At 39.9% G+C, this 62,500-nt stretch overlaps 2 protein-coding genes across 2 annotated transcripts in view; one reads left to right on the top strand and one right to left on the bottom strand.

Annotated features, from left to right (window-relative positions):
- Positions 1-7,403: 7,403 nt before the first annotated feature.
- Positions 7,404-42,286, bottom strand: cnih3 (cornichon family AMPA receptor auxiliary protein 3). Its single transcript, XM_060865072.1, has 6 exons — positions 42,056-42,286; positions 35,152-35,220; positions 27,712-27,759; positions 10,490-10,602; positions 8,476-8,619; positions 7,404-7,546 (listed from the first exon to the last, which is right to left on the bottom strand). The coding sequence occupies exons 1-6, from the start codon at positions 42,131-42,133 to the stop codon at positions 7,519-7,521; spliced, it is 480 nt and encodes a 159-aa protein (XP_060721055.1). The 5' UTR covers positions 42,134-42,286; the 3' UTR covers positions 7,404-7,518.
- An 11,444-nt stretch (positions 42,287-53,730) lies between these two features.
- ptchd4 (patched domain containing 4) overlaps positions 53,731-62,500 on the top strand; it is a 17,293-nt gene continuing 8,523 nt past the window's right edge. Inside the window, exons 1-2 of the mRNA XM_060865071.1 lie at positions 53,731-54,285; positions 62,144-62,500. The exon at positions 62,144-62,500 is cut by the window's right edge and continues 124 nt beyond it. Of these exons, the coding sequence (XP_060721054.1) occupies positions 53,731-54,285; positions 62,144-62,500 (912 nt within the window). The remainder of the gene's footprint in view (positions 54,286-62,143) is intronic.

Raw genomic sequence — 62,500 nt, 5'->3', positions numbered from 1 at the left:
GTGGGAATTGAACCCCCAACCCTGGAGGTGTGAGGCGAACGTGCTAACCACTAAGCCACCGTGACCCCCCCTTAAGCAATATAAAGCTATAAATATACCACAGGAAACAAAAACGTAATGTGTTGCGTATTTATTAAAAAATACAAAATTCATAGTCATAACCTAAATTTGTACTGACATTTGTGATGTTTTCATTTGAAAGTATTTAATATACCTACTGTAGCACGTCGCACATGCATTACACACAAACATGCAGGCAGCTTTTCAGACAGAGACAGAAACATTCTGGAATAAAATAAAATAAACTATTGCTAAGAAAAGCTTTTTCAAAAGCAGGAGGTCAAGTAATGTAGCACAGTAATGTGTAATGCGTGTGTGTTTGAGAGAGAGGTGGGTGCAGAAAACAGAAGTTTCTTGCTCTGAGCTACTTCAGAAGCCCCTTTACACTGTCTCCAGGAGCCTGTGGGCTGTTAGCTAATAGATTATCTCTCCTAGTGTTCTGCCAGTGTGGACAGTGAGGTCAGAGAAGGACAGCTCTGTGTATGTGATAGAGAGATACAGCATACTCTATGTTCATTTGTCTTGGCCTGGGTTTAAATGAACAGTATGTTTTATGTTGAACAGTACATTATTGTTATGTTATATTTAGTAGTTTATAAGTTGGATTAGCTGGAATGTCTGATTATGTGTATATATTTAACACACATTTATACATTTATAGGTGACTAAAAGTCTGTTTTTAATGGATTTTTGTATATAAGGCAGATAGATGCTCATCATTGAGTGAGCTGAAAATTTCATTTCTGAGCTTTTACTGATCTTGACCCTGGCCGTAATAAAAAAACAACAAACTAATCTGAGCAGACAAACAAGGCTTGGATGCCATCTTAAATTAAGGCAGAGAGGGAACAGCAGACCAGAAGTCCATTAGCACTGCCTTCCTTCCTCCAACCTTCACCACTTTTTTCCTTTATTGCTTCCTGTCCCTCGGGCAGTGAGCAACTGCTTCACCGATATCCCCATCGCCGCATAGACAGATTTAATCACTTCTGAAATCCCCCTTGGGCTGCTGGATTGATGGTAATTACATGACGTGTTTAAAGTTAGTTATGCCATTGTACTCATATAGAACACAAGACGGAGAGGAAATACGTTACTAACACAATATCTGGGGCTTGGGGGCTTGTTTGTTTTTTTTTACCTGTTTGTCGTTTGTTAATGTATACTCGTTCTATATTGTTAACTTTTGAAAGAATTTTTAAATATATTATATACAATATAAAGCCTTTTAGGGGGCACGGTGTCTTAGTGGTTAGCACGTTCGCCTCACACCTCCAGGGTTGGGGGATCGATTCCCGCCTCCACCTTGTGTGTGTGGAGTTTGCATGTTCTCCCCGTGCCTCAGAGGTTTCCTCTGGGTACTCCGGTTTCCTCCCCCGGTCCAAAGACATGCATGGTAGGTTGATTGGCATCTCTGGAAAATTGTCCGTAGTGTGTGTTTGCGTGAGTGAATGAGAGTGTGTGTGTGCCCTGCGATGGGTTGGCACTCCGTCCAGGGTGTATACTGCCTTGATGCCCGATGACGCCTGAGATAGGCACAGGCTCCCCATGACCCGAGGTAGTTCGGATAAGCGGTAGAAAATGTGTGAATGAATAAAGCCTTTTAGTCCCTGTAATTCTGTTATCCGCCATCAATTTTTATGTTTATTGCCACAGATTTTGGATTTGTGTTAATGGATTATCATCTATCATTTAGAGATGTAGCACCTCTGGTTGTGCTCCTCTTCATGAAGATTTCATACATTCAAAGAGAAGTTGCTGACCCCATGATGATTTTGAGGAGAACAACCTCCTAATTGATACACAAAATAATATTTCTACATATGCTGTGTCTCCATGTTTGAAGCCTTCAGCTTGGAGGAGTTGGTGTTGAATCTGTACTATTTGTATCACAACTACAAATTCTCTGTATATGAGTGTAGAAAGAACATTATAAATTATTATAAACCCTGGAGAGTGTGATTATATATAATCACACTCTCTGGTCTAAAGGTTTCCTCCTCATACAATCTAAGGCAGTTTTTCCTTGCTATAGTCACCTCAGGCTTGCTCATAAGGGATAAATAAGGATAAATACAAATTCAATTCAATTTATTTGTATAGCAGTTTTAACAATTGGCATTGTCTCAAAGCTTTACAGAGATATAGAAACAGATAAAAAATTTAAAGTTTCAAATTATATTACTTTTTTTTTTTTATCTCTAATGTCAATCCATAATGATCAAGCCTGAGGTGATGGTGCAAAGGAAGAACTCCATGAGCTGATATGAGGAAGAAACCTTGAGAGGAACCAAACTCAGAAGTGAAAGCTCATCCTCATTTGGGTGAAACCAGATAGGAAATAATGTCAATGTAAATAGTGTCATTTCTACAACAGTTTATAGTCGAGTGGAATTGTGCAAGCAAGATCTCCTGAGGAACTAATGGCTTTACACTTATTCCTCCCTGCAGAAGTCTTCAAACATTCACTGTTTAAGGCCCGAGAACAGAGCTGACTGTTCAAATGACAGTTCAAATACAGTTCAAATTTAAAGCTGCTTTGAGAGACAATGTAAATAATAAATAATAAAACTATACAAAAAAATTTCATTTAATTGAAAATGTAGTAGGGGGCACGGTGGTTAGTGGTTAGCCTTGTGTGTGTGGAGTTTGCATGTTCTCCCCGTGCCTCGGGGGTTTCCTCCGGGTACTCCGGTTTCCTCCCCCGGTCCGAAGACATGCATGGTAGGTTGATTGGCATCTCTGGAAAATTGTCCGTAGTGTGTGAGTGTGTGAGTGAATGAGAGTGTGTGTTTGTGTGCCCTGCGATGGGTTGGCACTCCGTCCAGGGTGTATCCTGCCTTGATGCCCGATGACGCCTGAGAACTACCTCGAACTACCTCGTGACCCGAGGTAGTTCGGATAAGCGGTAGAAAATGAGTGAGTGAGTGAGAAACTGGGTGCCTGTCTGATGTACAGAGGCAGGTTGTTTCATAGCCTATGAGCAACAACAGAGAAGGCACGGACTCCTGTAAGCTTCCTCTTTGACCTTTTGGTGTCAAGAAGCAACTGATCAGCTGATCTAAGCGAACGAGCAGGACTGTAGGGGTGAAGCAGTTCTGTAAGGTATGTCAGGTTCGGACCATTTAAAGATTTAAAAACAAATAATTGTACTTTAAACCTAACCCTATAATACACCTGCAGCCAGGGAAGTGAGGCCGAAATTAGTGTTAAATGTTCGTATTTCCTCGAACCAGTCAAAAGACGTGCAGCAGCATTTTGGACTAACTGAAGGCGAGACAGAGAAGACTGGCTAAGACCAATGTAGAGTGTGTTATAGTGGGGGGATTATTTATAGTTTTAATATTGTTATTAGTTTTTATTATTATTATTTATAATGCAAGCATTTCCCCTGCGTTTTCTATTAAAAACATTATCCTCTGCCAACGTCCATGACAGCTGATACTCACAAACCCTCACTGCCTCTGTGGTGATCAACTGATCTTATACCTTCTTTCACTACAAGCTCCTTTAAATAAAACATGCCGTATTTATTTATTTATTTATTTATTTATTTAGTTTTGAGTGTGATCCTTAATCCCCTGAGTTTGCATCAAATGTTTTTTTTTAAATAAAAACCAAACCCACACTCCATCCTCTGTCTGTCTGCAGTTCATGACAGAAGCAGTTCATACTGTAGATGCAGCTGTCACAGCTCAGGTTCAGAAAAAAAAGCACACAGACCTTCAATTCTTTATTTACAGCTTTCAACCACACACCAGTTCTAAATTATCCTTAATTTAAATTATCCTTAATTATCATAATTATGCTATTAAAATTTAAATAGCAGACATGTGGAATATGGTGTCTACAGTAACACAAACATCTATTTATGAATATGTGTTGATGCTGTATGGCCTGGTGACAAGCCGTTTCTGGGACATTGTAGGCAGGTGTATCAAGCCAACATGGATGACGTTGTGATTTCATCCAGGGAATACCTTATCAGCATGTAGGGGCATGTTTGTGTAGTTACTGTACACTATGGTCAACTCTGCAAACTAACTCATAAACAAGGGTTCATCAGTTCCCACAATCTGAACTTAAACCACACTACATTGTTGCCTAAACTCAAGAATCCACAGCTAAAAGAATTCCAACTGCTTTCTTTTCACAAAAGCTCAATCCAACTGAGAGGAACTATGAGATCAGAAAACAGGAATTGCTGTCAGTTAGATGACCATCCCTTTGTACATCAAGGAGCCTCCAGCATAGACACTACAGGCTGTTCCTGATTCTCAGTGACACAGAGAGCAGCTCTAAAACTTCTGGAGGAATCTTAGGCCACCACCATCAACAACAACACCAATGTAACCCCTCAAGACTCTCAGTATAATACTAGTGTGAATATGCAAGATTTGACAAATACAAGTAAGCAATTATGTTGATTAAGCTAATGAGTTGATCATCGGCCCCTATAAGAAATCTTACAGTTTGTGACTTATGGTTTAAAATGATTCTTTCCTTAGGAGATTTTTTATAGTCTATGTATAGATCTGTGTTGTCGATTAGAAGGTCAGAGATTCAAATGACACCAAGCTGCCACTGTTGGGCCCTGGAGCAGGGCTCTTAACCCTCTCTCTACTCCAGGGAGCTGTATCATGTCTGGCAATGTACAGTATACAGACCGCAAGATGGGATGTGTGAAGAAAACAAATTCACTGTGTGTGTATGTATCATATCGTCGCTGTCAGACGGAATCCTCGTATCTCCAAAACCGTTATTTTTCAGGAAATTAAAAAAACGCCGTACCTTATCTGCAGTACACAGGGTTTAGTCCGCGTTGCAGTGGATTGTCTTGCGCTAAATTCCTGTCCTCAGACGAGCACCAGAACTAGCGGGGGTCAAGATTTTTTTTTTCTTTGAGCCCAGTGTTTTGAAGACATTTACCTCAGAAGACGTGTTGATTCGTTGCGACTCTTCTTGAGGAGAAATATGCCGTGAAGCTCTCACACGGAGTGAGGAAGAGGTGGACAGTTGAAGTGTCCAATGGAGTTATGAGATTTGTGCTCAAGCTATTTTCAAGACTTTAGATTGGTTAATAACTTGTAAAAATAACAGACCCACATGGGAACTGACCAATATCATCGATATGTGAAAAAATATGAAATTGACCAAATTTGGACATACGAGGTTTCCGCCGACAGCGACGATATGTTCTTCTTATCACTGCCCCATCAACTATACAGATTCATTAGCAAAGATTTTTGAGCTAGCTCAAGAACTAAGAATACAGTAGCTCGCTCACACTTTCAACTAAAATATTGAAGGTTTTAGATTCCAACAATTTCATACATTTTAGAAGCTCTTTTAAATGTTACAAAGAGTTATTCTTTCCAGGCCTCCCTATAACCAGTGACATGTTTGTGGCCAGAGAATCGAGGCAGGACACGAGACAGTGTCAAGGGCAATGATGGGATCCAGAATAGAGCCTCAGACTAAACTGGGACAGGTTTAGGAGAAAGAAAGGAGAGTGGAGTAGAGACAGAGCAGGGGAATAGAAGTGATATAAAGGTTGTAAACTGGGGTACAATGATATACACTAGTGTCAAATGAAAGCCTCAGAATATGGGAAACAAAAAACCTTGGAGACCACGAGACTAGAAAACACAGAAGGCAAGAAGCAATATATAATAGCACAACACAAAAGGATCAGAATGCCATTCTACGATTTTAAAATAGTATTTATTTTATTTCAAATACAAATATATCAACCAATATCAGATGGACACATATTCCATAAATAGAAAATGGCTGGTCATCATACATTATGTGTAACTACACAAGGCAATGACAGCTGTATTACAAACTACCAAAAGGAGGTTTTTATTTATTACTGACGTAAGTTTCAACCAATAAAAAAACTGTTAAGTGGTAAACGTTATAGTGTTATCATGTTTAGAATAATCTTTGGGGTTACAACTCGTCTGTGAAAAGTCACAAAAAGAATCAAACACTGTTGCCTCTTATTCAAAGGCTTTACAGACAGCCGTAAGCGACTTTTATAAAAAACGAGGTATGAATAGATAAACAGCCAAATTTAATTCTATCTATCTATCTATCTATCTATCTATCTATCTATCTATCTATCTATCTATCTATCTATCTATCTATCTGTTCTTAATTTAGTTTGTTTGATAAACTTTCACTTCATATCTATTTTGTGACATAATTAACAGTTAAATTAAAAGGAACTCATTTTTCAGGCTAAAACTTTTTGTTCCTCCCCCAAATAGATAAATTGCTGCCTGGGGCTTTAGATAGAAAGCGGGGACAACAGGATATGTACAATATAACCAGAATATTACCTCGTCCCAACTGATATCAGCTAATAATCTTTGTAGTTTAGCTGATCTTGATTAGGCTTTTTAATATTATTATCAATAATGTTTAGATTATCTAAGGAAGAAGAGATATTTAAGCTACTGGATGCAGTCACATTTAAAGTGGAACCATGATATCAGATACCAGTAACCCAAAACTAACAAGTGTCTTATTGCTAGTAACATTCACTCATTAAAGACATACTTTCAGGGCCACTCTGCCCTCTATCCCTGTTCTATTCTCTTGCCCCCTGAGCTGGGACCTGATTAGCAACTAAGGTGATAATAAGAACTTGACGCTCCTCAACTTTTTTTCTACAAAGTTAAAAAAACTTTAAACATTTGGAAGTTTTCTGTGCTAACAAAAACTGCCATCAGCACCTTTTCTTCACTGTGGGATTACGTGTAAAACATTTTCTCACGTTAAAAAAAACGGTGATCACAGCCTCCGTCTCATGGAAAGAAATACGGAGCACATGAGAGTAAGTTCTTTTGACTCAGTGTCATATTGTCTGAACTGAACAGCTTCACACATTAAATACAGGAAGACTTGAGTAGAACTCTGTATTATTATAATAATAAATCAATAAAATATAATAATAATAATAATAATAATAATAATAATAATAATAATAATAATATACTTTCAACATCATATGTAAATATAGATCATTTTCACATTTATCTTTTTAAAACAACTAACCAACAGCAAAAAACATCTCATTACACAAATTGTGCGATACACAAAAGATAAAACATACAGTATGTGTTTCATATTAAAACTTTTTTTTTTTTTTTTACATTTTACAAACACACTGATCTGGTCAAAATCCACTATCTGCTGAGGCTTTTCATAATTTCCCTTAACACCTGTACGGATCTCATATTTATCCCAGATATGATGAGGGATGTGATGAGATCTGAGTCAGTCTGTGCAATGTTAATTACGTGTGTGCTTTATATTACATGTGTATAATAATACCAGGTGCTTCAGTAGGCAGAATCTGATGGTTATATCCAGTGATTAGACAAATGCTACATGTTTGAGAAAACAGTCTCTGATATCCCAGTATTTTCTTCTGTGTCAAGAACTCTGTTATGAGGTCACCAAATTGTAGATCAAACTGAAAGACAAGAATGGAAAATTATTCAGTTCAGCTAATTTATACAGATTAAACAGATTCGACAGATTAAAAAGAAAAGGGAACAACAACAACAACAACAACAAAAATGCCTCAAATTATTAAAGCAGTATTTATGTAAATGTTCGCATTATAAAATAATAATAATAATAATAATAATAACCAAGGACAGTTACAGCCACAGCAACCATATCTATACCCCATAAATACACTGTCTCTCTCTTACACTATATATACATTATATAAGACCTGGATCTTACATGTATAAGAGGTTCAAACACTGTTTGAAGTCGAAGTAGTAGAAGATTAGAAGAATTCATGTACTGCACAGAGCTCTGATCTCGACCTCAACATTGCTAAAGTGTTTATTGCCCCATGTATGGAGTTACCCACTTACAATTGATCCAATCCTCACTCACTCACTCACTCACTCATCTTCTACCGCTTATCCGAACTACCTCGGGTCACGGGGAGCCTGTGCCTATCTCAGGCGTCATCGGGCATCAAGGCAGGATACACCCTGGACGGAGTGCCAACCCATCGCAGGGCACACACACACACACACTCTCATTCACTCACGCAACCACACACTACGGACAATTTTCCAGAGATGACAATCAACCTACCATGCATGTCTTTGGACCGGGGGAGGAAACCGGAGTACCCGGAGGAAACCCCCGAGGCACGGGGAGAACATGCAAACTCCACACACACAAGGTGGAGGCGGGAATCGAACCCCCAACCCTGGAGGTGTGAGGCAAATGTGCTAACCACTAAGCCACCGTGCCCCCCTGATCCAATCCTAAATGCTATAAATGACTCCTAGTTATCTGTGACTGTATAATAATCATTATTTTCAGCGGTAGGAATGCTGCAGTGTTGTACTAACAGTGTTAATGGTAGACACCCACCAGTAGAGATAATAGAAGAAGGAAAGCACGAAGAAAGACATCTTGCACCAAGCCTCTTTCTGACAAAACTTGAGCGTATCATCATTCATGACACTTGCAGGGTCATAAAGCAGCTCCTTGGTGTCTGTGGGACTGTGGAAGTACCTGCCGAAAACGTGGAAGAACACAGGGTGGGTAGTACGCAACATTGCATTACTTTTCTCTTGCTTAGGCTCTTGCTGTGTAATGCTTCATTCACAATTTAAGGATTGTAGATTTTCCCCAGTGCACACAGTATGTGCTTGTAAATGTTCAAATTGTAATCAGGGTTTAATTCTTCTGGTGAGTCTGAAACTCAGAGCACAATGAATGTGACTAAACACCCGTGTGCTACAATCTAAATGTGTTATAGCAAACCACAGTGACTTTATAAAAGTTATATAATGGAGTACTATAAAATGATGCTAAAGTGTATTATAATACTTATTATCATAATCACAGCACAATGAGTGAAATTACAGAGCAAAATCAACAACAGCATAATAAAATAAGCCACAGAACAGAGCCGTAATTAAATACAGGCTACATCTGATAGAATTATATATTTAAGACAAACTGCTTGACTGAACATAATGAGTGTCTATTATTAGATAAAATGGTAATCACGATTTGCTCTACTGCATAAAAATGTACTGCATTTTAAATGTACAGACCGGATAGTAATGAACCGCTCATTGGCATGTATAATGGCTTATAGTAATCGTTGATATTTTCCTTGCATTTGCTGTTTAATGTCCATGAAAAGCTGGATTTAGTTTGTGTGTCAATGTGACTACAGTAATTATAACTCTGAGCTACCTTTTTTGCATTGACAGGTGAATAAACAGCATCTAAAGTTTTTATATTCTCTTTAAGTCTATATTTCATGTAGTTTCAAGTAATGAATTTTAAAGAAAATTAAAGACTTAAACCAAACAGTTGCCATTTTCCACTCACTAGTTTCAGTGCTCTGCACGTCACATTCAACCTTTAGGTCATTCAGTCTGTAGGTCAGTTTATAAACGCACACAGCTCTTGTATAAAAAGTGATTCTTGCCTATAGTTCATGTTTAAGAATCTACACAAGGCTCATCCTTGTGTTTGTGGTGTTAAAACTTTGTTTAATAAAGTATCTACACTTGAATCTGCCTCTATGATAAATCTGTGACTGTAAATATACTAGAACTCTACCTGACTACTGTATATCGATGTTAATTATGCACAAAATGTCTCTCAAAAATCAGCAGAATCTGAAAATCTAATTCCCGTCCACAGAGAAGCTTTGACCTTAGTCCTTGGCTATAAATTGAACTACTTCAGTTCATTTTCCTTAGTTCTGCAGTAACTAACACTAGAACACAGAAGAACATCCTCATACAATGATAAAGTCATGAAGGCTGACATTAGCCATTAATCAGGTATAAACTAGACAAGGCTGAACAGGCAAATGATAAACTGACTACAGTCAGAACAAGAAGAATCAGGGTTAGGATCGTGAGAATTGTAGTCCACGTCTTTAGGAGGTGCAGACTTAAGAATTTACAATTCATTTTTTACACAGTCAACACACTGGTACTTTTAATTCAATTTATTTGCAGAGAGCTTTTAACAATTCACATTGTATTATTGGACTTCCACATGATGTGCATATCACCTGAGACTCACAGCCGTGAGCAATTGAGATTCTCACTCACTCGCACACTCACACACTCTCTCACACACACACACACAATAACACTTAATCCCTCACACAACATTTCAACTGGAATGTTAGCTCTATAAAATCTAGACTGTCCAAATTTAAAATATTTCACATTTGCATCAGAAGCACCATCAGTATCCAGACAACTCAGGATAACTCAGCTGCTCTTAGCATCAATAACAATTTGTGTAAATCTAATATTTTTAGCAAAACAATACCAACCCAAATAAAACAAAATGATGTGAAAGCATTTACATGACCAAAATAATAGAAGGAGTTGGCTCAGGTGTTTACCTCCATGTGTTGTAGAAAAGCAGCGGGATGTTCAGGCCCACAGTTAGCCACTCTTGTGCACACATGAACATGATACAGAAGAGACCATGGATTGAATACTCTGGAAGCACCAGCTAGTGGAAAGACAGACAGTGGAGGTTACCATTACTTTGGTTGCTATGGTAACCCAATATAACTTCTGAAGTCCATACAGTATATCTATATAGTGATGTACAGCAAAAACACAATATAGTCTACTTAGTATAAAAAGACTTAACATTTAACTCAAAATTTAAAACGACTTTGTACTTAAATATTTGTGGTATATATATATATATAGTAATGGGGTAAGCCCAATTACAAACGTTGTGACACCACAGTTTGGAAGATCCGGCAAAAGTCCTATGAAACATTTGCAAAATATGAGTTTGCATATCAATCAATATTATTAATCAATCAGATGGGGTTAAATGTTCCAAAAGGCAAATTTCTGTTGCATAAATGACTGAATCAGGAGGAAAAAAAAATTCCCTGTGCATCATATGTATTTTGTATTAGATATACTGTGCTTGTTTGTAAGTGAAAAAAATTGTAGTGAAAAAAGTAGTGACCCACAATGTTCAGATTCGAGCAACAATGCAGCATTTTCTTTTGGGTCAATAGACGAACCTCTTATTCAAGACCTGTGTTTATTGCTCATTCTTATCCCATATCAAATGGCTGCTTAAATCTGATTGGCTGAAAGCAAACAGTTTTTATTTAATTACCAGATTGTCATTGACAATTTACATGTTCAGGACCACTCACTCACTCACTCACTCACTCACTCACTCATTTTCTACCTCTTATCCGAACTACCTCGGGTCACGGGGAGCCTGTGCATATCTCAGGCGTGAGTGCGAACCCATCACAGGGCACACACACACACTCTCATTCACTCACACAATCACACACTACGGACAATTTTCCAGAGATGCCAATCAACCTACCATGTATGTCTTTGGACTGGGGGAGGAAACCGGAGTACCCGGAGGAAACCCCCGAGGCACGGGGAGAACATGCAAACTCCACACACACAAGGTGGAGGCGGGAATCGAACCCCCAACCCTGGAGGTGTGAGGCGAATGTGCTAACCACTAAGCCACCGTCCCCCCTGTTCAGGACCAGATCTTCAAAAATAAAAAATAAACTAAAATAATAAATAACTGAATTAAAAAATGTAACAATACACATTTATTAAAATCATTTTATAGCCGTAAGTCTGTTCTAAGGTTAGTCAGGACACTGATGGGAACATCTGTGGTTGTTCATGTAGGTCATGAGTTGTAAAATAAGTGCAAATCTGTAAAAGCACTTTATATCAAAATAAGAGTTATGCACTCTAAGTACACAAATGTAAATGTAAACACAAATTTACACTTCAATAAAAAGAAAAATAATAGAAATAATTATAGTAATGACCCATGAATATGAATTTCAGTTAAAAAAAAACTATAGTTTAAACTAGTTGTTATAAACGTAGTTAAACTGAACAGGATTGAAGCAGCATCCATTCCAGAGATTATATTTTGTAATGATAATATACAGTATAATAATACATTATGTGATCATTGTGAATCTATAAATAAAGCAATCTGCAATTTCATTTATTGAAATTCTTTATGGAGTTACTGGATACTAGCTACTGTTTCAACACTATCATCTCATTGCAGAAAAATGTAGTTAGTTATACTAAAGATTTAAAGCTACTTACAGTCCGGCAATAAAGTTTATAGAGAGTTGCTTTTCAGAGATGGGCGACTCGAGTCATATGACTTGACTCGAGTCAGACTTGCGTCGCAAATTTGAGACTTGAGAATTGCTCGACAAATATTAAAAAAAGACTCGACTTGACTTTGACTTGACAGCATCAACTAGTTTTGTGACAATACAGCTACTTACGAATATAAACTGTAGAGTTAAAAGTGTGTGTATCTTGTTTATGCATTTATTAAATAATTCAATAAAAGTTTTTTTTTTCACTAATATCCACTAATATCTGAATACTGAGGTCTTTTCTCAGTTTTGGGCCACAAAAACACAAAAACAACAAGTGCATGTCATAGTGTACCCTAAAAATTTGTGTTTATTTTTACTTTAATTCCACAGCTATTTAAAAGGGAAGTTATATATCAGTTGTTAAGCTGTTGATATGAAGGTTGTTGGGTTCAAATCCCAGCACCAGCAAGCTGCCACTCCTGGACATTTGAGCGAGGCCTTGTATAAATGAGATAAAGATACATCTTTGTATGAAGACGTCTACTACATGTAGGTAGTCAGACAGATATCTAAATTTTAAAACAAATCCAAGTTATAAACCTAGACTCCATACAATAGAGTAAATTATTTGACTTGCATTTTAAAGGAAGCCTAGGAGATGCACAGAAAGGATTTATTTCTAGGTGAGAACATTAAAGGGTTAAGTTCTGACTGATGAATGTAACACAAATGGAGGTGAAATGGCCAAACTCAATGTTGTGCACTAACCAATTAATTCTGTTTTCAACTGCGTTTGCGGGGGCACGGTGGCTTAGTGGATAGCACGTTCTCCTCACACCTCCAGGGTTGGGGGTTCGATTCCCGCCTCCGCCTTGTGTGTGTGGAGTTTGCATGTTCTCCCCGTGCCCCGGGGGATTCCTCCGGGTACTCCGGTTTGCATGGTAGGTTGATTGGCATCTCTGGAAAATTGTCTGTAGTGTGTGAGTGAATGAGAGTGTGTGTGTGTGCCCTGTGATGGGTTGGCACTCCGTCCAGGGTGTATCCTGCCTTGATGCCCGATGACGCCTGAGATAGGCACAGGCTCCCCGTGACCCGAGGTAGTTCGGATAAGAGGTAGAAAATGAGTGAGTGAGTGAGAACTGCGTTTGCTTTTTGAGTGCTAGCCTTCCGATGCCATGTGTCATGTTTTTCATGTTGTTGTCTTCATCTCTGCAGAGCTGGTGTTCTTTCTCTCACTCTTTGTCCTTCCTAGCTGCAAAATAATTATCCAGCAGCTACCTTCTGTGCCTGTATCTGTTTAAGAGAAATCTTTTGGCTGCTCCCCAGGCAGTGAGCTACCTGACATGCTTGTCATACCACTCTCTCCTTTAACTCCATCCTTATAATCTGCAGTTATTTTAATGTGGCTCATGCCCTTTCTTTTTGGCATGATGTAGACACACACCCGACTGCTCCAGATCATCTGCCAAAAGCTCTGCTTTTATAGAGATATTCTAGAGTAATTAGCAGCCAAACGTGTATCTGTCTACTAATTACTCTTTTAATGATGGAAAAAGAAAGGTGGAAAAAAAAATTTTTTTTTTTGTGAAAAAAAATGCATATTTAAATCTGTTGTTTTTGAGGTCAAAAACAAAACTGAGTTCTTTTGTTTGTTTATGGATTGATACCAAGTGTACTGACAGCAATTTGACAAGAAAATCAGACATATCATTCAAAGTCATAAGAAATAAGAACAATAAGAAAGTGACTGAAGAAAGTAGAAGAGAACAACAGTGAAACAGATTCTGTCCTTTGTCAACTCTTTGTCTCTATCTCAAGCTTTCTCCATCTCTTTCACTACACCCAATGTTGTAAAGTCATGTGATACACACTCCGGTCATGAATATTATGACTGTTTGTTTTTTTAGCCAGTATGCCTATGCTGAAAAGACGTCAATAAGCTACAGATATGAGACAGCGTTGTACAACAGTGAACCTGCTAGTTAGGATTGACCCAGTACAACACCAGCTAGGCTACAGAGTACTGAATCTATAGAACATTGTAGTCTGTAGGCCAATGCAACATACTTACAGACACAGTCTAGATCAAACCCCTAACATCCGGATTACCAAACCATTTGACAACATATTGTCTTATGTGTCCTTTGTCATCATTATTTTTGTTGAATGTATGTATTTAAATGATCAAACTCCTCATGGTTGATATACTATGTCAAAAACACTAAAAGGCTATCAGGAGATATGTTTTCAGAAATATTAAATGATTATGACATTTTGTTTGTTTGTTTTTTTTTGGTCAAGAGTGTAAGGAGGAGGCATACGGCTGTGGATCCATTTGCAGCTTAGTTTTAATATCGATCAGAAGAGTAGTCAGTAGTCAGTCAATGATCAGGACGGGCAGAGGTACAAATATCAGAGCAAAGGCAAAATCAGAGTCGAAAACAGGCAAAAGGTCGGGGCAGGCAGAAAACAGTCAGAAGAGTCAGAAACAAGAAACAGAGTAATACAAGGAAACCAGAACACAGGAAAACGCTCAGAATGACAGTACAGAGACTAGTCGAGACCTCGCACAGATGTCAAGGTCATGTGTGGTTTTAAAGGGAGCAGAGATGAGCGGCGGCTCGTAGTTCGTGACAAAGAGAACCTGAAAGTGTGTGAAAGTTCCTATAGGATAACAGATGTTTGTTCAGACTATTCATTACACACATTTTCAGTGGGGTACACTGTCCGTATTCAAACACACACAGATAATGAGAAGCCCATGATGAATGGAAGACTTTGGCCAAAAGGAATTAGTGTTGTGTCTGTGATGCAGACACAGAGTTCACAATGACCCATTAGTTCCTCAGGAGGTCTCAGTTGCACAGTTATAAACTGTTGTAGAAATGACATTACATTTACATTATTTACTGTAGAGTGTCACCCAAATGAGGATTGGTTCCCTTCTGACCCTAGTTCCCCTCATGGTTTCTTCCTCATATCAACTCAGGGAGTTTTAGAAACTTCATTTTAAACTTTAAATGTATTTATTTATTTGTTTATTTATTTGTTTGTTTGTTTTTATGTGTCTATTTATTTATTTATATTAAAAAAATTTTCTGCTTCTATTCTTCTGTAAAGTGGCTTTGAGACAACATGAATTATTAATATTGCTATACAGATAAATTTGATTAAATTGGCACAATTCTTGAGATGGCCCTGTGTGAAAAAGTGTTTGCCCCCCTGTTAAAACATAACTTAACTGTGGTTTATCACACCTGAGTTCAATTTCTCTAGCCAAACCCAGGCCTGGTTACTACCACACCTGCTCACAATCAAGAGATGACTGACTGACCTGACTGACAAAGTGAAGTAGACCAAAAGATCCTCAAAAGCTACACATCATGCTGAGATCCAAAGAAATTCAAGAACAAATGAGAAAGAAAATAATCTTGGATGTCACGAAAGACCCCACAACAACATCCAAAGAACTGCAGGCCTCAGTTGCCCCAGTTAAGGTCAGTGTTCATGACTCCACCATAAGAAAGAGACTGGGCAAAAATGACCTGCATAACAGTTTTGCCAGAAAACATTTTGATGATCCCCAAGACTTTTTGGAAAATACTCTATGGACTGATGAGACAAAAGTTGAACTTTTTGGAAGGTGTGTGTCCCATTACATCTGGCGTAAAATTAACACTGCATTTCAGAAAAAAAACATCATATCAACAGTAAAATATGGTGGTGGTAGTGTGATGCAGCAGGACATTGATCCTAAACACACCAGCAAGTCCACCTCTGAAGGCTGAATAAAAGTCCTGAACTGAATCTTATTGAGTTGCTGTGGCATGACCTTAAAAAGGTGGTTCATGCTCGAAAACCCTCCAATATGGTTGACTTACAACAATTCTGCAAAGATGAGTGGACCAAAATTCCTCTACAGCCCTGTAACAGACTCATTGCAAGATTGCAGTTCTTGCTGCTAAGGGTGGCCCAACCAGTTATTAGGTTAGGGGGGGAAATACTTTTTACACAGGGTCATGTAGGTTCGGATTTTGTTTTCGTTCACTTTTGTTATCTTTGACTAATATTTAAATATGTTTGATGATCTGAAACATAAAAGTGTGACAAACATGAAAAAATAATTTAAATCAGGAAGGGGGCAAATACTTTTTCACACCACTGTATATATATATATATATATATATACATGGATGCAAAATTAAAGCCATTTTAGTAATGTTTAGTATATTGTCATTGTTTGTTTGAAAGAGGAAAAGGAGTAGGTTGTGATATATTTAAGGAGGACTTTCAATGTGTAACTCAGGTATTACCAAACTAGGGACCACACATGGGGTTGTTAAAAATATTGAACACAGATTTTGTGCACTGATATTCGGAAATGTTGCTGGGAGTCACATATAGACAGACCATGTTGAAATGAATTGGGCACATGTTCTTTTGGTCTTGCTGAAATGTTGCAAACTTTTCAGTACAACATCTCACTCACTCACTCATTTTCTACCGCTTATCCAAACTACCTCGGGTCACGGGAATCTCAGGGGTCATCGGGCATCAAGGCAGGATACACCCTGGACGGAGTGCCAACCCATCACAGGGCACACACACACACACTCTCAATCACTCACGCAATCACACACTAGGGACAATTTTCCAGAGATGCCAATCAACCTACCATGCATGTCTTTGGACTGGGGGAGGAAACCAGAGTACCCGGAGGAAACCCCCGAGGCACGGGGAGAACATGCAAACTCCACACACACAAGGTGGAGGCAGGAATCGAACCCCGACCCTGGAGGTGTGAGGCGAACGTGATAACCACTAAGCCACCGTGCCCCCCTCAGTACAACATCGCTGAGCATAACAACACTAAATTTCTAACCACAAATTCTACAGTCGGACTGGAATGTTTTGGCTCTGTTCTTCCACATGTACAGTATATAAGTCTTTTGAATAATGGACTCTGGTTGCATCTATTTCTTAATATGTACAGAAAATATCATATCGAAGTAAACCAGTTATTAGTCAGTGCATGACTATAAACCACTATAACTATACCACTATATATATATATATATAACCACTATATATTTAAATAACTATAAACCAGTTATTAGTCAGTGCATGGAATATTCATTTGTTGTTTTCTCCACTTACATTACACAAAAAATCCCCAAAAATGTTTTTAAATGTAACTAACTAACTTTACATTACAAAAATGTAACTGTACACATATTCAAAGCTAGTAAAACACTAAAGCTAAAGCTAAACACACCTCACTCTGTCTCGCTTGTTCACATCGGTTCCTCAAGTTGATTGACAGATATTTCTGAGAACACCAGAGCTGCTGAGCAATCTTCCATCAATCTGACAGGCCAAGGCAGAGCTAATTATAAGAAGGGCATGGGCTTGTCAGACTTAAAGCTATTGAAAGGTATTAAAAAAGCAAACACTGTGAAATATATATTTACATTCATACAAACATCTTTGTATCTGAGACCCTTTTTATTTTATCTTTATTATATCTTTTTAATAGATGTCCTGGGCAACACTTCTGAAAGTGTTGAGTGTGAGATGTTTAGTCATTCTACCTCCATTGTTACTAAGCTAAGGCTCCCCAACAGGAGCACCGCTCCTTTCTGCTCCCCAATGAAGGACCAGCTGAGAATCCTGGAGATCTGGTTATAAGAAACTAATCTGTGTGCCAGACATAGTAGGTAATCTTAGAGTCTTAGGCAAGCATACAGTAGGTTATCAAATGTCCTTGTTCATGTAGGAGTTAATAAAATACACCTTTGGCTTCATTTACGCTTAGCATTAAAATGCGACCTGCATCTGGATGTTGTCCACAGACCCATCAAAAAGACAAGTGTAAAAGTGTTTGTGATTGAAATATTATTGAACAATGTGGCCTGGTTTGGAGGTTTTGCAGGAAGCATTGTGACTGGATATGCTTAGTATAATGTAAACACAATCCAGCCATCGTGGTTGCATTCACAGGACAACGCACAAAACCATGCCCAAAACATCACACAAAACCATCCCTCCTCTCTCCACACCTATCTGAAAGATGGAGGACACTTGGCCATGGAGCGTGTGTGAGACTCACACATTTATATCATTGTGGAGCAATGCAAACAATTAAGCTAAGCTTGAAAGTAGCTACAGCAATAAATCAGTAACAATATCGAACCCATTTGTTTCTTTTTACTGTTTCCATTACACCAGCTATCCACCTTAGTAATATTTAAAACCTTCTCATACTTCTCAATTTACGAGATTTGTAAAATCTCCTGCTACTGAAAATGTTTATTAAAATAAAACCCACCACTTTAGGTCAACTTTGCAGAGCCAAGTCTATCCTCTGTAGACTTACATATTGCAATGTAAAGAGAGATCCGATCAGATATCCAGATACAGTAGTCACGTGATGTTGATGAAAAGTGCAGTGTCCTGATTGGCTGCTTGATCGGATTATAGTGAGCGCATTTTAATGGCAAGTGTAAATGCAGCCTTTGTCAGTGTAAAGTTACTAAGAGGTGTGTAAATTAGCGAAGCTGATATGATGCTGATATAATATGCTCTTGACCTATCCTAATGCAAAGTTTTAGAATTGAGACTTTGTGACAATGCTGAGGACAGGAAGCAGACAAACAGGCTAAACTAAGACTATCTGCCTTCTGTCATCATTCAGGAACCACCATATTGCCTTTGGTCAAAAATGTGCAAAGCCAGCACCTTCAACATATTAAGATTACTGAATATTAGCTTTATTATGTCTACAGAGCATATTGTAAATGAAACACTGTGTAAAATTTATTTATAAATATACTTTTAAATATATTTTATACTTATTTTATACTTATTTTATACTTATATAAATTTATTTATAAATATATTCTACTCAGACACAATAATAATAATAATAAAGAGTTTGCTTTCATTAATCATTGTCTCATTTAAGGCCATTTTCCTCTACATGTCTTGACACTACATTTGATAAGGTACAATGCATGAATCATAAGAACAGGCGACTTCAACACACCTCTATTTTTTATTGTTTAATGTTAGCAGGGAGCAAAATTTTCGTATAACTACAACAAATTTCATGTTCGCATGTGCACATATTATAACTGAATACAAAGTATTTATGACTTTTCATTAATTTTTAAAAAAATTTTTTATAAGACTATATACAGTTGAAATTTCTAAACATAATAATATATCATCTTTAAAACCTGAAGTCCAATCAGCATCTTAGCATGGTAAGACTGTAATTAAACATCCAGCCTCCATTACCTCCATTACCTAGCTCATTTAAAGTTACCGCCATCTGTAATTAATGGAATGATGCTGACAAAATGGAGCTCCTGAGTCCTGAGGAGCATCAAGAGCTTTTCAAGTGCACTTTCCTCTCACTACCTAGAATTACAGGGATGTGAATGAGAGGCACTTCATGCTTCACTTTACCTAATGTGTGACTATTCAGGTGCCACTCTCTCTCTCTCTCTCTCTCTCTCTCTCTATATATATATATATATATATATATATATATATATATATATATATATATATATATATATATATATATAAATATATATATATATATATATATATATATATATATATATATATATATATATATATATATATATATATATATATCTGTGAATTGAACCTTTTCAGATAATTGCACATTACCAACTTAGGAATTGATACATGTCTATTAAATTGTCCTTACAGAGGTCTAACCATCCTTTATGAGGAATGAGATCAGATAATGGGGGCACGGTGGCTTAGTGGTTAGCACGTTCGCCTCACACCTCCAGGGTTGGGGGTTCAATTCCCGCCTCCTTGTGTGTGTGGAGTTTGCATGTTCTCCCCGTGCCTCAGGGGTTTCCTCCGGGTACTCCGGTTTCCTCCCCCGGTCCAAAGACATGCATGGTAGGTTGATTGGCATCTCTGGAAAATTGTCCGTAGTGTGTGATTGCATGAGTGAATGAAAGTGTGTGTGTGTGCCCTGCGATGGGTTGGCACTCCATCCAGGGTGTATCCTGACTTGATGCCCGATGACGCCTGAGATAGGCACAGGCTCCCCGTGACCCGAGGTAGTTCGGATAAGGGTAGAAGATGAGTGAGAGAGAGAGAGAAATCAGATAATCTATAGACAATGTGCCTATCCTGAAATAATGTTCCCTTATCTGCATGTGTGAACATTTCATTGAAGTCAAACTATATTGCTGTATATATATCTAAAAATATGCATAACAATTATCTGCTCAGTTTGTTTGCTTTGATGACTAATCCAGCTGCAGTTTCTATTTTACTTGTGGCAAAATGTCCTCATGCATTGGGTGTCAAAAGTGCTCCTAGTCTTCAATTACTGTCTTTTTCTTTTAGCAGTAGCAGTAATTAAGAACAACAAGAAAGTACACAGATTTTCTCTTTGAAGGACACCAATTCTCCCAATATAGGATTGAATATGAACTGAATTTTCAACTTAATTGTTCAGACTTTGCTTTCAATTTCCTTGTCAATGAAACTGTGGGTCGGATAAGCGGTAGAAAATGAATGAATGAATGAATGAATGATGAAACTGTGGGTTGTTAATGGCTGGAAAATGAATTCCATATTTGTAAACCGGTAACACAAGACCTGCAGTCAGCTTCTATACAGTAAATAATATAAGTGAAGCTACATATACACAGCAGTTTTGCTCTAATCATCTTTTAATGATAATCTTGAATTGTGTATATTCCCAATTCACAGTGCACACTACATGATTTTTATACATATTACCCTGCATCCACATTATTAGCAATTTAAATGCTAATGGCCAACATTATACCAGTGCACTCCCCTAATATTCACTGAATCATTTTCTCATGTTAGGTGAGAGAAAAACATATAACACTGAACAGTGAAGGGCCAAAATCACTGATGGAAACTTCAATCTGAGCCAGTGGATAAACTGAAACTGGGCAGTAAACCTGGTAACATAACAATTGACATTTTTCCAATCTTCATTTGTCCAGTATGGGCCAGTCTGTGTCCACTATAGATTATAATATTCATATTCTTGGCCTATAGAAATAAAACCCCATGCGTCAACGGAGCAAATACTTTTTTTTTTTATATCACTGTATCTTTCTGTCGACCTGACCGTTGTTCTCTGACCTCTCTCAACAACAGATTTCAGGGTATACACACTGTCTATATGTAGTTTATCTGATCTACAATTCCTGTAAACTCAAGATACTGCTGTGTGTGAAATGCCTAAGACATCATCGGTTTCTAAAATATTCAATCCAGCTGGTCTGTCACCAACAATCACACCACAATGAAAATCAACGATTATTAATTACCCAATTCTGATGTTTAAATTATAGCTTTTGATTGCATTTGCAAGATTTCATGCACTGTTCTGCTGCCACGTGATTGGCTGGCATTCCCAATAAAGTGGCCAGTGACTGTTTTCCCTATCAAGTTGATACTCAAGTGGTTTTTGTGTTCCATTTTGTGCTAATATTGCTGATATATGAAATATAAGACATATTGGGTATTTAAGTTATCTTTATAAGTCACATACCTTCAAAAATAAGGATCAATCTGAAATGTATTGCTAAGCAGAAAATAGAATATGAGAGGTAACGGCTGTGAGAAGAAGCTGATAACATTGGAACAGAAGCAGCATGAAATGCTTCTGCCTAGTACGTTGTCTCTGAGCTCTGTGACAGGTTAATTGGTCCGATGCTGCCAATCTGAACACTGTCTATTTCCTCTGAGCCACAATGATGCTATTTTTAAAGCAACCCGTCTTTTCAAAGGGAAAGATTGTGCTTGTTTTACGGTTAGTTACAAGATATTTTCATATTTTCTGAAAATCTTTAATGATCCCAAATGTAATAATGGCATATTAATATTTCACCATGTGAAATATCGGCAGCTTTCTTTTTCTTTTTGTTTATTTACAAAATTATTTTTATATTATACAAAATCAGACTGTTTAATGCTCAGAAATATAAAGTAAAGCTACAAGAGCTACATCATGTGACCTACATGCCTCTGTAAGCACATAAAATGTTCATGTATACATAAATGACCTCAAACTTCAATTAACTGAAGCAACGATGTAAAGAAGATGAAGTTTTTGAGATTTATAAACTAATACAGAAATTGTTTACGTCACGTTATAGCTGATAAAAATGGTTCTACTGTACGTGTTACTTTTTTTTTACTTTTTTAGGAAAATGACTACTTGTGTATTTGTTATTTATAAAGATGAATCTTTCTGCTGATCTACACATGTATACGTCTTCATTTGGCAGATTTTTTATTCTATTCAATATGCTATTCCAAACACGTAGTTGACAGGAGAGACAACAGCTGGAAAATAAATCAATTCAACAGAAACAAATGCGAGATCAAGCCTGATAAAGGGTGAAAGATAGCTGGTCTTCGCTTGTCACCAGCTTTAACTGGTCAGCTTGGTTCTAGATTGTCAGGCTGTCTAGAGCTTCAAATTAATAACACCATAATTAGCTCTATCCTGAATGTGACACTAATCACTGGGATCATTACATGCTTTTCACTCTTATAACACTCCTTCACAGGGCAATGTAGTAATATATGTATATTGTATGAGCCTGTATGAGCCCTAAATTATTAAAACCGAATCCCTTCCACTGTTTAAGCTTCCTTGGCAGAGTGTTCGAACAATGTGATGGTCATTGCACACGCACCCTTGTATAGTATCTCATGCACCCGCAGGCCCGGCTCCAGATATGAGATGAAAGGTGGGCTAAGTGGTATTCTAGGTCGGCCGGTGGGGGGAATGTCTCTCATGTCTATAGTTTTAATACCATATGTTTAAGACAATTTTTAGGGTTGTTTGTTATTGTTGTGTTTGTGTTTTCTTCATTTTTAATATTTTTTGTACATATTTTGGAACTATTTAGTAACTTTATATATATAAAAAGAGTTAACATGTTTATTTTTACATTCTCTCTTTTTGCATTTATAATTTTTTTTGACCCCTTAACAGCTCTTGTATCAATTAAGTAACTTTAGATTTGATAAATAGGGGCAATAAGCACGTCCGTTTACCTCAAAGGTTGCGTGAATGTGAATGAATGAGCTAAGTCTGTCTGTCTGTCTGTCTAGGAGGGGAAAAAAGGGGGTTGGGCAGAAATTAGAAAATAATGTATCTCGAGCTGAATTGAATATCACACCAATTTTGTGATTGGCTGTTATGTGGTGTGGGGCCAGGGTGGGCAAAGCCTCTGATTGGGTGGGCCAGGCCTGTGCACCCGTATGTGTAGTTTTCGTTCCCAAATTTCATCCTGCCGTTAATTTTTTGAAAGCGATGATTCATACTGAGTACAAAAATGTTTTCTCTATTTTATATTGTATTCATTTGACTAATGAAGAATTATGCATTCCAGTGCATTCAGTTCATTTAAAATAGATTTATTTAATCAATCAACATAAAATATATTAGAAGTTTGAGCAAAAACATTTAATTGTGTATGCTGAATTTACACACTGACAACTTTCGTAGGTCTTTAGGTCTTTACACTTTGTCTGTTCTCTTTGCGTATAGAGAACGTTGTGTAGATGGACCTTCATAGAATGCTGCAAGGTCACAGATCTTCAGTGCAGCTCTTGATTGACAGTCTGCAATGGTTTGCATTTCAATTCAGCATCCTGAATAAAGATAGGAGAAAATTAGAGAAGACATCAATCTGAATTTAATGAAAATTGTTCCCATTCCCAGAACTGGATAAACATTCTTTTTCGTAATATTTTCAAAAAACTAACCAAAATAAAGTATGGCTAAATAATAGCTACACCGATCAGCCATAACATTAAAACCATTGCCAGGTGAATAGCATTGATTATAACGTTGCAGTGGCAGCTGTCAGGTGGTGTGATATATTAGACAGTAAGTAAACAGTCGGTCCGTCAAATTGATGGAAGCAGGAAAAATAGACAAGCGTGAAAATCTGAGTGACGTTGACAAGAGCCAAATTGTGATGGTTAGACGACAGGGACAGAGCACCTTGTGGGATGGTACCAGTATGCTAGGACCTACTAAAGTGCTCCCAGGAAAGTCAGCATTGTGTGAATAGTTTTCATCAGTGAATAGTTGAAGACTTTGGCAGGAAGGAATTAGTTTTAAGTCTGTAATGAACTCAGACACCTCAGGAGGTCCTTGGTTACACAATTCCACTTGACTATAAACTGTCGTAGAAAGGACATTATTTACATTTACATTATTTACTGTCCAGTGTCACACAAATTAGGATGTGGTTCCCTTCTGAGTCTGGTTCCTCTAAAAGGTTTCTTCTTCATATCACCTCAGGGAGTTTATTCTTGCCGCCGTCACCTCAGGCTTGATCTTCAGCGATAAAAATTAGAGGTAAATAATAACTGAAGTTTAAAATGTACAATTTTTATCTGTTTCTATGCTTCTATAAAGCTGCTTTGAGGCAATGTCAATTGTTAAAAGTGCCATACAAATAAAACTGAATTGAACTGAAAAATTAAATATCCATTTTCTGGTTAGATACGGCTTTCTTTTTTTTTGATGACCTGGTATTAGGTGCCTGTTAACATGTCAGCAAAACATGCACCTAAACTCTCGGCACCTCTAACACTAACAGTAATGAAGCGACAAAAGGAGCAGATTTACAGTATATAATAGGATACTTTACGGTACTCTGCTTACTCGGTCTAGGGTTGTTAACAAATACAAATTGAAGCAATGAAATTTGTGTTGCTTTTGTAAGACGTCTTTCATGTAAAGCATCTGATTCGTGATATTATTTTGAACTTACACTGTGCGTGTCGGTGTGTAGGACTGTTCCGAGGACCTGCAGGCAAACACGACAACACAACATTAATTTCCACAGTGTTAAATATCACACAAAATTTCCTTACGTCTCTAATGAAATCAAGTCTTGTTTTGTTTACTGGAAACAGAAGGAACTGTAAAATACATGAATGTTTTTTTTTAAATGTCATCTTAACAAGTTAACTATCAAAGCTTAATTAACAAAATGTCCACCAGCAGATGACTAACAAACAGAATAGGAAAAAACTAATCAGTTAGTTGGTATTTAACATTTTACAGTTTCTATTAAAAAAGAATATTACTTTATTTAATATTAACAACTGTTTAGTGATACTTACCCCATAAGTGAAGTCCATCCTGTTGAATCTGTCCATTAAGATCTTGTACATTACAGCTTCATATTCTTCTGCCTCTTCTGGTCGTCCTCTCTGTGGTTGGGGCCACTGGATATTGTATTTTGTTATACCAATTACTGTGATAACCATTTTGGCCTATTTCCCTAACACTAAACATCATAAAGTAGCTCTTCCCTATAGAACACACCAAAGTCTATCCCTTTGTTTTCTATACAGTAAATACTCTGTTTGTCTCAGTAAACTTTGAAGTTTTGCTATTTGACCACCGACTCTGTGTGGTTCTTCTGGCAGTGCGACTTCCCCAAATCTAAGTGAACTTAAATTCTGTCAGGTGGCTACTGTACATTACTGACTGGATGTCACACTGCAACACTGTCCAACAACAAATGGATCTGTTTTGATAAAATGTATTTGCGTGTGTAATTAGTCTGTCTGTGTTTTGCCCTGTTTCTGTCTGCTGTCTTGAACTGACGTTTATTGACTGCTCCGCCCACTCGTTTGTTGCCATGGACACTCATTGAACTCATTCATTCCCTCTTGTGTGTTGTCATAGTTACTTATTGTCTCTGCTTTGTGATTGGTTGCTGTCGGTTATATATACACTGTTTGTTCACTTCCCTGTTGCTAGTCGTTGTCTATGTTTCTATTTCCTGTTAGCTCTGTTTCTGCCTAGTTTTGTCTGTTTTCTTGTTTTTGATCATTAAATGTTTAACTGCATTTGGATCCTCACTGGCCTTTGCCTCTTCACGACAGCATGTATAATCCTGACAACGTCCACCCAGAAAAAAAAAAAAAAAATGTTCAAAATGTAAATTATAATATAGATTCAGAGACAACAGGAGAACTGAGTTGTGTTTTTGATATAATACGTAAAAGGTCCAGTGCAAACAGGTTTTAGGGATATTTTAGATGCAGTAGAGAGCTATAACAGTATTACAGCTCCAGATTGTTTAAGCCATTTTTGTTTATCCAGAGCGTGTCGAGGAAGTCGGTGTTGTCCCATCATTTTTAAGCCAAATTGCTCTCTGTTTTTTTGAGAGCTCAGTCTTGGAATCATAGTTTAACTGAAGCATTCTGGGGTCCACAGGCATACTGTATTCAATAATTACTGATAATTTATAACACAAACTTTTCCATGTAAAGGGATGAGGCAAGTTGTTCATGTGGGCACATGTTGCAATAAGGACTACTGGGAGAGTTACTTTGGTTTCTCATTTCCAGTTTCTATTGGTTTCCAGTTTTTCAGGAATTAAAATTGGAAAGTAAAGTGTCTGCTTGACGTTAATAAGGACTACAATAAACCTTAATAGATTCGTCACCAATGAGTTTACAGAAATAAATGAAAGTTTACCTATTGTGTAAATACCTATTTATACACATAATTACATATTCATTCATTCATTCATTCATTCATTTTCTACCGCTTATCCGAACTACCTCGGGTCACGGGGAGCCTGTGCCTATCTCAGGCGTCATCGGGCATCAAGGCAGGATACACCCTGGATGGAGTGCCAACCCATCACAGGGCACACAAACACACTCATTCACTCATGCAATCACACACTAGGGACAATTTTTCCAGAGATGCCAATCAACCTACCATGCATGTCTTTATGCCGGGGGAGGAAACCGGAGTACCCGGAGGAAATCCCCGAGACACGGGGAGAACATGCAAACTCCACACACACAAGGTGGAGGTGGGAATCAAACCCCCAACCCTGGAGGTGTGAGGCGAACGTGCTAACCACTAAGCCACCGTGCCCCCCTTGTATTACATATCATGGTATAAGAACCGCTGTCTACCAACTTTTGACATATGGTAAATATGGTTGGTGATATCATATCAACTGTAAAACATACCACTTCCAACCATGCACACATTCAACTTTCACAGTCTCTTCACTATTTCATCCCATCACATGCCTAAGCATGCCATTGGTTCTTGTGCTCCCAGACTAGGAGACCACTGTTCACCAGCCAGACAGACGAGTATATCCAGACTGGAAGACCTGCCAACACACGCTGGCTTGCCTGGCAGACCAAGCTGGACAAGCTGAGAGGCTAACTCTCACTATCACCAGCTAGACCAGTCTAAAACCAGAAAAATAATGTAATGGTTCTTCCGACGTCTTTGGAAGAACCATTACAGCCACAACTAAACTAAATAATGTAGGCATTTGGCAGTAAGCAGCTAGTTTAACCTTTATCTTCTCACTAACTATAGTGATATAGTGTGTGCTTTGTTTAACTAAATATTTTAAATATTTTTTTACCTTTCGGAGCAGACAGCATATTCTCTCAATGTTCCGAAGTCTTTCACGCTGTTGAGAGAAACAAACAACTTGTAAATCCTCCATAATATTCATTTCAATATGCTGAGACTTCTGTGAAAGGCTTTATGCGATTGATTGAGTTATCGATCATGAGCAAAGGGCTCAGAGAGAAAACACATGGTGTAATGAAAGAATAATCAGCATCCTCTTCATGAAAGAAATATGTTCAGAAAGATGTAAGACTGCACAATGTGATTGGTTTGATTCAAAAAGAATGTTGGACTGAACTGGTTATATAACAATGAATGAATATAGTATAGCGTTTGACCGCACTATGCTATTTTGAAAATCACCCCAAGAAGTGCTCCTGTGTTGTGTCAGGATATTCTCCAACCATTCTTATTGCAAACTTTCCCCAGGAGAACCCAGATCAGACCAGATCAATATCTTAACTCTACCCCAACAGCAGTCTCCTGAATACTAGCCTAGATTTACCTCCAGTTTCCTGCCTTGTTTATATATAGGCGAAGAATTTTACCAGATACCTTTTTTACAGGTTTCTTTCCAGTCTGTGTTGAATAAGTTCTGACTGCCTTACTGTTTCCATGACTCCTGCTGTCATCTTTAATTCTTTCAACAAACCTCTCACACATTAATCCTCTCTCTCTCTCTCTCTCTCTCTCTCTCTCTCTCTCTCTCTCTCTCTCTCTCTCTCTCTCTCTCTCTCTCTCTCTCTCTCTCTCTCTCTCTCTCTCTCTCTCTCTCTCTCTCTCTCTCTCTGAGCCTCCATTGTTACAGATTACCGTGCTGGCCAGGAGATGCAGAAAATCCCTCTGTCTATGCTTTCTTCTGGCATACCTTCCTAACAGATTGTTATTGATTCTGAAGTAAAATAAACTCGAACTAATAATGTCAGTTTATATCTTTGATGAGATAATCTAGCTTGTGTGCTTGCAGTTGTGAATGCATTATGAATGCAAAATATGAACCATTTATTATTGGTTTATATTATATTATATTACATTACATTACATTACATTACTTTACATTACATTACATTATATTATATTATATTATATTATATTATATTATACATAAACCAAGACATCACACAAAAGACAATACACAAAAGCAGCGCTGATCAGTGTACATACTGTATATTCTATAGTACAGGGGCAGAAATACTGTAATGAGCACATAATATAGTAGCAGCAGTTATATGACGTATCGTAATGACTTGTGCAAAACAGCAATTGACTGAAATGTGCAAGACAGCGTGTGCAAAGAGCAAAAACAATGTGCAAAACAGCATGTAAACAGTTTGATATGTGTGGGGCTGAAGACATGGATGTATATTGGAAGAGTGTGTATTTGGTATAGGTCAGCGCAGTCCATACAGTTGAGCGTGTGTATATTGTGCTTGCTACAATTCAGTTCAGTTATTGAGGAGTCTGATGGCTTGTGGAAAGAATCTGGTACCGGTACTGCTTCGGTACCTTTTCCCAGACTCAATGATCTTCTCAGCTGTCCTCACTATAGGAGATGGTGCAATTCCCAAACCAGACACTGATGCAGCTGCTCAGTATGCTCTCAATGGTTCCTCTGTAAAATGTAGTCATGATGGGAAAGGAGATGGGCTTTCCTCTGCCTTTGCAAGAAGTAGAGATGCTGCTGGACTTTCTTGGTGATGAGGTTCTCCGCTAGAGGAACATCAAGAAATTTGGTGCTCTTGACGATCTCTACAGAGAATCCATCAATGTTCAGTGGAGAGTGGTCAGTCTGTGCTCTCCTGAAGTAAACAACCATCTCTTTAGTTTTAACAACATTCAGAGACAGGTTGTTGGCTCTACACCAGGCAGCTGTTGCACCTCCTCCTCTGTATGCTGACTAATCATTCTTGCTGTTGAGACCCATCATGGTCCAGTAAGACTGGTAACTGGGTAACTGGTAACTTGATGTGCCTCATGATGAGCTTAACAAAGCACTTCATTACAGTGGGTGTGAGTGCAATGAGACTATAATCATTGAGGAAAGACGCTGTAGACATGTTTGGCACAGCGACGATGGTGGTTGTCTTGAGGCACGTAGGAACAACAGCACTGCTAATATAAATGTTAAGATGTCAGTGAAGCACCCTGCCAGGAACGTTATCTGGTCAAGCACCCCTCCGTGGGTTCACTATGAATAGAGTTCCTCTCATGTCAGCCATGAAATCCATTGTTCTGCACCTCAAACTTTAGCATTAACGATGTACACTCCGACAATAAAACATCCAACATTCACAAACTCCACTAATGATGAGCTGTTGCTCGAAACAAGCACAGAGTTCCTTATACCATTCTGTGTTGAAAACAGGATATACAGTATGCCTTTTTTATGCCCTTTGATATATCTACAGTATGAGAATACAGATGCCCAAAACTGACAAGTTTTACTGAGACTGACAAGGGAGAGTTTGCCATCCCACTCACGCAGAGAGCATGGCCAATTGGGCTCTCTTTGGCCCTTGGTAAAGGACAACTGTGGCATCTAAGATTATAGGAGTAGATTAAACATTGTAGAAAGGTCCCTTTTTAAGGCATTTGCTTTACCTTCTATTTAGTGGATACAACAGTTAGTTTTCCTTCCTAAATCTCAAACCAAAACGCAAATAATACATTTTTAATACATGAATATGGAGAAACATTAGTAAATAGCCACCAATCATGGGCACATTATATAAACAAATTCTGGGTCACTTCGGTCAATTCAAACACTGGGTCACTTCTGCTTTTTTTTTTATCAACAACTTGCGGTGTACAGTTGAAATGGTGTCTTACAATAAAATGCCATATGTTTTATTCGCCCTGAGAAATCTCTTTCGTTCTGTGCGTCACTGTTTACATTTGGTCGGATGCTAATGATAACATGTCACTATTCACAAGCAGGAAAACCGCTACCCAGAAGCACTTCACGCAATAACTGAGAACAGTCACTAGAACTAGAGGTGATAGATCCCTGACTCACTGCTGCACCATGACCAAAGAAGCATGAAGATCTTTCCATCACACTCATTTCACAATTCTGATCATTTGTCTTTATTTCTGCTTTTTGCTTAAAGCAGAATCTTCACCAACAGAGAATGCACAATAAGTTCCTGCTCTGTGTTTTGAATGCATGCTGAAATCAGCTGACACAGACCTTTTACTATCTTACACAGTGCATTAATGTTTCAGGAAAACAAACCGTGTGCACCTCCAACTGTAATGACTATCCATCGTACTTAGCTCTGTTGTGATGAAGTGGCTGGGAAAGCTAATCGTGTCCTTCATACTCACCAATATCCCCAACAATTACGCATTTCAGTTTGGCTCTCCTTCAAGCCCTGAGCAATGCTAACTCACTTGCCCTTCACTTGTGAACATCTGAACAAGAAAAACACATCTTCTAAAATTGTCCTTCAAGCTAAGTAACATAGACAGCTTCACCTTTGACTGGGTATTGGACTTTCTGTCTAACAGACCCCCAGACAGTACGGATTGGCAACAAGACATCATCAACACTGACAGCATGTGAATGTCAGCATGTAAACATACAGGCTGCTTTAGCCTCCTGCTGTATGTTGTGTTTACTCATGAATACAGCCAGATACATTGGTAACAATTTCATCAGATTTGCAGACACAATGAGTTTGACTAGAGGAGGAAGATTCTAGACCTGTCCACCAAATGCAAACACACCAACCTTGCTCTAAAAGTCAGGAAAAACAAGAAAGCTCAATCATTGGACTTCCAGAAAAACCGAGGAGCTCAAACTCCTGCCAACGTCAGTCATTCACCTGTGAAAATTCTCTGTAGCTTTCAATGTCAGACTTCTCATCTTTAACCCTTAAACACCAACAGCATCCTTAGTCGCTTTTTAAGAGTCATACAGTAAGATACAACTTTACTAGTGCACAAGAGTGTCCCTCAGGGTAAACCACAGTGTTGATTTGCAATCTGAGCACAAGAGACCTACAACTCCTTCAGAGGACAGAAATCATTGACACAGGTCTCTACAACGGCAGCAGATTTACCTCCACAGATTCATGACGAGAGCCCGGGCTATAATTATACTCATCTCTCCCAGCTCATGCCTTGTTTCTCCTCAAATCAAACACCTCCGTAGCATTTCTGTCCGCAGAACTGCAACTCACTGGGAATTGTTTTCTTTTTCTTACTGTTCTTTGTAAGCTCTAGAGGCTATGAGTTATGTGTGAAGATACCAGAAGATCAGCAGTTTCTGAAATACCAGCCTGTCTGCCACCAACAATCATAACAAAGTTACTGAAATTGCATTTTTCTTCATTCTGATATGAACATCATCTGATCTGTCTCTACAATACCCACAAGACACTCAAAACCCTCAACGCACTCGACACACTCAACAAACTCTAAACCATCAACACCGACAAGACACTCTCTCCACCCTCAATACCCACAACACCCTCAAAACCCCCAACGTTCTCAACAAACTCAACACCCACTATCTCAATTGGATTTATGTACAACATACATTGCATATATACACTAAAATTGCACATAATTGCAAACATCTGCACTTTACTCATAATAGTCACACTGTATCTATATACATATCGTCGCTGTCGGGCGGAAACCTCGTATGTCCAGATTTTGTCAATTTCATATTTTTTCACATATCGATGCTATTGGTCAGTCCCCATGTGGGTCTGTTATTTTTACAAGTTATTAACCAATCTAAAGTCTTGAAAATAGCTTGAGCGCAAATCTCATAACTCCATTGGACACTTCAACTGTCCACCTCTTCCTCACTCCGAGGGAGAGCTTCACGTCATATTTCTCCTCAAGAAGAGTCGCAACGAATCAACACGTCTTCTGAGGGCCTTTTTACACCCGGTCACTTCATGCGTTTTCTCTGATCCGATAGCTATCTGATTTGTTAAAACTGTTCCATTTACATTAGGCCACATAAATGCGTCTCGGCGATTCGGATATCGATCCGATCTTTCTACTCCCGCCCAATATGCAAATATATTTTACCTCATTTCCGGGGTAATTGAAATGTAACATGCTTTGGTGTATGCGTTTGCTACAAAAAACAGCATTTACTGTTTGCTGCATTTTCGAGACACCTGAGTGAAAGATCGAAGCAGCACTGATAGGAAAACATATTTGTTTCTGGCGCGATGCACGACTTTCGAGTCACCTGCGAGTGACGTACTTCCGTTTGGGAGGAGTATAGCGCTGATGTATGTGGCTTGAACAACCACATACATTTACACCTGTCCAGTTTCATCTGAAATGCGTCCCAGACCACCTCCTGAAGTGGTTTGAACCATCGGATTTATATCCGTCTCGAAAACGTTTCGGAGGGCATTTAGACCTGGTCTTTTTACCATCGGATAGCTATCTGATCACAGAAAACACATGAAGTGACCAGGTGTAAAAACCCCCTGAGGTAAATGTCTTCAAAACACTGGGCTCAAAGAAAAAAAAATCTTGACCCCCACTAGTTCTGGTGCTCGTCTGAGGACAGGAATTTAGCGCAAGACAATCCACTGCAACGTGGACTAAACCCTGTGCACTGCAGATAAGGTACGGCGTTTTTTTAATGTCTTGAAAAGTAATGGTTTTGGAGATACGAGGATTCCGCCTGACAGCGACGATATACTATGTTTATATATGTTATAGGTTTTGTGCTGGTACAGTTACATTTGAGCTCTATTGTAATACTTAGTCTACTTTACTGGAATATTCTTTCAGACTTTTTGTCTTTTTGGCATTTCACTACAAGTGTACTGTGTATGTGACTAATAAAATCTGTATCTGAAGTGGCCAGCCCATGTATGCCTGTTATGCTGCGGGGCATCAGAGCATAATTTCTTACACTAGGGTGGGTTGTTGGGCACCTAAAGGGGAGACAGTTCCCTGCAGCATGTCATAAAAAGTCTATAGTGTATGTGAACCACTGCACATATCCACAGATGTCAGATGAGTCTGTGACACACCATTCCTAATCCTCATTAGGGTTTGCTCCAGGGAAGTGACCACTGTATATGACAATTGGAATTGAGCCTTTCATGACACTTTAATGCTCTTTTCATTGGTTTTGCCAATATAGTTGTATTTCGTTGTAATCAAAAGTTCAGATTTGGATAGAACAACAGCTATTAGCTGATCAGAATTCGTGATTTTTTAAAGTCAGCACAGCATCATGCAAGGTCAGGACAAAGTCAGGAAAGCACTTTAAAGCACAATAATTTAACCAGAATAATACTTATAATTTTATTATATATTATATAACCCTTTTACCTCAAACTTATTTCTGCAGCGCAAACAACAAACGCCCTTGTTGAAGGCTGCACAATGTAACATGAATCAATACATTCCTGTATAGTAAAGCTTGAGTCACTCACTCACTCACTCATCTTCTACCGCTTATCCGAACTACCTCGGGTCACGGGGAGCCTGTGCCTATCTCAGGCGTCATCGGGCATCAAGGCAGGATACACCCTGGATGGAGTGCCAACCCAAACACAGGGCACACACACACACTCTCATTCACTCACACAATCACACACTAGGGACAATTTTCCAGAGATGCCAATCAACCTACCATGCATGTCTTTGGACCGGGGGAGGAAACCGGAGTACCCGGAGGAAACCCCCGAGGCACGGGGAGAACATGCAAACTCAACACACACAAGGTGGAGGCGGGAATCGAACCCCCAACCCTGGAGGTGTGAGGCGAACGTACTAACCACTAAGCCACTGTGCCCCCCCTTCAATATGTTTTAATTAGCATTAAATAATATAAAACAGTAATTGTGCCTCTATCTTAACTACATGAAGTAAATAAGACTGTTGAACTAAGACCCTATTTTAGGGCACAAATAATGGTGGCTAGTTATTGCTATTATTGTTGTTGTTGATTGTGTGTATGATGACATAGTGAATGATAAAAATAGTTGTATGAAATACCAAGCAGTAATTACAAGCGTTATTATTCACATTGCAGCAAACACAGCTGTTTAATTCATCATTTATGGATTACTGTAAGGCCATTAACCTTAAGTAGCTAGCTAGATATTTCCCAATTAATTTACCTTTACCTTGAATTAATTTACCATATCTTTTGTTATTCTTCTTCTTCCTCTTCTTGTTATTATTAATAGCAATAGTTTTAGAGTGAATTAAAGTATTTTCGTCATTACGTGATAATGATAGCCAAATAAAATCAATTTCTTTTAGTATGTTCCAATTTATTTACATTAATAAATTTATGTTACATTAACAGCACAATAAAAAAAACGTTTATTTTACACAATTGTGTAATGTATTATTACAAATTACAATCAACTGTAATGTATCTCACACACACACACACACACAAACACTTGACACACACACAATTGATCTTCAGTCTATAAAATGTACTTACTGCATGGAACGGATTGCCCTGATCAATCGGCACTCTGAAGTCTGCATGGAGCTCATCAAAGGCTGTAATCTAAAAAAAGAACAAAACAAAAAAGATCACTGGAAAATAAATTATGAAGTTTAAAAATGATCTATACTAATCTTCAGATGCCTTGTTTTCAAATCTGTGTCCTTGATAGTTTCAGTTAGCTGGTGTTGTCTGTGGGAGCGGAAGATAATGTGGTCTTTTGCGGTTGTACAACAGCAAAGGTTTGATGTTTTGTGCATGCTGAGGTACTTTTCTGCTCAATACACTTAGTTTAGTTACTGTATCCTTATATCACGTATCTTCCTTACAGCTTGACCCAATCTGGGTTTTTCCCTCTAATCTCTCATCAACAATGAATATCCACCCACAGAACCGTCACTGTCTCACTCAACGCTTTATGTTTGTTGCATCAGACTGTTGTATTAGAAAATCCCAGCAGATCGGCAGTTTCTGAAATAATCTATTTGTCTCTCTCTGTATAAAAATATTAAAAGAAAAAAATCAACTTAAAGCAGGGGGCACGGTGGCTTAGTGGTTAGCACGTTCGCCTCACACCTCCAGGGTTGGGGGTTCGATTCCCAACTCCGCCTTGTGTGTGTGGAGTTTGCATGTTCTCCCCGTGCCTCGGGGTTTCCTCCGGGTACTCCGGTTTCCTCCCCCGGTCCAAAGACAAAATTGTCTGTAGTGTGTGAGTGTGTGAGTGAATGAGAGTGTGTGTGTGTGTGCCCTGTGATGGGTTGGCACTCCGTCCAGGTTGTATCCTGCCTTGATGCCCGATGACGCCTGAGATAGGCACAGGCTCCCCGTGAACCGAGGTAGTTCGGATAAGCGGTAGAAAATGAACTACTAGAGAATGAACTTAAAGCAATTTATAATCTAAATATTAAATCTCATCGTTTCAAAATTTCATGTGAATTCCTGAATGTTTTCTGACTGTTCTGAGTTTGTTTGTTCTGCTCAGCACAGATGCAGTTACATGATGGAGAATGCCCGGTATATTTGAGTCCAGAGTTTACTAAGAAGTACTTAAAGAGTACCGGTGCATAGAAATGATGGAGACCTGATGATGGAGTTTGCAGGCTGTGAGAATACTGCTGACATTACCTTCCTCTGACAATACTGAGTCACAGCAGGGAATAGAGCAAACAGCAGGTATGCTTACTGAGCCCTCTAAGAAGAATAAGCCACCTAAATAAAATGATATACCTTTGCTGATGTGTGGCAGCACAACATGGTTTTGTTGCTGGGAAAGTGAAGAAAACGCATCTTATTGGTTGGGTTTTGAAAGGGTTACTGCAAATTGGGTCAAAGTTGAATTGAAGTGAACTTTAAAACAGAACTAATGACATGTACTAATGCAACACCCTGAGGAATAGTATAGCTGCTCTGGCCAGCTATCAGCGACTAAAACACAGGCCAGGAGATGTTCTTCTTATTGGACTGGACTGTGTTTTGGCAGCTGGTTGCTGGTCAGACCAAGCTGGATTATCCAGAGGGTAGAACTAAAAAGACAGCCACAAAAAAAAAAAATAACGCTTGATTTCTTCACCCATTGTGCAGTTCATTGGCATGAGGCCTTAAATCATTCATTCATTCATTCATTCATTTTCTACCGCTAATCTGAACTACCTCGGGTCACGGGGAGGTATCATCTCAGGCGTCATCGGGCATCAAGGCAGGATACACCCTGGACAGAGTGCCAACCCATCACAGGGCACACACACACACACTCTCATTCACTCACACACTCACACACTACGGACAATTTTCCAGAGATGCCAATCAACCTACCATGCATGTCTTTGGACCTGGGGAGGAAACCGGAGTACCCGGAGGAAACCCCAGAGGCACGGGGAGAACATGATGCCTTCATAGTGACAGATGCCTTCATCGTTTGCCATCATATCACTGTCTTTGAGATGAAAGTTTCTAATGCTGTGTGTCTAATTCTGCAAAATCATCCGGGGGTCACACAAACTAGTGCAGACTGATAACACCAGGGTGGTGTTTTACATCAACCACCAAGAGGTCAACATTTAGATGGACAAGGAATGTTCTATAAGTAAGCAAACGCAACCCTTCTGTCTCACAAGATGCCTACGATACCTGCCAAGTCTACACAGACAGATAGTACAAGTCCTACAGCAGCTCATTGCCCAGGAATTGGCAAATATACAAGGAGACAGTTCGGCTATTCAGGGTAAGGATGTGTTAACACACATCCCATAAAGGATCGCTGAGAGACAGACTTTAAAATGATATCTCTGAAGAGTTCTCTCAACACTGCGTGACTCCAATCCTCAATAAATCATAATTACTGGTGAGTGTTGTCTTTTACTGCTTTGGCAGGGTGTACGATCACAATGTGCCTTTGTTAGTTTTAAAGGAAATGTAAGGAAGCGAAACAGAAGATTATTTGTCACTGAGGTTCCGTGACTGCACTATGTGTGTATTAAAAGGCCACTTTGGATACTAAGTTTGGGAATATTTTGATTGACGGCTTTGATATTTGTGCTCGACGAGGAGCAATTAGATGAATAGCGTCCACTGGTTACAAAGAAAACAGCCCTGGTGGTCTTTCACCTAACTGTCAATCAACAGTTTGTCAATCACATCATCATATTATGTTATTTCAGCTCGGTATCTATTTGTGGATGTTTTTAAAATATGTGTAATAGTTTTTCACGTTTCTAACATCAAAAAATTTTAGATTCAAGTAAAGCACTGGACTTGGACATAATCTCCGATTTTGTTATCACGGTGTTTTACATCGTCACACATCTACCACATATCCATTCATCACCTCCGTTCTTTCTTAAGAATATAGTAACCCCTAACTATATAGATATAATAAAACAATGCATTTTAATTACAGATTCCTATGGTGTATGGTTCATAAAATATTCTGATTATTATATAATGTTATAATCCATATAAATTTGCTTGCTTTTGCATCCCTCAGTTATGCAGTACACAATAACGCAGGCATTCCCTCTTTCCATGCAATATGTTGCTTAAAATTCTGACCGTATCCTGCATTATTCACGATTGCCCGTTCTATAATAATTACATACAAATCCACAGCTCAAAAATAAATGGTCTCTGATGTGGAAAACACAAGTGGCAGATAAATAATTGAACAGTTCTCTTAAAATGTTAACAAAGACTCAAAGGCACTTGAACTGGGTCAGTTTGCTCAATCTGTTCATGCAAACTGTAATGAAAATTTTGATAAAGATCTTATTTAATACTTCAATGAGACCATTTTAAATCACATTTTTTAAAAGCACTTTACAAATTAAATGCAATTGACAACTGACATTGTCTCAAAGCAGCTTTAGAGAAGCATAGAAACAGAATAAAAATGTTAAAGTACTGTATCTATCTCTAATGATCAAGCCTGAGGTGACGGTGGTGAGGAAAATCTCTCTAAAATGACAAGAGGAAGAAACCTTGAGAGGAACCAGATTCAGAAGTGAACCTCATCATCATTTGGGTGACACTGGACAGGAAATAATGTCAATGTAAATAATGTCCTTTCTACAACAGTTTATAGTCGAGTTGAATTGTGCATCCAAGAGTGCTGCTGCTGCTGCTGCTAATAATAATAATAATAATAATAATAATAATAATAATAATAATAATAATAATAATAATAATAATTAAAGCTGCAAGCAGCATTTCTCCAGGTTCAAGCGTTTAAGGCCTTTAGGGAGTTTAAGGCCTTAAAGGATTTTCAAAACTTAGTGTGTATGTGAGTGTGTGTGTGCGTATGTGAGTGTGCGAGTGTGTATGTGAGTGTGTGTGTGAGTATGTGAGTGTGCGAGTGAGTATGTGAGTGTGCGAGTGAGTATGTGAGTGTGCGAGTGTGAGTAAGTGTGCGAGTGTGAGTGAGTGTGTGTGTAAATGTGTGTGTAAATGTGTGTGCAAATGTGTGTGTAAGTGTGTGTGTGTGTTCCTCACAATAAAGACCTTTCTGATTCTGGTTCTGATTCTGATGATGCAGGAATTTTGACTCTAGGCCTTACGAGTCAGCACAAAATTGGGTTTTTGGACTGTTGGTGGCGCTAGAGGGCTTTTTTTAAAAAGGGCTGTTTTTAGTGATTTTTCCGTTATAGCACCACCAAGTGGCCAATTGCCTCGGTTTTTGAACTGTGACCTCAGTTTGACCTCTTTCACATGTGTTGATAGCTCATTTAGTTCTTGAGTTATTGCCATTTTATTCGCGCTTGAACCCTAATAATAATAATAACTGGGGGACACGGTGGTTTAGTGGTTAGCACGTTCACCTCACACCTCCAGGGTTGGGGGTTCGATTCCTGCCTCCACCTTGTGTGTGTGGAGTTTACATGTTCTCCCCGTGCCTCGGGGGTTTCCTCCGGGTACTCCGGTTTCCTCCCCCGGTCCAAAGACATGCATGGTAGGTTGATTGGCATCTCTGGAAAATTGTCCCTAGTGTGTGATTGCGTGAGTGAGTGAGAGTGTGTGTGTGTGCCCTGTGATGGGTTGTCACTCCGTCCAGGGTGTATCCTGCCTTGATGCCCGATGACGCCTGAGATAGGCACAGGCTCCCCGTGACCCGAGGTAGTTCAGATAAGCGGTAGAAGATGAATGAGAGTGATAATAATAACTTATACTGAAAACATGCCAAAAGCTAATTTGGTAGAAGTTATTATAACATGCAGATGTACAGTTTTATCTGTTAGGAAAGCCGTATCTGTTCTGCTGAAGCTCGATGAAAATAACATGATAAACACTTTCCTACAAACGACAATAAAACACACATCAGCACACTTCCTCCCCCAGACTGCACTAGTGTCTGTGCTCGGAAACAATAAAACTAATAAACATACCCATGATTAAGTGTTTAGGAACTGACCTACATAATACATTAGCTATTTACATGATTTTACAAAATATTAGCACTTTAACGCACTTTATTAGGTTTACATAACACATACTTACATTTACTGGCCATTTTATCAGGTACACCTACTGCATAAGTGACCCTGTATGTGTGTAATGACTGTAGACCTTCTGCTGATATACACAATATTTCAGCAACCCCAGTGAAAAGGAGCCACCAGAGTACCAGTGCTGACCTGGCTGTGTGTGCTGCTGTTATGGGTGGATCAAGGATTATCAGCATTACCGGATATCTGTCAATTTATACTGTATGACTGCCTGCTACGAAAGACACAAAACACAACTCCTGAAAATGCCTGGACACTTTGACTGCAGACTGCGGAAAGTGCTGAAGAATAAACTATTGCAAATTTGATCAGGAACAAAAACAGCAATTCAATAAAACAAAATAAATAAATAAAAAATAAAGCAGAAATAAACATAGACAACGTTCTTTGCAGGTCTGGTACAGTTTCATTTACAGCATTTAGTAGACAACCTTATCCATGAAGCTAGTGGGTGCAAGTGTTGAGGATGCAGAAGATAGGGATAGGTGGAGAGAAATGATTCACTGTGGCGACCCCTGAAGGGAAAAGCCAAAAGAAGAAGAAGAAGAAGAAGTAGACAACCTTATACATAGCAACTGACAAGTTCCTCATTTAAACAACTGAATGTTTGAGGCTTAAACTATTTAAGGCTCTTCTTCAAGATCCCAACAGTAGCAGCTTGGTGGTCCCTGGATTTGAGCTCACAACCTTCTCATTTGCAAGCCAATGAGCTTCCGCTTCTCACCTCCGTTACATGCTTTAACCTCCAATAGAATGTAGAATATTCAGTTTAAGGACTGATTTCAGGGCAAACAGAGAAATGAAACTTCTCTGTAAAGCCACTGTGTGTAAACTACGACGCCACATACGGATTTAATGAGCTAATGCCATCATTGGGAAGTTTTACTGGCCCTGCTGTGGTTATAAGCACATACTCATTAACACTAAATTGTCTTAACACTAAGCATTGCCTTCACTTCTAAAATTCATTTGCTTCATGAAACAAAGGAAGGATTCTAAGAGACTTTCGTTTTTTGTACTACAATAAAGCATCTCCATGTCAGAATACTGTAAGTATTACTCAAGTAAAGGTTTACTGTTAGTCCTTGAGCACTATAATATTTTAGCACAGGTTAAAAGGACAAACAATTGAATGCACTGTTAACTGTACAGCGTTTATGACTTAGACCTACAGGGTAATGACTAATGAGATTTTTAATGATATAATTGTATGATGTCTTGTAAAAAAAATGCAGAACAGAACATTTCTTTCTGTAAATAATTTGAAGGAAAAATACGCTCCTGGAAATCACTGTGCAAGACAATAATCCCCATTACTACCTGAGTCATATCAGGATGAACGAGTGAGTGAACTGGGCCAAATCTCAAAGATGGTGATGTGATGCGTAGGTTATGTGCAAAGAAAACAGGGACAGAGAAATCCCCATACATGCCGGTCACGCTCGTTCATCCTGCATTATGCAAAAAAAAACCAAAAAAAAAAAACAGGTGAAATCGTTACATTTTCATGTGGGAAAATCTGTGATGGAGAAACTCCCTGACACGGCGTCTCCATCATCACCTCATTAAAAACTTGAGACTGGAACTTGAGACTGTTTATCATTCTAACTGTGTGGATTTGCATTTACAGAGGTTATACTGCATCATAATAATCTGCAGTGAAATAAATGGGTTAAATCTGATCAAGCAAGTAGGCTACGCATAAGTTATCATAAATCAAGATATAATATGATTCCTCAGATACTAAGCTAGATATTTCCCATCACATTGAAGTTGAGAGTCAAAGTGTGTTACAGAGGAAACTGAAGCATCTATTATTAATGAGAGGCTGAAATAATGCTACTGTTTGTCTATGAGATACACAGGTAACGACAGATGAGGTAACGACAGATGCAAACACTTACATGCCAGATGGCGAAGAAGATGAGAGATGCACAAAGGACCAGAGAAAGCATGTAACAGAAAGCAGCGAACGTGAACATTATTGATCACTATTTTAATTTCCAAACGCCGTCAGAAGAGATAAAGGAAAAGATGGGGAAAGAAAGCGCTTTCAAACCAGCCAGGATTCAAACATCTTCATCCAGCACAGCGACACGTCTCATCCTTTTACTAGCCTTGTTTTTCTTTTTCTGTTTCAAAAGTAAAATCCCATGACTGCAATCTGAAGAGAGATGCGATGAAGAGAGAGGATGAAAGACTCGTGTGCGGTTATCAGGGATGCGTGAACACACTGAGCACCGGTTTGTTGTGGAAGAGAGATTACTGCGGGAGGAATGGGAGGAAAGAGAGAGAGAGAGAGAGAGAGAGAGAGAGAGAGAAGAGAGAGGGGGGGAGAGCGAGAGAGAGCGAAAAAGAGAGAGCGAGAGAGAGAGGGGGAGAGAGCGAGAGAGAACGAAAAAGAGAGGGGGGGAGAGCGAGAGAGAGAGAGAGAGAGAGAGAGAGAGAAGAGAGAGGGGGGGAGAGCGAGAGAGAGCGAAAAAGAGAGAGCGAGAGAGAGGGGGGGAGAGAGCGAGAGAGAACGAAAAAGAGAGGGGGGGAGAGCGAGAGAGAGAGAGAGAGAGAGAGAGAATAGAGGGGGGGAGAGAGAGCGAAAAAGAGAGGGGGGGAGAGAGAGAGAGAGAGAGAGAGAGAGAATGGGGGGAGAGAGAGAATAGAGAGAGGGGGAGAGAGAGAGAGAGAGAGAGAGAGAGAGAGAGAGAGAGAGAAGAGAGGGGAGAGAGAGAGAGGGGGGGGGGGAGCGAGAGAGAGAGAGAATAGAGGGGGGGAGAGAGAGCGAAAAAGAGAGAGAGAGAGTGAGAGAGTGAGAGAGAATAGAGGGGAGAGAGAGAGAGAGAGAGGGGGGGGGAGCGAGAGAGAGAGAGAATAGAGGGGGGAGAGAGAGCGAAAAAGAGAGACAGAGAGAGAGAGAGAGAGAGAGAGAGAGAGACAGAGAAAGAGAGACAGAGACAGAGAGAGAGAGAGAGAGAGACAGAGAAAGAGAGAGAGAGAGAGAGAGAGAGACAGAGAGAGAGACAGAGAGAGAGAGAGAGAGAGAGAGAGAGACAGAGAGAGAGAGAGAGAGAGAGAGAGAGAGAGAGAGAGAGAGAGAGAGAGAGAGTCCTCTTCCACACACCTTTGGCTCAGTATGGTTCTGTATTAAACAGGTGGATGTACAGATCCCTTCCTCATCCTCAGTCTGTGGACTTCAACCCATTTCCTCTGTCCTAACACATTTTGTGCTGTTTTGTAATAAAAGCTTACACTTTTAAATCACTGGAAATTGTTGTTAAATCTGAGGTTTATTACCGGAAAACAAAAGGCTTTTCTTTTCCTATCCAGGTTACGTACTTCTTTTTTTTGCAACCTCACGAAGACTTTCTCACCTACATACCTTGGCGCCATCTTGCGGATAGACTTTGACATGTCACATTATTTACAGTATCTGACATACTACATATTACTTTTATACTTACATACAAACAAATCTATTATTCATAGAAGTACCTCAGCCCTTCAGACAGTGCGGTCATCGGCTACAGCACAGGATTCCAACCCTCGTCTTGTCCAGCGTGTGTTTGCCTATTCTCAAAACACTCAATTTATCGAATTAGTTAGTCTTTCCATCGAACAGACCTTCCTGAGATGAAGTCATCACTTTAGATCAGGGGAAACACTAAAATATGTGGGTCTTGGGTTACTCCAGAACCAACAATGGGAATCTGTAGGCTAACTTGTACAAATCCCAAGAAATAATGGCTCAGATTGGGTTTCAGTGGAGAGCTCACACTCTGGAATGCCCACACAAATCCTATGTGGAACGGCTGTAGTTATTGCGATTTTGCCCTGAAGCTACCACCAACCTTTTCCCCCCTAATATATACACACATCAAGTCACTGGCATGGGGCCAATTTCATACAAAATCCCCAATGGATGTGAGCCCAATCAGTGTAATACTGACTCCACAGCACAGGCCCAATTTGGGTACACAGTGAACAGGTTTTCTAGGATAATAAATCACTTAATTTTGCATGCACTTGTATCTTTTCTTTAATATTCATTCATTCATTCATCTTCTGCCGCTTATCCGAACTACCTCGGGTCACGGGGAGCCTGTGCCTATCTCAGGCGTCATCGGGCATCAAGGCAGGATACACCCTGGACGGAGTGCCAACCCATCACAGGGCACACACACACACACACACACACACACACTCTCATTCACTCACGCAATCACACACTACAGACAATTTTTTCCAGAGATGCCAATCAACCTACCATGCATGTCTTTGGACCGGGGGAGGAAACCGGAGTACCCGGAGGAAACCCCCGAGGCACGGGGAGAACATGCAAACTCCACGCACACAAGGTGGAGGCGGGAATCGAACCCCCAACCCTGGAGGTGTGAGGTGAACGTGATAACCACTAAGCCACCGTGCCCCCCTCTTTAATATTCATTCATTCATTCATCTTCTACCGCTTATCCGAACTACCTCGGGTCACGGGGAGCCTGTGCCTATCTCAGGCGTCATTGGGCATCAAGGTAGGATACACCCTGGACGGAGTGCCAACCCATCGCAGGGCACACACACACACACACACCATCTTTAATATTAAATTCAATAAATAATTTACCCATGTTAACATTAGATTCCATGAATTAAACTTGCTTAAACTTAATGCTCTCATGCTGATATACAGAAACCTGTAATACTACCACATTACCAAGTTAAGTCAAGTCAAGAAGCTTTTATTGTCATTTCAACCATATATAGTAACCATGTTACAGTACACAGTGAAATGAGACGACGTTTCTCCAGGATCGTGGTGCTACATAAAACAAAGACAGAGCTATAAGGACTTAGTAAGTTAGTCTTAGCTACATAAAGTGCATCTGTGCAACCTGGTGTAAACAGTGCAGGACAAGACAAAAAGACTGCAGGACAAAAAATACAATAAAAAACATTACACAAAAGACGATACACAAAAGCAGCGCTGACCAGTGTAAATACTGTATGTTCAATATTGTGTGAAATACTGGAATTAACACATTAGTATTAACGCAGCAGTTACATGAGGTAATGTAATGTATTATGCAAAAAAAAAATCGACTGAAATGTGAAAGACAGCATGAAAAAACTCATGAGAAAAAACTGTGTGCAAAACAGCATGTAAAGAGTTTGATATATGTTGTGCTGAATACATGGATACATGGATGTATATTGGAAGAGTGTGTATACAGTATGGTGTAGGTCAGTGCAGTCCATACGGTTGATTGTGCGTGAGTGTGTGTTGTACTCGGTACAGTTTAGTTCAGTTATTGAGGAGTCTGATGGCTTGTGGAAAGTCAAAACTGTGAGGGCCCGGTACCTATTTTCAGACAACAGGAGGGTGAATAGTGTGTGAGGGGTGTGTGGGTTCATCCACAATGCTGTTGGCTTTGCAGATGCATGGTTCTGTGTAGATGTCCATGATAGAGGGAAGAGAAACTCCAATGATCTTCTCAGCTGCCCTCACTATCCGCTGCAGGGTCTTGAGATCTGAGATGGTACAGTTCCCAAACCAGACAGTGATGCAGCTGCTCAGGATGCTCTCAATGGTCCCTCTGTAGAACATAGTCAGGATGGGGGGAGGGAGATGTGCCTTTCTCAGCCTTCGTAGGAAGTAGAGACGCTGCTGGGCTTTCTTGGAGATGGCGCTGGTGTTGAGTGACCAGGTGAAGTTCTCCAATAGATGAACAGCAAGAAATTTGGTGCTCTTGACGATCTCTACAGACGATCCTTTGATGTTCAGTAGAGGTTGGTCGCTCTGTGCTCTCCTGAAGTCAACAACAATCTCTTTAGTTTTATCAACATTCAGAGACAGGTTGTTGGATCTACACCAGGCTGTTGCACCTCCTCTCTGTATGCTGACTCCTTGTTCTTGCTGATGAGACCCACCACGGTCGTGTCATCGGTGAACTTGATGATATGGTTCGATCTGTGCGTTGCTGCACAGTCGTGAGTCAGCAATGTGAACAGCAGTGGGCTGAGCACACAGCCCTGAGGGACTCCAGTGCTCAGTGTGGTGGTGCTGGAGATGCTGTACCCGATCCGGACTGACCGAGGTCTCTCAGTCAGAAAGTCCAGGATCCAGTTCCAGAGGGAGGTGTTCAGTCACAGCAGTGTTCAGTGTTGAATGCTGAACTAAAGTCTATGAACAGCATTCGTACGTAAGTGTCTATATTGTGTAGGTGGTTGAGGGCTAAATGAAGGACTGTGGCAATGTCATCGTCCATGGAGTGGTTTGGATGATATACGCAAACTGTAGGGGGTCCAGTGAGGCAGGACACTATAGACTTCTTTGGGACGGGACAATGGTGGTTGTCTTGAGGCATGTAGGAACAACAGTGCTGTTATGGGAAATGTTGATTAGACTAACATTAACTAGTAAATCACTAGGAGACAAGAACCAAGTGTTAGGTCATCCTTCTCACCAACATACCTGCATTAATTGAAGGTTTTAATAATATTTTCATTAGCTTAGCATTAAGAAACCACCAAATTACCACCCATATCTTTAGTTATTGTGTATAATGTACACTGTAGTTATACAGATTAATGGTTTAAGAAATATGGGCATATTTATATTATGTATGAGACATCAGTAAAAAAGTGTGCTAATGTGTGTGACAGATTTACCCAGTAGCCAATAGCGTTCAAGATATGCCACATCCCTCTTCAAATCTATGCGTATGTGACAGTGGCTTAGGGAATGACCTAAATATGAAGAAAACAAAGTTAAACAAGCTATTTCTAGATCTGTGTAAGACATCTCACCACCACCTTCACCCACACATGTTAACACTAGGATGAGTTCCTTCCTGAGATGTATGCATATGTTGGAGGTATGTGTTGGAACTGAATTCAGCAATCAGCTGCACTAATGATGAAAAAGAGCTGCAACGCTAGGATTCATGGAGTTATATAATCAGTCAATTATGTGCAGGAGTACACTGCAAAAAATAATACAGATGGAGGTAAAGCACTTGAAATGTTCACATCAATCATCAGAATGAAATAAAAGGGTCTCTGTGTCTTTGATCGTAGCAAGTTTGTTGGTACCAGAAGTGCAGAAGAGCTGGTTTGAGTATTTCAGAACCTGCTGATCTGGGATTTCCATACATAGTTTAAATGAATGGTACAATAATTAGTTCCTCCAGGATTAACACATGGGGCACGGTGGCTTAGTGGTTAGCACGTTTGCCTCACACCTCCAGGGTTGGGTGTTTGATTCCCGCCTCCACCTTGTGTGTGTGGAGTTTGCATGTTCTCCCCGTGCCTCGGGGGTTTCCTCCGGGTACTCCGGTTTCCTCCCTCGGTCCAAAGACATGCATGGTAGGTTGATTGGCATCTCTGGAAAATTGTCCGTAGTGTGTGATTGTGATAAGTGGTAGAAAATGAGTGAGTGAGAGAGAAAATTAAGGGCTAAATATTAACACAGCCACTAACATCTGGAAATGTTTACTCAAGTCTGAGTTTAACTGAAGGAGGTGCTCTCTGTCTCCCTACAGTGGCAGAATTAAGTCTAACACAATGTCTATATCTGGTCTCTGTCGCCGTCTAGTGGTAGATATAAGATCTAGCTGGCTGTCACACACTGAACAGTACGTTCATTCAAATTTTGGCCAAAGAACTGCAGTGTAAAATTTACAGTTCTATTTATAAAGATAAGTGAAAGCGTTCATCTAAATACAATTTAAATGTACAATTTTATTAGTTTACATAGTGTAATTCTCTTTAAGTATAAACACAGCTATATTTCTGGTGTGACCAGATCTGTGTTGTTTGGTTGTGGGTCTGCTGAGCTGGGAACACCCTGAGGTTTATTTCTGGTCCAATTACTACTTTTATCTGGCCAGCATAACCCCACAGAATGGCAACTGTGATCTAAATAATTGTGTTGAAAAAGTCGCCTTGCTTTTTCAGACAGCTTGTGCAGTACATTTCCTTTAAACTCCTTGTGAGAATAATTGTATAAAACTATCTTTTCTGATAATGTTGCAGACTTTTTGGATGGAGCACATAGTTCTTTCTCTCTCACACACACACTCTCCCCCACACCCACACACAAACATTCCTTCTCTATCTTACACATACATACAGTTGCCTTAACCTTAGTTTAACCCCCTCCCCACCATAGTGGGACCCCCTGCTTTGCACATATCACACTTGCAACACTGAAAGCAGTTGTAAGAAACATGATACTTTGGCTGGGACGTTCCTACATTGAGATAACGGCCAAGGCTGCTTTTGTGGACACTAGCATTAAGCTCTGCACACACACATTACGCCATCCTTCTTTTTGTACGACTATATATTCCTGTTTTACTTAATAAACTTTGGAACTTCTCTCTGAAAAGACTTTGACTAGTGTGTTCATTGAGACGTCCCCGAGTACTCGCCGGGAACCAGAAACCGAGCAGAGGTCCGAGAGGCTGAATTTAAGGTTATCCTGCACCAAGAGCAGATGAAAGAATGGTTATCCTGTCTCCAGACGGCAGAAGAGAATTCCTTACACTCCTATAAATAAGTGGCAAAATCAATGCAATGTAATTACAGTAATTAGGCTATAAACATGTTACTTGCAGTTTTGTAGTGACCATGAGATGTTTACACTAGAATATATTTTATATCTTATACATTTTTACTAGAGGGCTGCAGGGAACCTATACGAGGAGAGTCGTTGTCTATTGTGGACAATTTAAAGAGGTCTATCAGTCTGTCAGAGGGTCTTTGGACTGGGGAGAAAAACCCTAAACCATGGGGAGGGCATGTAAAATAACCAAATACAACACAATTGTGTCTGTCTGCTGCTAAGCCTTTTTGGCTAACTTGGTTGATTTGATCTCAAGTGTAATTGCTTGTATAATGATCAAAATATTAAAGTGAATCATCATGAATAATCAACTACATAAAACTGAACAGAGCACAAAAGTAAGGTTTCTGCAGGTTTCTGTAAACTGACCATATTTACTGATAGATACAAAACTACATTACTGCTTTATTCAGTAAGTCATAAACATTAGAAAATACATATAATATTCCTCTCTCTTACTTCCCGTTATTAATAACAATAACAAATTCAAGTTTCGCCCCAGTGATAAGGGTTAGCTTCAAAACTAAACATTCAACCAGACAGACAAGCTCAGATGATGTGATCAGGGGCATGCAGTTTGGGCACAGGAGCTGGAGACGGATGATCCGATGTGTTCTGCTTTGGCAGTTGATCTTCAGAAGTTGGTTATTGGATGAGAAACACATCTGGAAAGTTTTCAGCACTTATACCAGCAGTGGCTTTACACCAGGTTTTGTTGAAGACAGCAGCTGGTCTGAAAGTCTTTTCCAGATCACATCATCTGACTCATCATTCAGGACCAGTCTGACCAATCACAGTAGATTGGATTAATTATGCTACTTTACATCGTCTCTCTACCTGAGTCCTTTGCTGTGACTGTACAGCTTGTTTGGGTCTTGGAGGTATTAGATGCAGTCGTGGCCTAATGGTTAGAGAGTTTGACTCCTAACCCTAAGGTTGTGGGTTCGAGTCTCGGGCCGGCCACGACTGATGTGCCCTTGAGCAAGGCACCAAACCCCCCCAACTGCTCCCCGGGCACCGCAGCATAAATGTCTGCCCACTGCACCGGGTGTGTGTTCACTGCAGTGTGTGTGTGTGTGTTCACTGCTGTGTGTGTGTGCACTTTGGATGGGTTAAATGCAGAGAACGATTCTGAGTATGGGTCACCGTACTTAGCCGTATGTCACGTCACTTTTAAGATGGTCAAATCTAACACAAAGCTGAAGCTGAAGTTATTGAGTTATTAATTTAGAGAGCAATAACCTTGAGAGGAATGAAGAGCATGTTTCAAGGTTTGGAAAAATCTTTTGTGTTCAGAAATGGCTGCCATTTTTCTGACATCAATTGTGGACCATTTACACTCTTTCACCATTACATGGCTTTTAGAGAGGTAACGCAGACACCTCATTTTATATTAACATTTGCTTACTCCACCATATTGCAGTATTTTACATCCTGTAGGTTGATACTGCAGTGCAGCAGCTTTTCTTCAATTACACATGGATAACTACCACATTAAATACATTGGTAACAAGTACTTGGAAGGTTGGATAAGAAAACATATGTAAGTAAAATAAGTTTTTAAGATAATTTTTTTTTTGTCTTGTTAATCTAATTAACTAGGGGTCACGGTGGCTTAGTGGTTAGCACGTTCGCCTCACACCGCCAGGGTCGGGGTTCGATTCCCGCCTCCACCTTGTGTGTGTGAAGTTTGCATGTTCTCCCCGTGCCTCGGGGGTTTCCTCCGGGTACTCCGGTTTCCTCCCCCGGTCCAAAGACATGCATGGTAGGTTGATTGGCATCTCTGAAAAATTGTCCGTAGTGTGTGATTGCGTGAGTGAATGAGAGTGTGTGTGTGTGTGTGTGTGTGCCCTGCGATGGGTTGGCACTCCGTCCAGGGTGTATCCTGCCTTGATGCCCGATGATGCCTGAGATAGGCACAGCCCCCCCGTGACCCGAGGTAGTTTGGATAAGCGGTAGAAAATGAATGAATGAATGATAATTATTTTGGATCCACATGCAGGATTTTGGATCCAACATATAAGAACATGCAGGATTTAGCAAATTCACTTTAAATGCAAGATTGAGATATGATTTTTCACAGACTTTTTTCTCAACTGGACAGAAAGGATGACAGACATTAACGCACTAACATTCTCCCATGTACCACACTGGTGCGAGGCATGCAGATTCCTCCTGTGATTTCAATAATAACATTCATAAAACCTTCTAGGAAGACTACTGTATATTAACTTGGGTTGGTGTATTAAAATATGTAGAGCTTGTAAAGGAAACAACACTTTATAACTGCATTATTTCCATCCATTTAGCTCGTTTTGCCGTGCCAACTAGTTAAATGACAGGTCTAACTACCAATCACAGCACTCTTGTTCTCCTATGTTATGGCCACTGGGGAGTAATTTGGCTGTTTTTTTAATGAACACCATATGCATGTAAGGCCACTCCACTAAATCAACACACCAGCACCAAACTCTATAATGATGTATAGTGCTAATTAGTCCCTGTAGCTCTGTCTGAGCGATACTGGATTCACAAATCTTTGTTCTTTTATGCTTATTGTTGGATAAGGTCATTTTATTATGTGTTGTAATTTTACTTGTGCTTTGTACAGCACTTTGGTCAGTGTAAGCTGAATTTAAATGTGCTCTATAAATAAACTTACTTACTTACTACAACGGGCCACAGAAGGGTCAGCGTTCAGAGTTTATTAGAAGATGTGAAGATCAGAAATTAATCAGTACCACAGTCCAGGTAAGAAACTCCGAGGCCAAGCAAATCTAAATCGATGCCATTTACATCCAAACAAAAAGCAGATGGTTCAGTAATAAGATAAAGTGAAGTACAATGCGTAGGTGAAAATAAAAATAAATATATAAATAAATAAAATAAAATAGTGTTTCTGAAATAAGGATAAATATGGAAGTAATTTATTTATTTCTAAATGAGCTAATTGAATAGGAAATGGATTAACATTGAGGTATCCGCCTTGTGTGTGTGGAGTTTGCATGTTCTCCCTGTGCCTCGGGGGTTTCCTCCGGGTACTCCGGTTTCCTCCCCCGGTCCAAAGACATGCATGGTAGGTTGATTGGCATCTCTGGAAAATTGTCCGTAGTGTGTGATTGTGTGTGTGAATGAGAGTGTGTGTGTGTGCCCTGTGATGGGTTGGCACTCCGTCCAGGGTGTATCCTGCCTTGATGCCCAATGATGCCTGAGATAGGCACAGGCTCCCCGTGACCCGAGGTAGTTCGGATAAGCGGTAGAAGATGAGTGAGTGAGTGAGAGAATCTTGGCCCTCTGCTGGTGTGGAGCAGAAACATCAGCTAAGCCCATGATATTCAGTAAATGATAGACATTGAATGATTTTTCATACAGCATTTTTAAAAAACATTGTTTAGATTTATATTATACTGTATACATACATGTTACAAATCCTCATCCTATGAGATCTTGTTCCAAACACATTTTGTGCATGTAAACTTGATTTATGGAATAAAATAATAATGAATAAACTTCAATGTAGTTCAATAAAACATCAGTAACTCAAATAACCACTCTTAACTATGGTGGGTAGAAAAGCATCTCAAAATGCACAAACCCTGAGACAGATGAGCAACAAAAGCAAAATCATGTTCAACTCAGAGACTATAGTAGACATAGACTCTAGTCAGATGTGCCAGTCAGATGTGCCAGCTCTATTCCTGCCCGGAGACTGTCATGCCTCCTTTTGAACCAATGTTGTGTCAGTCAGCTGTATGGTCTGGTCTTTATCAGCAATCAGGTCTGTACTGAACTCAAAGTTTACGATGACCCATTAGTTCCTCAGGAGCTCTCGGTTGCACAATTATAAACTGTTGTAGAAAGGACATTATTTACATTTACACTATTTACTTTCCAGTGTCACCCAAATGAGGATGAGGTTCACTTCTGAGTCTGGTTCCTCTCACGGTTTCTTCCTCATGTCATCTCAGGGAGTTTTTCCTTGCCGTCGTGACCTCCGGCTTGCTCATTAGGGATAGGGATAGATATATAGTATTTTATATTTTAAGTTAATCTTTTTAAATTAATTTTAAACTTTAATTGTATATATTCATTTATTTATTTTTATCCTTATTTTTGCTTCATCTTATTATTATATATTTATTTCTTTTTCTCTCTCTTCTGTTTCCATACTTCTGTAAAGCTGCTTCGAGACAATGGGGAATTGTTAAAAGCTCTTTACAAATAAATTGAATTGAATTGAATCGAATATTCAAATGATTATATGCTCTCTGCTGCTGCTGCTGCTATATGAATGACTTGTACTGAATATATATATGTTTGTGTTAGTGTGATTTTCTCCCCTAAAACTTTTTGTGGTCAACTTCCTGTTGATATATGTAACAGTATATATATAGTACATCTATAGCACATATATATTTCAAGACAGAGCTGGCCAAGTTAGATATTTCTCTAGTTGAATTCTGCATTTGCTTCTTGTTCATTCGGACCAGAAAAGAGCAAAACCTGATCTGGGTGTTTTCGATGACTGGATGGAGAAACTCTGCCTAAAATAATCCGGCTCTGTGGACCACAGAACATAGTTGCAATGAAGCACAATAATGCTGTGGATGGAAGGAGAAATAATGCAGCGCGCGCGCACACACACACACACACACACACACACACACACACACACACTGCTGTAACCAGAGCGAGATTAACGCGTATCTGCTGGAGGGGGGAGGCATGTCTTGAGCAGAAACTAAAAAAAGCACGCACACACACACACACACGCACACACACACACACAGACACACACGCGCGCGCGCGCGCACGAACACAGAGGGTAGCCGATCAATAATGTGTTTTTTGCAGACCGCAGCATGGGAGCGCGTGTCACATGCACTTGCTAGGCAAAAGCAATAGAGGAGGAGGTGGTGGAGGAGGAGAAAGAGGAGGAGGTGGTGGAGGAGGAGGTGGATGATGCTGCGGCAAGCGATCTACGGCGCGCTCAAAGCCTCGTTCTACTGGCTCGGCTTGTTCGTGAGCCGGCACCCGGTGTTCTTCCTGACGGTGCCCGCCGTCCTCACGGCGCTGCTGGGCGGCGCGGCACTGCGTGGATTCGCGCCCGAGGCTGATCTGGAACGGCTGCTCGCGCCAGCGCACAGCTTCGCCAAGGTCGAGCGGCGCCTTGCCTACAGCCTCTTCCCGGTGGAGCGCTCCAAACACCGGCTCTATTCGGACCTGCACACGCCGGGCCGCTACGGCCGCCTCATTTTGCTCGCGAAACGCGGCGCCAACGTGCTCGAGCTGGCCGAGCAGGTGCTGCGCGTGCACCAGCACGCGCTGGAACTGCGCGTCGCGCATCGCGGCTTCAACTACACGTTCGCGCACCTCTGCATGCTCGGGGGCGAGCGCGAGCCCCGACGGTGCGTCCTCGATGATATAATCGCGATCTTCGAGGACATCCGCGAGGCCGTTTTAAACAACAACACGTTCACTAAAGTGCCAGTGAGCTTCCCGAACACCACGTTAAGGGTAAGAGCGGTGTCTCTGTCTCTCATGCGTGTCAGGTGCTGCCACATCCACTACAGACTTACACGTCAATATGACCGGGTACTAATAAGCTACTTCCACTGTGCACGTGCTGTATGCTGATGATTACAGTGTAAAAGGCCAAATAGACTTTATTACTCACTCATGCAGCCGCACAGGTATGTTACCTGTTTACCAAAAAAACTGTTTATATATAAACACATCGCATATAATTGTGTTATATCATTTACACAGACACACTGTAGTGCAACTGGAGAATAAAGATTAGTGCTGATGTACCAAACTGGAGCTCGTGCGTGTTTATGGGGACACGCTAATGCTGAAGCAACGTGAACGCTATGTAACAATGAAACTGCAGTACAGCAGCAGCCTATGAAACGAAGACTAGTGACGTTACCGCTACCGCAGCTAGTAGGGAAACCCCTATGAACACATTCCTTCTCTGCTGGTGTGCTCCTTTATCGTGTGTCCATTTTATGAATCAGCTGCATAGACCTGCATTGCACACAAGCCTAGTGGACGTGTGAGAGATTGTGTGTGTGTGTGTGTGTGTGTGTGTGTGTGTGTGAGAGAGAGAGAGAGTGTGTGTGAGTGTGAGAGTGTGTGTGTGTGTGTGTGTGTGAGTGTGAGTGAGTGTGTGTGTGTGTGCGTGAGTGAGTGTGTGTGTGTGTGTGAGAGAGAGAGAGAGTGTGTGTGAGTGTGAGAGTGTGTGTGTGTGTGTAAGAGTGTGTGTGAGTGTGTGTGTGTGTGAGTGTGAGTGAGTGTGTGTGTGCGTGAGTGTGTGTGTGTGAGTGTGTGTGAGAGAGTGAGTGTGTGCGTGAGTGTGCGTGAGTGTGTGAGTGTGTGTGAGAGTGTGTGTGTGTGTGTGTGTGAGTGTGTGTGTGAGTGTAATGTGTGTGAGAGTGTGTGTGAGTGTGTGTGTGTGAGTGAGTGTGTGTGAGTGAGTGTGTGCGTGAGTGTGTGAGAGTGTGTGTGTGAGTGTGTGAGAGTGAGTGTGTGTGTGTATTGTTGTAGCAGTGCTGTCTGTGATTTTTGTTCCAAGCCTTTAGTAGGTTACAGTTTAGGATCCTCACGTGTAATTTAATCATTTTTATGCATGACATCGATCCCCATCTTCAGCAAAACCACAGATAAAGTCAAAGTGCTGTCATATTATTGTGTATTGTGTCTGAATGCAGTGCTACACAAATGCACTGAGGATAATGCACAAAACTACAGTTAGTGGTGCACAGGAGAAAAGTACAGATCACAGTGAAGCCTCTGAATGCAGCATTACATTACAAAGCCAACAAAACGCTTCAAACTGGTAGATTCTGATAAATAAAGTTGAAGACATTTATTTCAGCACCTCTATTCTGTGTTGATGTGTTTATACCTGAACCGTTTCAGCTCACATGTTGGACCTTCTCATTGTCCAGCTGTGTTTAAACTCATAACCAACTGAGTGGCTTCCTTTGACCCTGAATGCTTTAAACTCGATTTAATGCCTTCCAGGGACTCAAAAGGAACTTTTTTTGTTTGAGGTGGCAACAGTTTTTGTATAAATATATAAAGGAAATGTTTTACTTTACTACAGTACAAGAAACTCTTAATGAAATCACGTTTTCAACATTTTTATTGCAATAATAATAATTTCTAACACGGCGCTGTTTGAACGGTCATTTATTTTCTATGACAGTTGTGTTTGGCTGTAATTCAGACCTCAAAGTTTTAGCATCTTTGTTTTAATATCGTTTCCATAGTAACAATGCATCAACATGGACTTGTACAGCAGATTCCCCACGTTATCTAAGACTAATAATAAACTAAAGAAAAAACCCTGGCGTTAGGTAACAAGGACATGTAACAGTTTTACAGTGAAGTGTTATGTAAGCAGATGATTATTATTGCTGGGGCTTTGTAAAGACTTTAGGATGAAATATTCCAATGTATATGACAAGCTGCATTTCTCAGGTTCAATCATAAACATTTTAGTACGTTAGTACATGTTATTCAAAAATATGCAGAACATACAGTATGCAGAGCCTTTTTCTCAGAAATAAAATGAGAAATCAGCCACATATTATTAATCTGTAATGATCTGCACAAAATGATTATGCTTATTGGTTAATTCCTGAATCCTTACTGTGTGTGTGTGGAGTTTGCATGTTCTCCTCGTGCTCTGTGGGTTTCCTCCAAGTACTCTGGTTTCCTCTCTCAGTCCAAAGACGTGTCTGTAGGCTGATTGGCATCTCTAAATTGTCCATAGTGTATGAGTGTGTGTGGTTAGCATGTTTTACATGTTCTCCCTGTGCTCTGGGGGTTTCCTCTCTGAGTTTAAAGTCACTCTGGTTTCTCTAAAATGTCTATAGTGTGTATGTGTGTGTGTGTGTGTGTGTGTGTGTGTGTGTGTGTGTGTGCATAATCTGCATAATCTTACATGGCACATACAGTAGAAGCTCTCACTATCTTTGAAATCATTGAGCAACATCAACAGTAAAAATATCATCCATGTGATATTAGAGTCAATCTGTAAAAGTTTTATATTGAAAATCTTCTGCTATTTGTTCTCCTCTTTATTGTGCATTACTGTAGAATCACCATCCAGCTGTGTTCCTGTTCCTGCACAGCTGATAACATTATTACACCATCTTCAACTCTCCTTAAACCTGAAATGGTGGAAAAGCTAATCTTTTTTAGGCCATCGGTTCCAGACGATTACGTTGTTTATCTGATATTTTAAATGGAAAGGGGGAGCAGTTGGGTGGGGTTCGGTGCCTTGCTCAAGGGCACTTCAGTCGTGGTATTGCCAGCCCGAGACTCGAACCCACAACCTTAGGGTTAGGAGTCAAACTCTCTAACCATTAGGCAATGACTTCCCCATGTAAACTGTAAACCATTGGCAAGGAAGCAGCAATATATTCCATAAAGTGTCCCACGTATCTCCAAACTAAGTGTGTGGTTCATTTCCAAGCTGCCCTTCCAGTGGTTTCCAACTCCAACCAGAAGCAGGGCATCAGTATGGATTAGGCAAGTCCGGAGAGTAGAAAAAGAAAGAATCACTGGTACCTTTGGATTAAGATGTGCCATTACTGAGATGCTGAGATGCTATTCTGCTCACTATTGTTGTAAATAATACTGTAGATATTTGTGTGACCACAGAATTCCTGTTGGCTCACACCAGTCTTGTGATCAAGGCATTTCTAACTGCAGAGCTGTAGATAACTGGAAGATTTAAACTCTAAACACAGTTATGGATGAAATCCCAGGTCACCAGTTCCTGAAACTCTCAGATCAGCCTGTATGGCACTAACAAATATACCACAGTCAACATCACCGAAAGTGTTTTTCTGACGTGTCTGATTTTCTGCATTTTGATGCTGCAACATGATTGGCTGATTAAATGAATGCAATGAGTTTCACTCATTCATTTTCTACCGCTTATCCGAAATACCTCGGGTCACGGGCAGCCTGTGCCTATCTCAGGCGTCATCGGGCATCAAGGCAGGATACACCCTGGACGGAGTGCCAACCCATCACAGGGCACACACACACACACACACTCATTCACTCACACAATCACACACTACGGACAATTTTCCAGAGATGCCAATCAACCTACCATGCATGTCTTTGGACCGGGGGAGGAAACCGGAGTACCCGGAGGAAACCCCCGAGGCACGTGGAGAACATGCAAACTCCACACACACAAAGTGGAGGTGGGAATCGAACCCCCAACCCTGGAGGTGTGAGGCGAACGTGCTAAACACTAAGCCACCGTGACCCCTGCAATGAGTTTTTGACTATTTATTTTTGTATCATTGCATTTCATTGCATACATTTTAAAACTAAATATAAATAACTAAATTGATAAATACTAAAAAGGTACAAAACAACAACAACAACAACAACAAAATTTAAATCCATTAAAATATTTGAAACCATGAACTCTAAAATATTTGATTAGCAGATTTTGACTGACATCTTAAATGAATAGACCTTTGTTAAATATTACTAACTGATACTCCTACAGACTTTACCTGAATAATGAGCCCCGGCTGAGAGAGCCGCTAGACCACCAATGGAGTGTTATCATTATCAGAGTACATTGCAGGAGTGCAGCTGGGAATGGACTACAGCCTGACATTAATGCTGCCTTAATGAAACTGAAATTTAATCTTCTAGGCCATGTAGCTGATGTTTTGTAGTCTTGTAGTTTGTAAAGCCAAAACACTTAACACAAGTTAGCCTAGCCACATAAAGTGCATAGTGTGCAACCTAGTGCAAGCAGTGCAAGAAGGGAGACAGTGCAGGCAGACAATACAACACACTACAGGTCAGATTATTAAATAGTGCTGACTAGTATGCAGTCGGTATGGACCACTGTGCAAAGAAAAGAATTCTTGTAAACATGTGTACACATATGATAGCATCAATTAGTAGCAGCTTTAAGTGTAATGTGCAAAGAACTTAAACAGGAAGCACTGAGAACTAAAATGGTGCTTTAAACATAGATGCATATTGAATGTGTGTGTGTGTGTGTGTGTGTGTGTCAGTTCAGTGTCAGTCTAGTATACTCAATATCTACTTTCTTTAAATGTAAATCTAAAATTGAAAAGGTTCGATGTACACTCACCGGCCACTTTATTAGGTACACCTTACTAGTACCGGTGTGGTCTTCTGCTGCTGTGGCCCATCTTCCTCAAGGTTCGATGTGTTGTGTGTTCAGAGATGCTCTTCTGCATACCTCGGTTGTAACGAGTGGTTATTTGAGTTACTGTTGCCTTTCTATCAGCTCGAACCAGTCTGGCCATTCTCCTCTGACCTCTGGCATCAACAAGGCATTTGTGCCCACAGAACTGCCCTCACTGGATATTTTCTCTTTTTCGGACCATTCTCTGTAAACCCTAGAGATGGTTGTGTGTGAAACTCCCAGTAGATCAACAGTTTCTGAAATACTCAGACCAGCCCGTCTGGCACCAACAACCATAACATTGCTCTCAAGACAGGCAAGAGTGAACCTCTCGGCATCAGCATTAGAATGTGGAAGCACTAAAACCAAGGCTGCTTGTTCTGAGCAGGTGTTGTCAGTGAACCAGGGCCCCCTGGCACCATCTCAGGGCCCCCAGTTTGAGAACCACTGGCCTAAACTTGTTCTGAGCAGGTGTTGTCAGTGAACAGGCTGTAAAACTGTTGGCTAAGTTACAGACACTCATGAAAAACTGATGCTGATTATCTGGGAAACGTCTCTAACAGCAGTCACAATGTCATTGTTTGTGTCAAACAAGTTGTGAATTTGTTGTAACATTAAAACAGGAGATCATGACTTACTCTGTGCTGAAAGTGATGCTCGCAGCTCCAGTGCTTTTCTCTGTGGGTGAACGAGGACGATGCTGAACAATTCCAGGACATGCTTTTTTTTTCATTGGTTGCGTTAAATTTTACCCAGATACAATAGTGCTATTTTCTGATTGGCTATTGTGTAGCCTCTTTTTTTGATTGGCTGATAAGTGTCAGGCTCGACTAAGAGCTCCAGGTGAGTCGCGCTTGATTCCTGCCCGGTTCCATAGAGACAGCGGTGCGGACTGATACATTTTGGGTGCTGCGGCTTATTAAATATATGATAAATAGTCAAAAGGTTTTTCTGCGTGAGAAATACAATGTGTGGCAGGAGAGCGGGAGAAAAGACCCAAATGTGTGACTGTCACGATCAATGCGTGACATTTGTGAGCCCTGTAATAATCCAACAACAGCCGATTAGCTGATCACACTGGCTTTTGTTATTTTCAGCTTTGTTATTTCTTTAATAAATTGATTGCTACACTTTTTAAATGCCTCACTGTTGTATTATTTTTGTAAAACAATTTGTCTACCTTGTTGCGTAAGTCGTAATTCATAAGTGATCCATCTATTAGCACTTAACAACTTGGCACAATATGAAACCGATTTACTTGTGATCACGTGCCGCACTCCAGAACACATATGACTTTTTAAAAGCTGCTGGTTTGCAGACTTGACATGCGGGAATGCTAGAAGCCTTTGGTTATGAACTTGTCTTGTCTGGCTATAGTGTATTCATCGTCATCGAATGTTCTGTTTTTATTTGAGATGTAATAATAATACACCTCAAAAAGTTCACCCACTTCAGTTGACCCTTTCTGGCAGTTTCCTGTACTTCCGTTTTAGAGTTAGTACAATCAAATAAATTATTTTATTGTTGCAAGTCTGTAATATGATAATAAGTAATAAGTTAGGACTAGGGCTGGGCGATAAAACGATAACAATATGTATTGCGATAGACACGTGATCGATATCAATAAAAAATGTGTTTGATAAAACGTTCGATATTTTTTATTCTTCGTCGGAAGAAAACAGAGGTTGTGAAGCAAGTTTGGTTGCATTAACAAAGGCACTCGCTCTCTGGTTACCTAGCAACATAGGGAGTGACAGTCTAACAGCCAATCATGTAACAGTATCAAGTTTGGTTGTGCCATATCGTTGTCTCGTGCTGGTCTGCTGGATTCCTCTTCAGTAACCGGCGACTGATGAGCAGAAAATGAGCAGCAGCGAGCGAGGAAATTTTAAATAAAAGAGGAAAAGTCAGTGCGCCAGTACGGGGGTTTATTGGATTTTATAAGTCTGACCGTAGTCACACCAACGTCGTCTGCTAATTATGCAATAGCACTAAACTTGCACTAAATTCTCAGGTTTCTCTATGTTTATATTTAACACTGAAGTATTTTATTCCACTTTATTAAGCATTTCTTACATTTTCTTTCATTTTGCACCTTAAATGTTAAGAGATAATTGTTAAGTGTTCATTATGACTTTAGACTTATGTTTACATTATAATTATTAGAGTTTTCCTGCTTGTTGTTGACATTTCTGTCTTAATAACTGAGGAGATTATGATCAGAGGAATTTAAGTTTAAAATAAAAATGTTTAAATGTAATATATTTTTTCTCCTGGTCCTTATTTTAAATGGGTCATAAAAAATATCAATAATTATCAATATCGACCGATATGAAACGCTGATATCGTGATACAGTTTTCAGCCGTATCGCCCAGCCCTAGTTAGGACACTGTTGGGTTTCTGTATGTAGAGCACTCTGAATGCTGAGTAGGGTGATGGGAAACGGAACGGGGTTTGAGCCTCCTGCTGGGAAAACAATTCACACCTGTCCACAACTGATAAGAAGATTACACAGATAACACACAGTGTACAGAGATAAAAGACAGAAAAACAGGTAAAAAAAGTTATATATTCTATTATATTTTTATTGTATATAGAATTCTGTTTTTATCTTTTTATTTTGTGGAGTATGACAACACAAATACATTTATTGCTGAACAATGGAACACAAAACAGAAAGAGGTTTTAGATTTTGGCGTCTGGAAAGAGCCGGTAATCAGCTCATTGGTGACGAATCCTTCTCCAGGTACTCCAATGTGAATAAAAAACAAAAAAAAAAACATAAAAAGGAAGTGGAATCTATTGATAAATCATCTACGTAAGAAGGCTTCTTAAAATAAGACTTCTGTTTTGTACATGAATCAGCTGGAATTCTGGGTATTTCTTTCACTTCAGAGGAGTGATGTAGATGTTCCCTTTGGGTTTATTCTGACACCCACAGCATGTGTGATTCCATCATGTTCCTGTAAAGCTAGGGTCTGTGTGTGTGTGCTCCTTCATTCGGATTGGATGCAGTGTAGGCTGCACTTGTAGCAGGTGATGAACCAGACAAAGGTCCTGATCTTGAGAGCGTAATGTGAGTGTGTAAAAACAGTAGTATGGATGGGGGTCATTTATACTCACTGCTCTATATACCTTAACTATATCTTTTTTCTTTTTTTCTCTAGGATGGCCGAGTGGCGTTTATCGGGCACCAGCTGGGCAGTGTTGTGCTGGCGCCCCATGGCCGTGAGAGGCACGTCAAGTCGGCAAGAGCTGTCCAGATCACCTACTACCTACGTCAGCTGGCTCCCACTGGACAGGATGCTATTGCTGAGAAATGGGAGAATGAGTTTGGCAAGATGGCGCAACATTTAGCAGCAACCAGCCCTGACCTACATGTGCAGGCATTAACATCGTTTGGTCTGTGGCGCGACTTCCACGCTACAGGTGCACTGGCGAAGGGCGAAGTGCTGGTGGGCCTGGTGCTGGTGCTGCTAGCTGCCACCATCTCCAGCTCTATGCGTGACTGTCTACGTGGTAAG

The sequence above is a fragment of the Tachysurus vachellii genome, chromosome 3 (genome assembly GCF_030014155.1).
Source record: "Tachysurus vachellii isolate PV-2020 chromosome 3, HZAU_Pvac_v1, whole genome shotgun sequence".
NCBI classification, from domain to species: domain Eukaryota; kingdom Metazoa; phylum Chordata; class Actinopteri; order Siluriformes; family Bagridae; genus Tachysurus; species Tachysurus vachellii.
This window is presented reverse-complemented; position numbering and strand designations above follow the sequence as displayed.

What these genes read in the sequence shown, in the direction of transcription:
- cnih3 (XM_060865072.1), bottom strand. Translation starts at nt 42,133, where the DNA reads ATGTTCACGTTCGCTGCTTTCTGTTACATGCTTTCTCTGGTCCTTTGT. An exon ending in AGGGCAATCCGTTCCATGCA is followed by an intron (nt 27,760 to 35,151) that starts GTAAGTACATTT and finishes TTCTCTCAACAG; the next exon opens with CGTGAAAGACTTCGGAACAT. An exon ending in TTCTTCTATTATCTCTACTG is followed by an intron (nt 7,547 to 8,475) that starts GTGGGTGTCTAC and finishes CTTGTCTTTCAG; the next exon opens with TTTGATCTACAATTTGGTGA.